General features: G+C 33.0%; 2 protein-coding genes and 2 long non-coding RNA genes across 5 annotated transcripts; 2 read left to right on the forward strand and 2 right to left on the reverse strand.

The window, feature by feature from the left end:
* Window positions 1-1,200: 1,200 nt before the first annotated feature.
* Window positions 1,201-28,399, forward strand: LOC143051843 (CTD small phosphatase-like protein 2-A). 2 transcript variants are annotated; one of them, XM_076224817.1, is made up of 12 exons: window positions 1,201-1,288; window positions 3,965-4,106; window positions 7,415-7,514; window positions 14,021-14,134; window positions 15,108-15,233; window positions 19,160-19,349; window positions 19,890-20,001; window positions 20,360-20,446; window positions 21,115-21,257; window positions 23,504-23,633; window positions 24,018-24,113; window positions 28,160-28,399. In XM_076224817.1, exons 2-12 carry the CDS (start codon window positions 3,996-3,998, stop codon window positions 28,220-28,222), a joined length of 1,272 nt encoding a protein of 423 aa, XP_076080932.1. In that variant the 5' UTR covers window positions 1,201-1,288; window positions 3,965-3,995; the 3' UTR covers window positions 28,223-28,399. The 2 variants fall into 2 exon arrangements, with proteins under 2 accessions (XP_076080932.1, XP_076080933.1); XM_076224818.1 differs by lacking the exon at window positions 1,201-1,288 and adding an exon at window positions 1,440-1,561.
* Window positions 28,400-50,072: 21,673 nt separating this feature from the next.
* LOC143051838 (uncharacterized) lies at window positions 50,073-52,145 on the reverse strand. The gene is made up of 3 exons (XR_012970916.1): window positions 51,990-52,145; window positions 50,701-50,834; window positions 50,073-50,220 (listed from the first exon to the last, which is right to left on the reverse strand). It is a non-coding gene; the product is annotated as an uncharacterized LOC143051838 (long non-coding RNA).
* A 6,441-nt stretch (window positions 52,146-58,586) lies between these two features.
* On the forward strand, window positions 58,587-68,081 carry LOC143051841 (uncharacterized). The gene is made up of 3 exons (XR_012970919.1): window positions 58,587-59,788; window positions 63,068-63,156; window positions 67,975-68,081. It is a non-coding gene; the product is annotated as an uncharacterized LOC143051841 (long non-coding RNA).
* A 107-nt stretch (window positions 68,082-68,188) lies between these two features.
* LOC143051839 (WAP four-disulfide core domain protein 18-like) lies at window positions 68,189-71,187 on the reverse strand. Its single transcript, XM_076224816.1, has 4 exons — window positions 70,872-71,187; window positions 69,998-70,048; window positions 69,237-69,395; window positions 68,189-68,323 (listed from the first exon to the last, which is right to left on the reverse strand). Exons 1-3 carry the CDS (start codon window positions 70,882-70,884, stop codon window positions 69,238-69,240), a joined length of 222 nt encoding a protein of 73 aa, XP_076080931.1. The 5' UTR covers window positions 70,885-71,187; the 3' UTR covers window positions 68,189-68,323; window position 69,237.
* Window positions 71,188-72,089: the final 902 nt, after the last annotated feature.

The following is a 72,089-nucleotide window of genomic DNA, read 5'->3' on the forward strand; positions in this document are numbered from 1 at the left end:
CAAGCTAATAATGTTTTAGCAACATATATTATATTGATGACACAGTGCTTTGTTTCTTACATGCGTATTGACGCGTATGGGCATTAATATTATTAGGAGTTATTACGAACTGTTTTATGCATTCCATCCTTCAATGTTTGTGTTTTTGGACAATAAAGTGAAGTTACAAGCTACTGCATAAATTAAATAGGTTACATCCATGCAGCAGCAGTAAGAAGAAGATATGTTTTAGAAAAGTAAACATTTGCCGTTTAAACAGCCGGTTCCAATTCCGAATAAAGGAAGAGGGAAGTCATTTTTCTTCTAATTGGCGCAATCTTATGTTTTTTTTTTGGCGCAAATGATACCATGTAATTTTAAAACATGAAGCGCAAACGTAGCATTGGAGAAAAAAAAATGAGGCGAAAAAGGACGCATTTTTGGCGCAAACGGATATCTCCCATCATGACCAGATAAAAACATGCATGTTTATATAAGGGTAGTAATGCCCTTTATACCGTCAGACGCTAAACGGCCATGTTCGGCGTCAAAGTCTCCTTCTTAATTGTGATTTTTATTGTGAGGTCTTAAATAATCATTGACGGATCCAGGGTGGGATGGGTTCCGGGGTTGGAATCCCCCCTTTTTTTTGCCGATCAATGCATTTGAATGGGGACATATAGTTGAAACCCCCCTTTTGTCCTGGGTTTGGACCCCCCTTTTTAAAATGGCTGGATAATTATCGTTAACTTTATATTTGGAAACAAATAAACGTGATTCCTCAAATCAGTTGATCTTTTTACGCCCGTCTTTAAGAAAGTGTACATTTTATCGTCATGCACAAAAAACGTGCGGATCCAGCCAGTTTAAAAGGGGGTCCCAACCCAGGACAAAAAAGAGAGGTCCAAGTATATGTCCCCATTTAAATGCATTGACATTGATCGTCAAAAAGGGGGAGGGGGTTCACACCCCACCCCACCCCCTTGGATCCGACACTGAAAAAGTAACGTCATTTGGAAAGAATGTTTACCGTGATTCGTTCTCATATAAATGTGTCTCTTTCAACTTCAGTGGTTCTATCTTTTGTTAGTACTTTTTCATTTTATTCCAAATTAGCTAATTGTGAAAATAATGTTCTCATAAGTAAGCACTTTTCAATATTACCTGTCGTAGTGTCTAAAAAATAGCGAAACCACGTGCTGTTGTTTATATTTACGATACAGAACGCATGCGCAATCAGGTTATTCATCCGGGACGTTTGGCCTACGCGCGAAATGATGTCGAAGGAAAATACAAAATAAATCAAATGGTAAGATAATTGACTGCCTTAGATCAATGATTATTTGCATTTTATAACAATAATACTATCGAATTATAAATCATAAAATTGTCAGACATCTTTCTACCTCATCATATGAATCAGTTTTGCACTTTCTGGCAAGAAGCCATGTTTGGGGACCTTGGCCGAAATATCAAAGTTGATGTTTGAGTTCTTTTAAATCATTTGTAGATTTTGATTTTCACTGAAAGTATTTGAGAATGATTTAATACACAGTACATATGTGACTGATTATATGTAAAGGTTTGTGTCGGTGAAGAAATAATGTCGGGGAACCGCAGTTTCTCAGCTTTGAAAATTTGTATTGATCGTCCACGAGATGACGTCATCTGGTTTGACCCAATTTCTCTCATGTGTTGTAATGTTGACATTTTGTGTTCTCTTGTGATGAAATGTTTACAACTTAGGATGTACAAAATAAACTGACAATGCCATGTGTGTATAATATTTATACTGTCTACGGGCTAGCCTATGTTTAACTTGGCTTGTGTTGGGTAAACAAGACAACTTTCACATTTTTCTTCCCAAATAAAGTTTGTCAGCTGTAAGAATTGGGTCATTGTTACCATTTAACATGAAATATCTTACAACAGTATTATACAATGTTTTCCAATTATGACTTACAATTATGAAAATTGACCTACATTTTTATGTCATGAGTTTTATCAATATTTCCTGTTAGATGCTAGAGTAGAGGAACTGTTGTTTTAAATCGGAATTATTGTTAATATGCAAATGTTTTAGCTCTGATTCAATGAAGACCTAAGAAAGTATTGGCTATTTTACATTTATATTAAGAGGGGGCTATAGGGGGTCCATTAACATGTTAACAACACCTGGATTTTGGCAAAAACAGTTAACAACAAATGAAAACAATGCTGATTACAGTTAACACATTGGGTTGAAAACGGTTAACAGTTTAGACTCCCCTGACCAGTGCTCGATAACAAGCTACAGAAATGATTTTTTTAATGAAGGTAAAACAATTTTCAATTAAAATATTTTTTTGTTTTAATACCTTAAAAGGGGCTTTACAGGAAATGTACATTTTGCATTATCGTAAATTAACTGGAAATAAATAACAGACATGAATCAACAGTGGTGAATCGAAGTTGAAAAGATCGCTCTTGGAATCCGGTTTAAAAAAAAACTTTAAATAAATATTTAGTAGTTTGAAATAACATGGATCGATTATAAATTCATTTACTATTCAAATGATGTGATTCCTACAGTAATATTCAATCTAAGGCGTTTGTATCATCATGTTTTGTCCCCCTAGAGCCCCTTCATATTTTCACTTGACCGCCACCATTTTTATGTAAACAATATATTTTGGGTAAACTTGCTTGTTCCTTCATGTATATTCTGGTTTGGGTGTTTCATTTGTCACTGATGAGCCATGGTACTGCAATGTTTGTGTGCAGTGTGAGGAATAATGAACTATGAAAATTTTTTACGGAAAAAAAATAGTTTTCCAAACTACACATTTAGATCAAATTTAGAATCTCTGAATTTCTGTGAATGATTTATATAACCATTCCAGTAAAATTTAAATGCCAATTATCCTGTTCATTTTATCAAATAGACTTCATAGTTCTTATTTTATTCTTATTCTGAAGTTTTTATAACATTATCGAGAACTGGTCAAGTTGTAATCAAATTTGGAATATTTTTAGCATGTGAATCAAGCATGCCCCAAGGTGACCTCATAATAGGAATTAAACAACCAATCAGTTCCTTTAAATTTTATTTCAAATAAGGTCAACTTTGATTAAACAAAAGGTCATGAATTAGTTTGCACGATTATGTCGGTAAACAGTAAAAACATGTGTTAAATTATCGAGCACTGGTCAGGAGAGTCTAAATTTATCTCGGATATCAGAACTTTAACAACACCTTTAAAAAGGCTAAAACAGGTTAACATGAGGTATTGCCCCCTCTATAAATACTCAACAGTGTACACTTACAACTCATTTAAAAATTGTTCTTTTGTTAATTCCAATGATTGTGACCTTTTTCTTCAATGAACATTGATATGCATATAATTTTTCCAAAGTGCCCATGAATTGGGTAAATCATGAAGATGAAAAAAAATGTCTGTCTTGAAAGATAAGGATCTATATTGTACTGAGAATTTAACAGTTTGTTTGTTTCGGGTCAAATGTTATCAGCCAATCAATTTTTGTCATGCCAACACACCCTCTATAGTGTATGTGACTATGTCCAAATTTAATGTTCACAGGTTAAGTGTTAAAATGTTTGGTAAGTTTTAAGATATTCTGTTGTAAAGGCATATATATGTAATTGGTAATAAGGGAAACCAGAAATAACCAAAGTTATTGCACACTCCCAGTACAACAAACAAGGACAGAATCTTCATAACAAAAACAACAGTTGGTGCAGGTAACAGTTAGTGTTCTCCCCAGGACCGTTTAAGGATCAACATTCATGGTAATGTGAAGTTCAAATAATTATGATGTCTGGCAAGGCTTTTTTGTTATGCCTTCTTACGAGTACAATGTCATAACGCTGAAGCCATTTTATACATCTTAGCAAATTAGCACAAGACTGACAGGTTTAAATGCCCAATATTAATAGTATTTTTAGACTTGAAGTGATATCTTTCTTTTTATTCTCATATTTCAGTAATGTAGGGTCTAGTGAAGCCAATTTTAATATGCAGCTAAGACAGAAGTCTGTTACAATGACAAGATTGCGTACAAAGAAAGGGGGAGTGAAGAAGAAAAATGGTCGACAGAAAAGAACAGCAGTGCAAACAGAAGACCAGGTTAGTGGCAAGAATGATAGTTATAATATTAGGCCAAAAAAATATATGTCTTATAAGGTTACACCATGAAAATAAATAGGGTAGGTAGGTCGGTATTTCCATTTTATCATTTTTTGCGCCATTATTTGGAGTTGTGCAGTCCGTCTTGCCGTGGTATGTGTTGTTCATGGACCGAATTTATCCGTATTTTTAATGATTGGATTACTCCCATTGGTTATTGGTTGGAAGAAAATGGGGCTTAAATTAAAATATTGTTTGTTTGCAGTTTACCGACCGACCCTTGAAAATCCTCCCGACTGTGAAAATTTTATTGCTTTAAATTTGAAGAAATTTTTTTTAATACTTCTATTGACGCGATCTGGAACTTTGGGTCCTTTTCGGAAATGATTTAAAGTCTGGGTCAATTACGCATTTCAAGATCGGTTTTTCTTAGCTTCCCGTCAAGCGTTCATGTGACCATTTAATGATAAAGCACATGGAAATTGTTTACAGGTATCCATGAAGTCACGGAGGAGTACTTTACGCTGTCGTCTCGTGTCAATTTTAAGACAATTAACAAATAAAAAAGTTTATTATTAAACTGTTTATACAGATTCAGGCACATGTAATGATGTGTGATGATATCATTGACGATGATGCAGCGGATATTCATAACTGACACGATAACCATTCTGTCTCAAACAAATCGGGTACAGAATCTGTGGAGCCTGACTTTATGGAACCAATTTCAGCGGTTAAATAATTCGACAGCAGCTTGAAGTATGGCATATTTTCTACAAATTGTTGTGAAGACGACAAAGATGAAACCACTCCTCCGTGACTTAAATCTTCATGGATATCTGTAAACACGCCTGTACGGAGAAATGGGCTCATTTGAAATGTTAATGGATATAGATCATGCCAAATCAATAAGAAGCAACCCTAACTACACAAAGATGTAGAGAAAATGAATGGTTAGCTTGAAAAATAAATATACTCTCTCTATATTAAATCTATCTTTGATTGCAATGAGTATGCTCCTTTAGGATAAGGGGGGCTGCCCCACTCATTGCAATTATTCTCTTTCTTACAATATTAAATATTCCCAAACTGTGTGGCCTGTGTGAATTCAATTAAAACATGTCCTTAGGAGCTATGCTGCCAATTTTTTTTATGCATTAAAAACATTTCAGTACAGACCATTTACTTTTAATGGGGTGATATGGATTTCACCCCAAACTTTAGATTTCTTTGGTTTTCATTAAAGACTGGCAAAAATATAAACTTATCACATATAATTAAATATTGTTAGAAATATGAAAACAGTCGAATGTCTTAATACTTCTTTTTCAAGTTGCCTTTTTTTCAATTGAAGATTCAATGGTTATTTTTTTTTTTATTAAAAATACACTCTTTAATACATTGTCTTATAAATCTTTAATATCTACATTTTTCTGATGAAAATACTCTACTCATGAAAACATTCTAGTCAAGAAGCATACATGTCTGAATATATTTCTTTAAAACAGTTCTAGTCATAATGACATTCCTTGTTTATACGTGTTCCAGTATTTAATAATTATACCATATTTTATGTCATAAATTGGATAATGACACTATGTTAAAGTTTCAGTTTTGGTTAAAAAGTTTTTATATCTGAAAATGCCTGTTCATTTGATGTTGGTTTTCAGCATGTCCAGTGTTTGTTGTTTTAAAATGTTTTTTTTTCTTCACAAGAAACTTGGTTTAGTGTAACTGCTTGTTTAAACTGTATTTTGGCTGATAAAATAAAATATTTTTCCTACCTACCGACTCTTCAGTCTGAAGGTACAGTCGGAAAACTGCAAACAAACATATTTTTAAGGTTGGCCTGGCGGTGAAGTTTTTATTTTATTACACAAGTTGAAAGTTTCCTTAAAACAGCTGTCATGTTCGCGATTATGAACATTGGGATGTATCAGGCAATTGATTAAATTTATTGGCAACCCTTACTTCGCTTTTGAAACAAGTTCTATTAAATTTTACTTTATGACAGAAATGAGATGTCTTAGGGTCTGCGCTCAAATTAGGGTAGGTTGGGAAACTGTAAACAGATATATTTTTTTTTTCTAGGGCTGCCGCTAGAGCAATTTACCTCATGTAATTATTGCATAGACCATTTTCAAGTTCCTAATTTGAACTTGACTCTTTTTGGTCAAGTTTAGTAAGTAAGCAAAGGATTAAAAATCTTTATTATTCATTTTCATTCCGACATAATTCAACTCAAATAGTATTATTTTGGCAAGGTATGTAAAACTTAAAGGGTTGGCTTTCAAATATGAACATGGATAGATCAGTCAGGTGATAGGACACAAACTTTTTAGTTGTTTTGCAATTAACAATAAGGCCAAAAAAAATATATGTCTGTTTAAGGTTACATCCTTCAAAAAAATATGGTAGGTAGGTATTTTCATTTTATTTTTTTGGTGAGATGTGTGATGTTTACATGTTGTAAATTTCAGTGTAACAGTTTTGTGACACCCCTGCAGACCATACATATTATTAAACGTGTGGTATTTACATTTAAATATGAGAGGTTAGTCTAAAATTATCTTTCTGTTAGTACTTGGCTAACCTGTACAAGTACTGACACTTACCTACAGAATTTATAAATTTGAAAAAAAAAACATGCCTGTTTTAACAGGTTAAATTTTTGGTTTGAAATATAATTGCAGGGATTGGTGTTATGTCATCAGGGTGATGTCAGAATTCTTTTATATTTAATCATTGACAAAAAACTGACATCTTCAACAGCTAAGTTCCCATCAACAATAAAACTGCACCTTGTTGAATTTCAGTCTTGCAAGTCACTCACTGTATAAGATTTTGCAGGTTCATGTTTACTATGGTACAGATCGAACACATTTTTTAAACTTTATTGCTGCCTCTGACAGCCTGTTTAGCCATGCAGGCTGCCATTGAGATCTAGATTGTAAAAACTATTTATTATAGAGTATGCAATTTCAAAATTAAAGCGCACAGATGATCATGCAACTTCTTTCACTTTTGTCTTAAACTGAAAGTAGATGTTTCCGACTTTGTACTTTCACTTTCGATTTCAATTTTGAATAAAATGACATGGTCAGGTAACCGTAAACAGACATAATTTTTGGGCATAAAACCCAAAAGTTAAATACAGCAGGGAATATGTTATCTGCAGACTGAGACAGTTTAACCGTATATGTTGAGGGAAAGAGGAAGAACTGAATAAGCTCTTTTGTGACGTTAGAATTTGATGTGAATAAGTTACTTGACATTTATTACATAGTTTTACATATTTCTATTGGTAGGATGTGTCAGAAGAAAAGAAATACAAAATGTCGTTTGAGAGTAGAGCAGAAGGAGGAGAGCCTGATATGATCTCCTCTACACCTTGTATCAGGGTAAAAGGTCAGGATTGTTTTAAACCTATCTGCTGACTTCGGGGAGAAGCTTAAATTTTATTGTCTCGCTTGACAGAGTCAAAAAGCGAGACATAGGTATGCTGTTTCAGGCGGCGGCAGCGTCAACAATGTATTAGTTTGTGATTAGGTCTAGTTTATGGTGAACCACTTGTGGTAAGTCAAAGATATTTGGTATGCAGTTGTATAAGTATTGGCACATCTCATTACCCCACAGTTATGGTCTATTGACTTTGAAACTTTGCTTAGTTTTTGTTGAGTCTGCAACTTTTGTTGCAGAAAGCTTGACATAGGGCAGTCAGAGCTCAGACATAAACAAGTCGATTTTTGCTTTTGACTTAAAGAAGTCAAAACATGTATTTATTATAAAAATGTGTTTTCAGTTTTAGACTTATCTAAGTCAGAAAATGACAGACTTGTTTAGGTCTATTTATGTTGATAAAAAAAACTTAATTTTACATTGTGGCCAAAGTACACCACCTATGCCAGTAAAAACCTGTCTGAGAGTTCACAAGGACTTGAGCTATCTATATTTAATTATCTAATTGAACATCCTTACTAAACACAGATGTTTTACCTCATCAAGTGTGGTTCCAAGTGGTTGCATTGTTAGGTTTATTAACATTACCTCCGATTTTATAGACTCTCATTCATATTTTTCTTTAGAAGACAAAGCATTGTCTTTCAATGTTGTCATTATTTGATTTAGATGCATGACCTTTTTATAAATATGCGTGGGTCTTGAAGTTAACCAATTTTGACAACTTGTCGACTTGTAGGAGACAATATTTGCAACTTTTTGATTCTGGTCAATTATTTCTTGCTTAACAATATTTGCAACTTTTTGATTCTGGTCAATTATTTCTTGCTTAACAATATTTGACTTATTAAAGTCTTATTTTGTCTTGCATTAAAGGGAAGCAAATCCTAAAACTTACAAATTTAGACCTCTATGAGTCAAAGGCAGATTTACACTTATTTATGTCTGAGCTCTTACTGTAGGGATAGTGACCCGGTGGCGTTAGCTAACTTCTTGAAAGGTTTATATTTTAGAAGGTGAAAGACCAGGATGCTTCATACTTAGTATATACTTACTTAAATGAGTGATTTTCTAAATCACTATCAATTTAAGTAACATTATGTTCATAAAGGTTGAAAGTAAGATTTGTCTTTCTTTAATAATCACCTATTGAAGTAGTTCAAATTTATCACTAGACTAAGTGATTTAATTTTATTGTAGTTTTAAATATAGAATACTAATGATCCAGGGACTAATTATGTTTCTAAACTTATCAGAACCAACATCTGTGTTGTCTAGGATGACCAGGTCATGTCAGGTGATGACCTTGTACTGAATCTGGGATAATGACATAAAAATCACTTGTTTAAGTATCATACCTCAATTTCCTTCCAAAAATCACTTCTTTAAGTATCATTATTCTAATAACCCCTACTAATTTCAACACGCCCAAACAGTGAAATGTGAAATTTTTATCGCGAACAGTAGAATTTTATTACATAATCTGAAAGATGAAACCTTGAACTTTACAGGAAAAATACTCCCACTGCTGGGAAAAATCTGTTAAGAAAGTATCAGTTCATTAAGTTATAAGCTATTATTATAGCATTTTTTCCAATAAAATAGAATTTACAGCTAAATGATAGCATCAAAGGCATAAACCCCTTGCTATTTAAAAGAAGCAAAAACTTCATTTTTTCAATTTTACTAATGAAAAGATATTATCTTAACCTATGTGTTTAAAATTTTAGTAAAACTACAAAATCACAATTTATGACAAAATTTCGAATTTGCTTCTTAAATAAGTGATTTACAAATCACTTATTTCAGTAAGTCCCCTGACTGATATAGATGCCTCATGTTACGAAGTTTCTATCTCCAATGTCCTTGACCTCATTTTCATGGTTCAGTGACCACTTGGAAAAAAAGTTAAAAATTTTTGTAATGTTGAATTCTCTCTTATAATTATAAGTAATAGGATAACTATATTTGATATGTGCGTACCTTCCAAGGTCCTCATGCCCGTCAGGGAGTTTTCACTTGACTCGACCTCATTTCATGGATCAGTGAACAAGGTTAAGTTTTGGTGGTCAAGTCCATATCTCAGATACTATAAGTAATAGGGCTAGTATATTTGTTGTATGAAAGGACTGGAAGGTGTAAATGTCCAACTGGCAGGTGTCATCTGACCTTGACCTCATTTTCATGGTTCAGTGGTTATAGTTAAGTTTTTGTGTTTTGGTCTGTTTTTCTCATACTTTATGCAATAGGTCTACTATATATGTTGTATGGAATGGTTGTAAGGTGTACATGTCTAGTGGGCAGATGTCATCTGACCTTGACCTCATTTTCATGGTTCAGTGGTCAAAGTTAAGTTTTTAAGTTTTGGTCTTTTTATCTAATATTATATGCCAAAGGTCAACTATATTTGGTGTATGGAAATATATTATGATCTATATGTCAGTCCAGCAGGTTTTATTTGACCATGACCCCAATTGCATAGTTCATTGCACAGTGTTAAGTTTTTGTGTTTTGGTCTATTTTTCTTAAACTATAAGTAATAGGTCAACTATATTTGTTGTATGGAAGCTTTGTTAGCTGTACATGTCTGCCTGGCATGGTTCATCTGACCTTGACCTCATTTTCATGGTTCATTGGTCTTTGTTTAGCTATCTTGATTCATGTTAAGTTTATGTGACAGTTGTAATCAAGCTTTATACTTAGGACAATCAACATAATATCAATGATAAGAAAAGAAGGCAAGACATTTCAGTGTGTGCACTCTTGTTATGTATTAGTTTGTGATTAGGTCAGTTAAGTTCATGGAGAACCACTAGTGGTAAAGTAATGATAATTGGTATCAGGCCATTCATTAGGAGGCGGTACCCGGTACGTTTACCCTCCTATCCTATTGACAAGTACCGCCTAAATGTAGGAAATTTTATATAAGATATTTATGGAATAAATTGAAAAGTACCACCTAGAAACCTGGAAAGTACCAGTCAACATGAAAGATAATGAAACCCCTGTTGGTATGCAGTTGTATAAGCATCAGCATATCTCATTTCCATGGAGATTATTTGGCCCCTCCCCCTCATTCATGGTCTACTGACTTTGAAATTTTTGCTAGTTTTCATCTGTTAGTTTGTGATTAGGTCAGTTTATTGGGAACCAGTAGTGGTAGGTCAATGATACTAAGTATGGTAACATTAGCACATCTCATTACCATGGAATTTGTTTTACCCTCCCCCTCATTTATGGTTTTATTGACTTTGAAATTTTGCTTAGTTTACATGTATTACAGGGATGATTCCAGGTGTTTTCAAATGGGTCCCTTGAACATCAAATAATTGGGAATTTTTATCCCAATTGGGAATTTCTATGCATAAAATCTAAGACGAAATAATATCATTTTCCCGTAAAAGCGGAAAACGTATATTAAGTTTAACATCTACACTGACATGACTGATTTAAGAAGTTGAATAATTATGAATGGGCTACTGAATGATTATGATATATATGATTCTCAGAGATATGATCAGTTATTGGATTGAGACCAGGGAAGTTGTATTACATGAATATCATTGCACATGATACACTATTATCTTAGCTATGGTAACCTAGGTCTTTAACATGTACATAAACATCTATACCAGCTAACACAAATCTATGGCAAGCCGTTTTGCTATTTATTCAAATGTCAAGATAGCTCATGTAATATATAAGATATCTGATATAATCATATATAATATATAAAATATCTCATTTTATATATAAGATATCTTCTATAATTTCATTTATATAAGATGTCTTATATATTATATGAGATATATACTATATTATATTATATAAGATATCTCATAAAGTTTATAAGATATATCTTATATACGTTATAAGATATTTCATAAAGTATATGAGATATCTTATAAATATTTTCTAGACAAGATATCTTTTATAATTTACAAGATATTTTATAGTTTATAAGATATCTTATATAGTTTATAAGATATCGTATATAGTTTATAAGATATCTTATATAGTTCATAAGATATCTCATATACTTTATAAGATATCACCTAAAGTTACTAAGATATCTTATATATATCATATAAGATTTTTTATATAGTTTATAAGATATCTATAAGATATCTTATAAACAATATAAGTTATTTTATAAACTATATAGTTTATAAGATATCTTATATTGTTTATAAAATATCTTATAGTTTATAAGATATCTTAGCTCTGCTGGGAGATCTGCTTTTACGAGATCGGCGCCAATTAAAATGTATTCATCAATGTTAAATCAAAATTTGAATTTGCTCTTAGCCGAAGTCAGCTTTGACATCCATTTTGACAAAAAGACCTGCTGGGCGATCTTCTTTTGCGAGATCAAATACTCCCATAACATTTTAATCAATTAAATCTGCCTGCTAAAATTGCTTACCACATGTTGACATAATCAAATCGTTGTTAAGGTTCCACTAAAGTCAAAACATAGGACACTTCATAAACATCTAAACTTTGCCTATATTTTTCAACCTGTAAAGAATAAAGTCCTAAACTTTTCTGGAAATACCGATTTTTATTTTATTTTCAAGAATTGGGAATTTATATTCACAAATATTTTGTGGGGCCGCTGGCCGATTTTAGGGCCGCCGAGCGGCCCTAAACTATATAGTGGAATCATCCCTGGTATTAGTTTATTTAGGTTTGTTTAAAGAGAACTACTCATGATAATTCAATGATATTTGGTGTGCAGTTGTATTAGCATTGGCACATCTCATTTCCTTGGAGATTGTTTAGCCATGTACCTTCAGTCATAGTTCATTGACTTTTAATATTTGCTAAACTTACATCATTTGTACATGTTAAAGTGTTGCTATTTATTATTTCAACATTTTCATTATCGAAATTACAAAAACGCGAGACATATCCAGTGATCTGGAAGGTTTTTTTCCCTATGGGCCCAGGGCCCCTCAAAAATAAATTCAAGGGGCCATTTTAAAAAATAATGGGCCATGTTGTCAAAAGAGTGGGCCATTTGAATTGACTTCTGTAAAAAAAAAAATGTATCAGTATATTTTGGCAAAGAGATGTTGGTACTTACCTTTATGATTTAAAATAAAATCATGGGTATTGTTCCTTTTGTAATTTCAATTTCAATGAATATACAATAACTTCTTCCAACCCGAACAATATTTAAGTTAACCGTTAAGTTTATTTACAATGTTTAAACTGGTACTGTTGCCTTGTTCATGTTCATGTTGGTTTTTTTTTGTACAATAAATTTGGGTCTTCGTCGATACCATACTTATTCCAGACGATCCGTATCAGAGGACATTTCCTCTGCACTTCTTGTATTATTATAACTTCATCACGGTTGCAAGAATAACAGTATAGAGTACCATTAATTCATAGAACAAAACAACAAATCGCTGAAGTCATGTTTACAAAATGTCAAAACGAGCCAAAGACCAAAAAATGACAAGGATAGTTAAGCGTCTTTTTTGGAGACAAAACCTATATTCCTAAAAAGTCTTTGGGGTTCTTCAATCAAAATAATAGCAAGCTAAACTAAATGAGATTATTATTACAGTTAAATCTCGTCTGTACTAGCCAAATTTCACAAATTTAAAGTTGTTTATGAAAAAAATATATCATGAATGATGGTTATTTATGTTTTTGGGTTATCAGTTAGATCACATGGTTCTATTATTACAATAGGAAAACACCCGAGAATTTAAACCACATGGTTCTATTATCATAGGAAAACACCCAAGACGTCTCAAAAATATATAGGTGCTCCTATAATTGGAGGAACATTACACAGTTGTGTACACACACATTGCGGCATGGAACACCATCAGAAATCCATTTGACGATATCTAAGCGTTTTGAAACGAAGTGAAAAATATAGTGCGCCACGTGGGCGCTTAGGGATGACATCAAAAGTTCAATGAAGGATAAAAAACTTAATTCACATGGTTTTTTTCACTTACCCCCCCCTCTTAACTTAATTTGGGAAAGATTGATTGACCAATAGGGATATATGTAAAATCGATTTTAGATTAACAAAACTTGCAGCAATGTTGACCCCCACCCCCAAACTATTTGATTTAAGTTTTTTATCCTTCATCGATCTTTTGATGTCGTCCCTTACGTTTGTCACTGTATGCACCATTTCTTGTCAATATGCGCTATAGACGCAGGATGCACGACCTTCCCGATCACTGCATATCTCTGTGATAACAGTTTATTATATTTCTAATTTATCCATTGTTGTATAACTAGTTGAACAGTTCATATGATTAGAAAAAATGTCCCCATTTTGCTGATTATTTTAGACAGATAGCATGAACATTTAAAAGGAAGTTAGTAAAATAAAAAGGACTTCTGTCCTTCCCCACATTTTATTCTGTTATTGCCCTTGAAAATAAAAATGTGTTATCGTCATTGATGCATGTGTGTTACAGGAAAGAAGAAACCAGAAGTGCTAAACCCTGTACAAGAAAACCAGAACCCCCCTTGTCCAGGGAGTCCCCCAAGGACCAGTGGAACATTATTTTCACCAGTTTATTCATATGTTGGTAGGTATTTGGACTGTGAAAACTTATTAAGATCACACCAAATTAATTTCTAGTTTTTTTTTTAAACTTTTGAAAAAGGATCAGTGAGCGGGCAAATATTTAATCTACAGAAGTTTGATTTTTCGAAGTCAAAGATTTTTTTGTAGCTCTAATTTTCATAATTATTTTTTGAAAAATTAAGAATAAAATCTATGAAAATCATATTCTCCTGGTAATGTAGACATATAACCAATACTTGTACCAAATATCCAAGTATACATATACACTCTGAATATACACGCCATAAAAGGCTATAATAAATACCAAAGACTTTGTAAAGTGGATAGTCGCACGACAACGTCGATGCTCAATATTTAATAAGAAATAAACACAGTTCATACATATATACCTACACATATAATATATAATTCAAACATCAGTATCAAACAAAAACTCTCCAAATAAAAAGCTTAATAAACTTTAACCAGAATTAAAATTTACCAAGAAAATTTGACTGCTCAGATTGACGATGTTGTTCTGAATGATTACATAGGCAATACAGTACCGCAAAAATAATTTTGAAGCAGGAAAACATTACGCCCTCTATGCTACATATGATGAAACACCCAGGAGAAATTAATTTCATTCTAATGCACTGCCCGTTTAAATGAAGGAAATTATAATTATTCAAGCAAGTGTTCAGAAATTCACACAATATTGGTGTTTCATGTTTTCAAATAATATCATTTGTAGTTCATCATATATAACCCTACTCTATTCTGTGACACCCTGTTAAATTTTCATGTACAAGTATGGTTAACTAGTAGCAAAAACTAACTACCTCATGTAGTCTACTCAAAAAAACATCCTGCAATACATATAAAGGTGGAATAGCTTTGAACAATTATAATTTTATGTTTACATTACAGATGGAGAAGAAACGAAGTAACTATTATATTTTTTGTTGGCATTTATGTGTAACTTTACATTGCAGATGGAGAAGAAGATGAAGATCATCACAAACATCTGCATGTACATAAATCATTAGACTTCAGCCAGTGTACAGATATACCATCATCATTTACCAACGAGGAAGAGGATTCAGACTCGGCTTCATCTAGTTTGTATAATACTACACTCCCCCCGACTAATACATCATCATACACATAAATCAGTTCACTACAGCCAGTGTACTGATAAGTTATAACTTTATGTTTCAATGAGAAAGAAGATTCGTACTTGCTTTGTCTTGTTTGTCATGGATTCCTGGCATTTCACAGAGTCAAGTATGAAACTTTGATCACAATAATAAGCTCCCTTTCATTTTTTAAAAATTTCTGATTTAACATTGAAGAGTTATTGAACTTTAATCTTTGAAAAATCATCCATTTTTTTTTTCACACTTGAGTTGAGACTGTTATAGAATTTTACGCTTTATAAAAATTAGATGTCCAAAGATTTTTAAGGCATACAAAGTTTTGACTTAACTGGGGCAAACAAATTATTTTAATAACCATGTCAGTGAATGAAATTTAAATTTGATCGAGATTGCTTCTTATCCTGTTTAAAATCCTCCTCACATTAGAGGACTTGATAAATGCTAATTCTTAACAGTTATGGAGAAATAAAAGTTAAGTGCTAATACCTTCTGCATCATCTCCTGTTTCACCTTATAGATTTATGTAATACTCCTTACTTAGGAGCACTTTGGTATGCACTTAAAAAGATAATATTACGGATTTACAAACAGGGTTCTCGCTAAGGATTTTTGAAGGCGAGTCCAGGGACTCATCATTTGAGTCCAACAGCAAGAAGAAAATATTTTATTGCAATATAAAGTAATATTTTAGTCTCCATTTCCTAACAGAGAAATGAAATCAAATCAAATTCAGATCACTTTTAAACGTTTGCTATAAAATGATGATATTTGTGTTTAACTGTGTTCAGTTTATACAAAATATTTCAGTCTTGATGCATCTGTGGACTCACCAGTTTTGAAAATGGTAAGTCCAGACAGATTTTGATGAGTCCAGGACTCATGGACTCGCCTTAGTGAGAACCCTGTTATAAATGTGTCAAGGTTTGTGATTGGATAACAACACAGAGATGTCAGTATATATTCAGGATTCTGCCGGGGTATATACGACGTTTTTATCCCCAATTGGAACCTCAAAAACATCGTCATAACTATGTGACATAGTCAAATGCTATACAGAACACTAAGGAATGTCAGAGGCTCACAGAGGGAAAATAATGACATGCTTCAGTCAATAATACATTTTTAATACAAAATCACGCAATTTACACTTTTAATACTTAAAATTTATTGTTAAAAGTGTTATTATAAGTTATAACATACACGATAAAATTATGTTCACAGCAAATTAGAAAATCCTTCATGTATGCCGAACAATATACATATGTGTTGTAAAAAACAAAGCCACACACATACAAGCACAAAATATCTAAAAACTTAATTGAAACTATTTTTAAGGGAAAAAAAATTGTCAAGATAAAAAAAGGTGCATTTAAATGGATTACACAAAATATTAAAGAAACAATAACATGTAATGACAGGGATGATTCCAGGTGTTTTCAAATGGGTCCCTTGAACATCAAATTGGGAATTTTTTATTCTAATTGGGAATTTTTTAAGCATAAAATCTAAGACGAAATAACATTCTTTTCCTGTAAAAACAGTAAATGTATATTATTATTAAGTTTAACCTGTACACTGATGTTCATGTAAGTTGTAACATTTTGAATAATTCTGGATGGGCTACTGTTATTACATGAATATCATTGCTATAGTTACCTAGGCCTATTACAAAAACATATATTTCAGCTAACAAAAACCACTGAAAAAAATCATTCATCGGGTATTTTTTCAACAGCAGGTCATCTCTATAAATTTACCTTGATTCAAATGGATTTCAAATTGAACTGGTCAATTGTCTAATTCAGAAAAGCAATTACAAAAGTTCATATACTTAATTGATAAGATATTTAAAGCATTGAACCAGTGTTCTTTAAAATTATTTGAATCATCTTTAAAACTTTTGAAATAGTTCCATAATGATGACATCGTATTTCATGAATGGTCTATCATCAACATTATTTAAAAAAAAAAGGCTCAAACTTTTGTCTTTTGAGGAAATAATTTCTTTTACAAAACAAGTTTTCATCATATTATATAACCAGCTCTGCTGGGCGATCTGCTTTTACGAGATCGGCGCCCATTAAACTTTATCCATCAATGTTATATCAAAATTTGAATTTTCTCTCTGTCGAGGTCTGCTTTGACACCCATTTTTATCAACCTGCTGGGCGATCTGCTTTTACAAGATCGAATACTATAACATATTAATCAATTGAATTCGGCTGATAAAATTGTTTGCCACATTTTGACATAATTAAATCGTTGTTAATAAAATGCGATCGTAAACAGCATTCTTATCTGGATTTTAAAACGTTTGGCAACAAACTATGAAAAATTATAGTTGCCTTAAAAAAAAGGGGATGAAATATACCAAAGGAACAGTCAAACTCATCAATCTAAACCAAACTGACAACGCCATGGCTAAAAATGAAAAGACAAACAAACAACAGCACACATGACACAACATAGAGACCTAAAGAATAAACAACACGAACCCCACCAAAAAACTAGGGGTGATCTCAGATGCTCCGGAAGGGTAAGCAGACCCTGCTCCACATGTGGCACCCGTCGAGTTGCTTATGTGATAACAAATCCGGTAAATAGTCTTATTTAATCGGTGACAAACTTTTCCGGAAATATCGATTTTTATTTTATTTTCTTGAATTGGGAATTCATTTTCATGTATATTTTTTTGGGGCTGCTGGCTGATTTAAGGGCCGCTAAGCGGCCCTAAACTATATAGTGGAATCATCCCTGAATGAATATACATACTGCATTGTGAATGTTCAACAAATACCTGCACTGGAAAATAACATTAAACCTTTCGCTGATGAGTCCCGGTTTACCGGGATCAGAATACCTCTTTTATATTTTTCACTCAAAACAGTGCAAACATGAGTTATCTTTCTTTGTTGAATACCTGGATGAAAGTGTAAACATGGCGCTTCCATTTGTTGAAAACCGTGTAAGGGCTTATATCTACCCATTTTGAGACTTGAGTAACATATATATTATTTGTAACAATTTAAATGAGAATAAGTAACTGTCTGACAATACAAATACTTTAGATTTGAACAAGTAATTGAAATGTAAAAAAAATATATTTTGTTAAAAATTGAATTTTGTATATGTACCTCCATTTTTCAAAACTACTTGTTTAATTTAATAGAATGGTATCAGAAACATTGAAAAGTTTTGATTATTTTTTTCACCAAATAGAAGTGGCCTTTCAGAAAATTTGCTTATTATATTAAATAAAGCAAGATTCTAGCGCCCCTTTTCCATTACAAAACTACATTTTGTTATTAAGTAAGTGAAAATCATATGTGATTGATGAAAATTCTTAGCCGTTCTGCAACACTTTTAAAACAGGTGTTGAAATAAGATGCAACAAAAAATGAATAATTTGAAAAGTTTTGCAAAGTTATAAGTAATCAGACTACACGAAATATGTCAGACAAATTCAGTGAATAATAGATCGGTCTGGTAAAATTTTGTTGAATTCCATTCCAAATGTCCCTTGTTGTTTTTTTCAAGGATTTTTCTAATATTCTAGGAAAATTCCCAAATGATCTCAAAATTCATTTTCATCTTTATTATTCATGACAGCAATGTTAATTTCATTCAACCGCTAGCTTTTTGCCAAAAATCGCCAACAAGTAATGTGTTAATCAGGGTAAAAACATATCTGACTGACAAAAACAACAATGGCTGGCATCATTGGCACAACCGGAAATGTAGATAATTCCGGATCAGATTCCCGTAAGATAAGGCTAATACCGGGTTTGCTGATCAAATACAATAAATGAATAACACAAAATTCAGCTATGAAAAATAAACACTAGAATTGAATGATATTATAAAAGCAATATTTGATATTTTTGCAGCTAAAGAAAACCAGGAGCCTCCATTTGAAAGAGTAGAAGAGGAGGAAGAAGAAGAATGTTTAGGGGACAATAACAACCACATGTACAACAAATGTGATGTGCCGTATGAGTATCATCACATGGAAGAAGAGGAGGAGGTCTCAGATGAATCTTATGAGGAGGGCGAGTGGGATAATCAACCATTTGATCCGTATGTAGTTGTCCTCTAATTGTATATCAATAATAAACATGAACAGAATTTGAATTCCTATATTCAAGATAAAAGCCTGTCTCCTTTTTAAGCTTAAACATATGTGAAGAGGTACGGGATAACTATCAGAAATATAAGTGGTCAAGGATATTCTCAAAGCTTCCTTGTCTGTCATCTTTCTTGATGTTCCCCGCTGTTTTTATCAACCATAATTTCTCTTATGGCACTTATGTATCCCACTTATACATTATACACCACATAAAACCCGAACAATATGGGAAAACTTCAAAAGATTACATTTTTACCTACATACACATAATTAAACTCTAAATTATATGGAAATGGTTGGGTAACAAAGTATTGAAGTAGCCCCCCCCCCCCCCCTCAAAAAAAAAAAAAAAAAAAAAAAGGAATGAATGCATTAATTTAGTAAGGTAACAGTACTAGTTGGTGTTTGTACTCAATAATTTGTTCAGTAGAAAAATGTTCACATAAAAAAGCTTTATATTGCAGTTGTAGCTATGTTTATTTGTTTTTCAGCTATGTATTCATAAAGAACCTGCCACCATTAACAGAAGAATTGAGGGCCAGGGTGCCTGCTTTACCATTGAAAACCAGAAGTTCACCTGAATTTTCATTAGTGCTAGATTTGGTATGAGTTCATTTTCTTGAGAAAAAAAATTATTAAATTAAATTTTGTCATCCTGCTTCATTTATGTGAGGGCAAAGCACCTAAAAAAAAAGGGGTGTACAGAACATTAACTATAAAAAGAAATTTTAAAAAATGTGTTCACTTCCATTTGAAGTAGTTCAAATATTTATTGTGTGATAGTTTTGGAGGATGTAGTAATACCAAGCAGACTTCTGTAGGTTTGATCTTTTAAGCACTCTCACATGATTCATAATGTGACATGAACAAGTCAGATTTTTATAGACTTGCATCAGCAATTCAATATCTGCATGTTTAAGATTTTGCTGCATTTTAATATTACCTATGTATTTGTTTTTAGGATGAAACATTAGTCCATTGTAGTTTAACAGAATTAGATGATGCTGCATTTAGTTTTCCTGTACTATTTCAAGAAATTACTTACCAGGTAAGACAATGGTCAAGGAAGACAGAAAGTAGCAGAGTTATATTAATGATGAACTTAGGTGAATTTTAAAAAAAATCAAGAAATTAACATAGATAAGTTGGAAGAGGATTTTTTAAACTAAAAATATTAAATATTAATATTAATGTGGCTCCTTTTCAAGATGTGTAGTTTTAAAAAATTGGCGGGAAAATGCTCAGTCAACACAGTGCATTTGTCTTGTTATGCATGAACAATATTCCAATTTCTAAAGTCTGAGGAGACTGGAAAATTGTTTGAAAAGAGTAGACACTATTTGTGCTTTTAGTATGTAAATGTATGGCAGCACCTATTTGATGTACTTTGAAATCTCTGCCATGTGTTTATTATTTTGAAAAGGTTTGTCTGAATATTATATTTATAGGCAGCATTTCAGGAAATCAATATTTTCAACAGACAATGGACATAACTCCATGAATAAATTTTTGAGTTCACAATATAAAATATCAGTATCAAAATATTCTTGAATTTACATTTTAGGTTAAAATGTTGTTATCAAAATAATCTTGTATTTACTTAATAGTATAAAATGTTTGTAACAAAAGATATTTGAATTTACATTATAGTATAAAATGTTAGTACCAAATAATATTCAATTTACATTATCAAAATTGTATGTATGTTGACTGTAGGTATATGTACGGACAAGACCTCACTTCAGGCAATTCCTAGAGAGAGTATCACAATTGTTTGAAGTCATCTTATTCACTGCATCAAAGAAAGTCTATGCTGATAAACTACTTAATTTGTTAGATCCGGAGAAAAAGTTGATCAAGTAAGTTACTAAACAACATTTCCCAGCAATATGTAGATGGTAATTATTTCTTTTAGAGAAATCTGAAACTTTTATTACATGCATGTTTTTTCCATGAGTGTTTACTGATAGATTATCATTGGTCATCTCAACCAGATTGATTTTCTTGCTTGAGCCAGTACAGCGATGATCAATGATAATCTGTTTTTTTACCAATGACAAGGTTGCTTATTTCAGTGACAATGGCATGTGCCCCCTTAGTGTCAAGCGATCATTTTTGTCGAGCCTGCAACTTTGGTTGCAGAAAGCTCGACATAGGGATAGTGATCTGGCGGCGGCGTTAGCTTACTTCTTAAAAGCTTTATATTTTAGAAGGTGGAAGATTTGGATGCTTCATACTTTGTATATAGATGCCTCATTTGACGAAGTTTCCGTCAGTCACATGTCCAATGTCCTTGACCTCATTTTCATTGTTCAGTGACCACTTGAAAAAAAAAGTTCAGATTTTTTGTAATGTTGAATTCTCTCTTATTATAAGTAATTGGATAACTATATTTGATGTTTGATATGTGTGTACCTTACAAGGTCCTCATGTCTGTCAGACAGTTTCACTTGACCTCGACCTCATTTCATGGATCAGTGAACAAGGTTAAGTTTTGGTGGTCAAGTCCATATCTCAGATACTATAAGCAATAGGGCTAGTATATTCGGTGTATGGAAGGACTGTAAGGTGTACATGTCCAACTGGCAGGTTTCATCTGACCTTGACCTCATTTTCATGGTTCAGTGGTTATAGTTAAGTTTTTGTGTTTTGGTCTGTTTTTCTCATACTATATGCAATAGGTCTACTATATTTGTTGTATGGAATGATTGTAAGGTGTACCTGTCTAGTGGGCAGATGTCATGTGACCTTGACCTCATTTTCATGGTTCAGTGGTCAAAGTTAAGTTTTTGAGTTTTGGTCTTTTTATCTAATACTATATGCCATAGGTCATCTATATTTGGTGTATGGAAATATTTTATGATCTTTATGTCAGTCGTGCAGGTTTTATTTGACCGTGACCTCATTTTCACGGTTCATTGCACAGTGTTGAGTTTTTGTGTTTTGGTCTATTTTTCTTAAACTATAAGTAATAGGTCAATTATATATGTTGTATAGAAGCATTGTTAGCTGTACATGTCTGCCTGGCATGGTTCATCTGACCTTGACCTCATTTTTAAGGTTCATTGGTCTTTGTTTAGTTATCTTGGTTAATGTTAAGTTTATGTGATAGTTGTATTAAAGCTTAGCTTTATACTTAAGACTATCAACATAATATCAATGATTAGTATAGAAGGCGAGAAATTTCAGTGTGTGCACTCTTGTTCATATCACTACTGTGCTGAGAAAGGAAACTATCAGTCGATAAGATCAAACGAAAATTTTGTAAAATAGCATTTTCTAAAATTATCTTTGAATCACCGTTATAGATAATTAGACGTACATTGTTAAAGTATATGAATTTATTTTTAAAATAAAAAAAAATAAAAATTAAATGTTTTTATAGTATTATACACTAAATGAGCTTGGCTTGTGTTTAAAGAAGAGATGAAGATCAATTCAGAACTACAAAATCAGCGTCTTTAATAATTAATAATAAAAGACCATAGCATACGAAAACATAAAATGTTATAATAATAAAAGATCATAACATACTAAAATATAAAATGTTATAATAATAAAAGACCATAGCATACGAAAACATAAAATGTTATAATAAAAGACCATAGCATACGAAAACATAAAATGTTATTAAAATAATAAAAGACTATTACATACGAAAACACAAAATGTTATTATAATAATAAAAGATCATAACATACACAGCTATTTATATTCAAAATGTTTTAATTTTATTGATGTATTTATATAGAGGAAGATAGAAGTTTAACATATTCACAACAATTTATTTGCACTTTATATTTCTAGTCGCGATAATTAGTTGGTTTATAATACATTGATCTGAGACCAGAATATCTATATACAAAGATCATACAATGAGAAAGTGACAGATTTTAATATCTCATCATTATGTCAGATTGACATTAAACATATATTTCACAAGTGATTTTGCATCACTTTAAATTGCATTTTGTAAGTTTGTATTATTTGTATGATGTGGACGTTTATTGTGGTTTTGAAGACATCAGTTGTCTTGTGAACATTGTGTCAATTTGAATTATTGTAATAAATTTGTACTATATAGAGTTGCACAATATAATTTCAGACATCGGTTGTTTAGAGAACATTGTGTCTGTATAAATGGTAACAACTACATCAAAGACCTGACGATTCTAGGGCGAGACTTGAGGAAGACCATTATCATTGATAATTCACCACAGGCCTTTGGTTATCAGGTCAGTACTAACTACTTGACTTTTTGGGCTTATGAATTTGTGTGCTGTATTTCAAATTGAATTACCAGAAAAAATAAACTACAAAAAAATTACCAATATGAGAAAACTCCACCAAAGACAAAATCACTTAGCAACATTACAATGCAATTAAGAAAACTGGACGCATAATTTCTGTTAAAAAAAGTCTTAATTTGCTTCACAATGCAGAAGAGGTCAAATATGAAGACAGTAGTTGGTTGAATAGAGGTAATGTCTGATTAGGTTGTAATAACATTATAAACTTGTGAGATTTGCTGTGCCTAAATCATTATTTTGTCAGTATATTAATATAGTATGACATGAATTACTTCTTTTGTCTAAGAGATCTGTTTGCACTATTTTCAGCTAGACAATGGTATACCAATAGAAAGTTGGTTTGTAGAACCAACTGACAGAGAACTATTGAATTTGTTACCATTTTTAGAAGAATTAGTGTTTAAGGTTTGTATGAAGTATTATTTCCGACAGGGACCCTAATTTAATTTGAATGGGGATGATTGTGTAATTAAGAAGGCATAGGGCTATTGAATGAAAAAATACACAAGATGGGGGAGGGGGTGTTAAATATATCAGAAGTCCAGTTTTGTTATGGGTCATTGTGTAATGAAAAAACTGTGGAAAGATTTGACTTTCTTGAAGGTCTGTTAAGCCATTTGACTTAATTCAAGGTCTGTGCCAATTGAGTTGATTGAGGGCTTAAAAAAAAATACTCAATTAAAAAGTCTTAGAACAAAATACAGGTTACCTTTTGTAAGAGGTACAGACAGCATTAATGGAGCTGTATTTATTAAAGGGAGAAGATAGATACAAATAGTAAAACTCTAACCAACAGAAGAGGAACTTTAATGTAGCAAAATAATAAACTCAGGAAAACTTGAAATTAAAAGATGATTGACTTTGAAAATCAACCTATTTTGTTAACAAAAGGAAATGAGGATATATATACCAATAGACCACTGTCTTTAACATAGTAAATATATATACCAATAGACCACTGTCTTTAACATAGTAAATATATAGACAATAGACCACTGTCTTTAACATAGTAAATATATATACCAATAGACCACTGTCTTTAACATAGTAAATATATAGACCAATAGACCACTGTCTTTAACATAGTAAATATATAGACCAATAGACCACTGTCTTTAACATAGTAAATATATATACCAATAGACCACTGTCTTTAACATAGTAGATATATAGACCAATAGACCACTGTCTTTAACATAGTAAATATATATACCAATAGACCACTGTCTTTAACATAGTAAATATATAGACCAATAGACCACTGTCTTTAACATAGTAAATATATATACCAATAGACCACTGTCTTTAACATAGTAAATATATAGACCAATAGACCACTGTCTTTAACATAGTAAATATATAGACCAATAGACCACTGTCTTTAACATAGTAAATATATAGACAATAGACCACTGTCTTTAACATAGTAAATATATAGACCAATAGACCACTGTCTTTAACATAGTAAATATATAGACCAATAGACCACTGTCTTTAACATAGTAAATATATAGACCAATAGACCACTGTCTTTAACATAGTAAATATATATACCAATAGATCACTGTCTTTAACATAGTAAATATATAGACCAATAGACCACTGTCTTTAACATAGTAAATATATAGACCAATAGACCACTGTCTTTAACATAGTAAATATATAGACCAATAGACCACTGTCTTTAACATAGTAAATATATAGACCAATAGACCACTGTCTTTAACATAGTAAATATATAGACCAATAGACCACTGTCTTTAACATAGTAAATATATAGACCAATAGACCACTGTCTTTAACATAGTAAATATATAGACCAATAGACCACTGTCTTTAACATAGTAAATATATAGACAATAGACCACTGTCTTTAACATAGTAAATATATAGACCAATAGACCACTGTCTTTAACATAGTAAATATATAGACCAATAGACCACTGTCTTTAACATAGTAAATATATAGACAATAGACCACTGTCTTTAACATAGTAAATATATAGACCAATAGACCACTGTCTTTAACATAGTAAATATATAGACCAATAGACCACTGTCTTTAACATAGTAAATATATAGACCAATAGACCACTGTCTTTAACATAGTAAATATATAGACCAATAGACCACTGTCTTTAACATAGTAAATATATAGACCAATAGACCACTGTCTTTAACATAGTAAATATATAGACCAAGTAAATATATAGACCAATAGACCACTGTCTTTAACATAGTAAATATATAGACCAATAGACCACTGTCTTTAACATAGTAAATATATAGACCAATAGACCACTGTCTTTAACATAGTAAATATATAGACCAATAGACCACTGTCTTTAACATAGTAAATATATAGACCAATAGACCACTGTCTTTAACATAGTAAATATATAGACCAATAGACCACTGTCTTTAACATAGTAAATATATAGACAATAGACCACTGTCTTTAACATAGTAAATATATAGACCAATAGACCACTGTCTTTAACATAGTAAATATATAGACCAATAGACCACTGTCTTTAACATAGTAAATATATAGACCAACAGACCACTGTCTTTAACATAGTAAATATATAGACCAATAGACCACTGTCTTTAACATAGTAAATATATAGACAATAGACCACTGTCTTTAACATAGTAAATATATAGACCAATAGACCACTGTCTTTAACATAGTAAATATATAGACCAATAGACCACTGTCTTTAACATAGTAAATATATAGACCAATAGACCACTGTCTTTAACATAGTAAATATATAGACAATAGACCACTGTCTTTAACATAGTAAATATATAGACAATAGACCACTGTCTTTAACATAGTAAATATATAGACCAATAGACCACTGTCTTTAACATAGTAAATATATAGACCAATAGACCACTGTCTTTAACATAGTAAATATATAGACCAATAGACCACTGTCTTTAACATAGTAAATATATAGACCAATAGACCACTGTCTTTAACATAGTAAATATATAGACCAATAGACCACTGTCTTTAACATAGTCATAGATGCCAACCATTACGATTTTTCCGTAGTTTTTCCGATTTTGCGATAAAAACTACGCTATTACGGTCAAAGTCGAATAGTTACGGATTCCCAATCATCGACGTTCAATTTTGTAAAACGCGGATTTTTATCATTACTTTTCCGTCCTGGTCCAGTATTTAGGAAACGCCAATGTAATGCTTCCGGTTTCTCGGGAGTTATCAACCTATTGTTGGGTAACTAACTGACTTCCGAAGAGGCAAACTTGCATTTTATTAAGTAGCTTTCCCCCTTTCTCTACTTCTCCTTGACAAAACAAAAATGTTTGAGTCGAGAACATCTGAACAATCAATGAACGGAATACATACTACAGACAACATGTTAAATGACAAATTTTAGTGTACATCACTTTGCAACCACTCGTCAGTAATTTTTATTGGTAAATGCACGTTTATGAATGATTACTGAAAACTTTTCAAAAATACGGAAAATTTGATAGTTTGTTACTGATTGTGTCAAAAGGGGGTTGGCATCTATGCATAGTAAATATATAGACAATAGACCACTGTCTTTAACATAGTAAATATATAGACCAATAGACCACTGTCTTTAACATAGTAAATATATAGACCAATAGACCACTGTCTTTAACATAGTAAATATATAGACAATAGACCACTGTCTTTAACATAGTAAATATATAGACCAATAGACCACTGTCTTTAACATAGTAAATATATAGACCAATAGACCACTGTCTTTAACATAGTAAATATATAGACCAATAGACCACTGTCTTTAACATAGTAAATATATAGACCAATAGACCACTGTCTTTAACATAGTAAATATATAGACCAAGTAAATATATAGACCAATAGACCACTGTCTTTAACATAGTAAATATATAGACCAATAGACCACTGTCTTTAACATAGTAAATATATAGACCAATAGACCACTGTCTTTAACATAGTAAATATATAGACCAATAGACCACTGTCTTTAACATAGTAAATATATAGACCAATAGACCACTGTCTTTAACATAGTAAATATATAGACCAATAGACCACTGTCTTTAACATAGTAAATATATAGACAATAGACCACTGTCTTTAACATAGTAAATATATAGACCAATAGACCACTGTCTTTAACATAGTAAATATATAGACCAATAGACCACTGTCTTTAACATAGTAAATATATAGACCAACAGACCACTGTCTTTAACATAGTAAATATATAGACCAATAGACCACTGTCTTTAACATAGTAAATATATAGACAATAGACCACTGTCTTTAACATAGTAAATATATAGACCAATAGACCACTGTCTTTAACATAGTAAATATATAGACCAATAGACCACTGTCTTTAACATATTTCATTGATCCTTTGTTTTAATGAAGTCTTTATTATTTTCAGCATGAAGATGTCAGACCTGTTATTCACGACCATTTCCGTCTCCACACACTTCTTCCCCCATAGTCATGGCAATGGTTACCACGCTGATGCATGAAGAATTGTTACAAATCATGTAAAAGTTTGTTATATTTTTATACACATGCAAAATGAATGTTGTTTTGTTAAGATAATTGATATATGGTCTAATGCACATAGATTTTTATGTTTTAAGGGATATTTCATTTTTATCAAGACAGTGCACAAGACTACAAAACGTTTAAATTTTCCTAAATAATACATTTTATGATGCAAGGACCACCATTTCCATCTACAAACACTTCTTCCAATTTTTTGGTTAAATTTATGGTTACTGATAAACCCCTGTATTAGAAATATAAAGAATAAATTTGATTTAATTTCAAGCTGGACCAGGCTTAAAAGATATTATGTTTTTTAAGCTTAAAAACTTGCAGAAAAAAATATAAAATTTATTTAAAATTTTTGTTTGTCTGGTTGAAAGAGGGGAAAGATTTACAGTGCAAATTAAAAATGACAAATCTTAAGGGGTAGGGACAATATTTAAGAAGGTAGGGTCAGCAGAAACCATTTTATTGTAAGACCGTACTTTTGAACCAATACTGCAGCTTGGATAAATTAAAGTATATTCACAGTTGATTTTTTTTAACTTTTAGTTAATTATAGGAGATGCTTTTACCTTTAATACCTTAAAACATAATTCATATAATTTCTTTACATGATGCTTCACTGTTCATATGAATGAAGACCAATATCCTTCCATGAAGAAATGGTGAACCTGTTCTATATCAGCATTATTCGTCAGAGTTTTTTACTTTGATAGAATAGAGGAAAACTCTTTTAAAGAATCTATTGCAAACCTTTTTTTGTCTTCCAAATTTAAAAGTGATAAGGCCATGTTGACAAATTCTTGATATATTTTTAACTGAATAAGTCAGTACCTTTTTTTTAAAAGAATTATTTGTTGACATCAAGATTTTAAAAAAACCTATATTTTATTGTTAAACAGATGCAACAGGCTTACCATGCCAAAAACTTGTTTGTGTAATGTTGAATTTTGTTTGGCTTTCTGCTCTGATAAAATGTATATATAATTGAGCAGAGTTATTTTAGGTAGAAAGTTATTTTTAAGGAAGTCATTGTGAATATTTTTATTATATTCTTAATTGAAATTCTGCATGTTGATAATTGGCCAAAATGCTTGAAAATATTTTATTTTTTTTTTTTTTTTTAAATTTTTAAAGAATAATGAAATGACTGTTACAGAAATAAATCCATGGCCTTCCCTTCACTTTCTTTAGACACCCATAATAAAACATTTTTTTTTACCTTTGATTCTTAAATAAAAATCTACGAAGGAAAATGCCACCACCAACTGGTTATTGTCGAGCCTTCGACTTTAGTCGAAAAAGCGAGACTAAGCGATCCTACATTCCGTCGTCGTCGTCGTCGTCGGCGGCGTCCACAAATATTCACTCTGTGGTTAAAGTTTTTGAAATTTTAATAACTTTCTTAAACTATACTGAATTTCTACCAAACTTGGACAGAAGCTTGTTTATGATCATAAGAAAGTATCCAGAAGTAAATTTTGTAAAAATAAAATTCCATTTTTTCCGTATTTTACTTATAAATGGACTTTGTTTTTCTGCGAGGAAACATTACATTCACTCTGTGGTTAAAGTTTTAAAAATTTTAATAACTTTCATAAACTATCCTTGATTTGTACCAAACTTGGACAGAAGCTTGTTTATGATCATAAGATAGTATCAAGAAGAATATTTTGTAAAAATAAATTTCACTTTTCCGTATTTTACTTATAAATGGACTTAGTTTTTCTGCGAGGAAACATTACATTCACTCTGTGGTTAAAGTTTTTAAAATTTTTATAATGTTCTTAAACTATCCTGGATTTCTACCAAACTTAGGCAGAAGCTTGTTTCTGATCATAAGATATTATTCAGAAGTGAATTTTGTAAAAAAAAAATTCACTTTTTCCGTATTTTACTTATCAATGGACTTAGTTTTTCTTCCAGTTAACATTACATACAGTCTGCAGTTAAAGTTTATACAACATGTATTAGATTCATAAACTATCCTGGATTTTTTACCAAACTTGGAAGCTTCTTTCAATCAAAAGACAGTATCGAGAGGGAAATTTTTATTGATGTTTTTCCTCATTTTGTTGAGTCTGCGATTAACAGCAAAAGTAGGCGAGACACTGGGTTCTGCGGAACCCTTACGAATTTTTTATATTGCTCCCTTTCCCAAATGTAGGATCAGCTATAAATGAGAGTGTTTGTTTCTCCCCTAAAATTGATAAGCTATAAATTACCTTCTCTAATTTCTGAACATGTTTTTCATAATTTTGATTCTAATGCAGGAAATTATTGTGAAGACTTGTTTCTTATATTTCTACTTCTGATTTTCTTTACATGACTACCATCACCAAGTATATTTATTAGAAATACTGTCCATCTTCCTACAAATCGTCAATTTAAGTTGTCAACTGGGTCTGGTTGAATAATTTATATCCCCCTCACCCGTTCAGCATCTATGATTATATTTATAGGTTAATTTGGCCATAATTAGCACAGAATTTATTCTCAAGTGAAAATGTACAAAAACAATGTTAACCAGTTGAGCAATTATATTTACTATATTTACTATACATGTTGAAGGAATTTTATTTTTGTTGCCTTTTTTGTTCTTATATTGTTCTTATATTATGCAGTTTGATTTTATTATTTTATTCTCATTTTAAAATATTGAGATCTTTGTTTTACCAATATCTTATATACATGATGTTTTTTGTTAAATTTTAAAATGAATTTTACCTAAGCATGGAACAATTTTTGTTCGTGTGTTTTTGAATTGTACAAAATGTATGGTTTCAATGTTTGTGGTAATTAGTCACAAGATATTATTTGAAATGGCCAAATGTCTACAGTGTTGGGCAGTTTTTCTATTGGTTTCAAAAGAATAATACTTGGTTCAACTACATGCTGAAAAATAAGTGATGGGAGGTAGGCAAATTATTCCATATCTTTTGACTGGTTTAATTTCAGTAGTGCAGGTACAAAAATTACAAAAAATATTTCAGATATGTGGTCCAAGACCTCAATTATTTCATAGTGCATTTCTTTTAGAAGATAAATGAAAATTAAAAAAATCCCACCTGCGCTTTCTCAATGAAATTTTTACAGTGTGTTTTACTACTTTTGGGACAAATTATAGAAAACTTCATCGGCTCTAACTCAAAATATGGACAGTTTTAGCAATTTGAGGCATTAAACATGGAGAAGTAAATTTGGAAGGGGTATAAAAATTAATGGCAAGTAGCCCACTGTCAACACTAGGAACTATATTTCTGAACAACGAAAATCAAGGGACGACAATTGTGGTCTTGGACCATCTTAAAGAAATGATAAAAGCACAAAATAAACCTGCAGCAATTTGTAGATCTATAACTTAAACTTCCATACAAATGTTCACGATAAAGTCAATTGAAGGGAAATAATTCTTGTATGACTAAGTATTACACAAACTGTGAAATGGTACCTTGTCTTTTGTTTTTTGTTTTTATTACTGCTGTAATTAATCATGATGTATAAATAAATAAAATGGCAAATTGTGTGATCATCTCAAAACTGAGCTGTTTATACGGCAAATTAATGTGATTACATTTTCCTTTATTGTTGTTCAGAGAAAAAACACTGAAATGTTGTTGTTATGTAACAGCATATGAATTCAAAATTATTTGAAAAGCATTTAAAGACAAAAGTTGATTTTTTTATTTATGAAAAAACTGCTAGGTTTTGAGATGGTCCGATGACTATGTATGCAATGTTATGTATAATATGACATGAGTCTTTTGTTGGAAGCCCTGCTATAAATCTGTTACTTCCGGGAGTCTTTTGTCGTGACTCTTTGATAAGTAACATGTTGAACAAATTAATAAATGAGTCTACAATGTCACGCTTACTAAGTTCTAAATAGTTTGAACTTTTCAGCTCTTTTTCCACAAAAATATTGTAAAGATGAAAATGAGAGTCCCAATTCCACCGTTCTATCATGTTTATTCTTGGCTATAGTGTCTTTGTATGTCATATGGTGTAGGTACATGTAGAAAGTCTTTGTTTTCTGGGAAATAAAACTAGAATTATTTCACTTTCAAGAAAATATTAGAATTGTTGATGGAAGGTTGTTTGATATTACAATGGTGGCAAAACTTTGCAAAAAAATATAGGGTTAATGTGGGTTTTTTTTCTGAAAAGAGGAATTTAAATCGGACATTAGGGTTTGAGTATCAAAATTTGAATATTTTTTCCTAATCATTTCATTCACTGACTTTTTTTTGCAATAATATTGCTTAATGAATTTGATCTGACTGGCTTAAACAGCTTTATAAATGGATGATGTTCTTGTCAAGAAAAAGACACACTTTGTAGATTTTGACACTTTTAACCTATTGGTAGTGGAACCTTGATCAAAGCCATTTATTAAGTACTTGTTTAAGCTGATTTAGGTTCAATTTTTTAAGGAATTTAGAATTTGTACATGAATAACAACACATCATACTTTTTTTGTATTTTTGGCTCTCCATATATTAAGCTTTATTTTGTTGTAGGCAGCAAAAGGTCACATCACTAGGTCAAAGGTCATTGTAATAATTAATGGCAATCAACATGTTTTGATGTAATTGTATATATTATATGACTGAATTATGTTACTACTGGTTTGTTTATATAGGTCAGACAGCTGAAGAACTTTTATGTTAATGACATTCTCCTGAAATAGTTACTGTATAGGTAAAGGGTGTTAAATTTATTCTATTGGTAGATGACAAATACTTTTTGGTACAATGAATTTCTAAGATTGTCTCTATTTGTGCTTAATCTGTTTTTGTTGTGCCTTCCTAAGGTACCATGTATATTGGAACAAACCTCAATGCTGCTTATTTTCATTTTGTAAGCTTTGTGATTAATTTTACATATAACCACCGTGTTTATTCATTTGTACCCATCAGGTGTTGGTTCAAGAGACAGGATAAAGGATGAAGGTTGTAAAGATTATAATGTTTATAACTGACGAATTTTGTTTCTGTCCTAAAGTTTATCTTGGTGAAGTCAGTCTGGCATTTTTATCCGGACCTTGATTTACACCAGAAACAATTATGCTTTGAGAACTATTCTCATGATAATTATGTTGGACTCTGTTTTTTCCTGTATCAAGGTGAACACAATAAAATATAACACAATTAAATATAGTTACAAAATGGAGGGGGGGGGGGAACAAATATCTTGGATGTCATTAACTAATTTATTGGTTAGAAAATCATAGAATAGGATGTTTAATGTACTGAGGGGGAATTACTCTTGTATGAAATGATACAGGCACAAATAAATAGTAATTGAAAGTGATTCTATATAAATATACTGTGATAAAATTGCTAAAAATAGAGTTATGTTGATAGATTTATCATGTAAAACCATTGATGTGACCTTAAATCTTTATAATGGATGTACAATTTGAAATAAATGATAAAAAGTTCACTTTGGTTTTATTTAGTCTTCAGTGCTGTAGTGTGCTGTTAAGCTTGTCTTGCAATATGTTTATAAGGCTAAATAAAAATAAATGTGTGGTTCCAGTTACCCAACCGTCCCTAGCTTAGACCCATCTAAAACGTATGGTCAACAACAGTCATATTCCTGACTTGGTACAGGCATTTTCAAATGTAGTAGACACACCAGCATTAGCCTTTCAAAAAGGGCTAGTCGACTCTTAGCTGATGAAAATGGAAAGTGCTCTCGCTTTGTAGATTAATTCATTTACAAGAATAGCCACATGCATCAATCAACAAATTTTACCACACACGTGAGGTCACACGTTATGAAGTAGTATATATTGTTTAACATTGTTGTTTACGAAACTCCAGAAGATTCAACTATTTATAGATAAAAGAGACCTGTGTACCAATATCATGAATATGCATGATTAATGACCAGGCAAAATCTAATTGCTAAAATAGAGAGGACAAATCCGATACTCTGCGGGATTGAAGGACATTTACTAGGTTTGGATTGTCCTAACCAATCAATAAACTTTGATTATTCACGTCTCGTAATATCTTCCAATCAGGTAGCAAGAAAAAAATCACGCACTGACTGTCCATCGTTCAATTCTTAATATTGACTCCTAGGAGTCGATAATGATTATTTTCCAGATTTTGACAATCCAAAATTAAAATTAAAAAAAAAAGTGCTGACCTACCGACCCTTTTTTTGAAAAGAATGTAACTGAAACCACACAAATATTTTTATTTTGCCTGGCTTGTAATAAAATTAAGAATGGAAACAGTCAGTGAGACAACAGCAGAAAACAGCCAAAGGTCATCTTCACAAGCAGAAAATCCTGTATTTGTTTTAAAGATTTCAGAAGGTAGACTATACTTCATGTGATGAAGGTCCGGTATGTTACATGTCCATTGTCCTTGTTCTCATTTTCAAGGTTGAGCAACTAACTACTTGAAAAAATATGTAAAGTTAATTTCCAACATATTACAAATACATTTATGTAATAGGATAACTATAATTTGTATATGAATTCCTTGCAACGTTTACCTGCCAGATGGGGTGAACCTGTCCTCAACCTCATTTTATGGATCATTGATCAAGGTGAAGGTCCGTTTCTCTGATACAGAAATCGTTAGTTCAACTTTGTTTTGTATGGAATGATTGTTAGGGGTACATGTCAGTTTTGCAGTTTTTATGCGTCTCTCAACCTCATTTTCATGGTTTATTGATTTTTGGTATGGTTTTCAGTACTACTAGAACACACCCGCGAAATTTAGAGCTTGGTTGAAATTATGTAAACTGTTCTAGGGAGAATGTTTTTAAAAGATTTTAAGTCTGGAGATTTTCCAGAAGGGCCAAGTCAGCTTTTCTAATCACTTTGCATCTGGTGTCTGTCGTTCGTTGCCTAACTTGTACAAAAATCTTCTCTGAAAATACTGGGCCAAATTTACCAAACTTTGCCACAATCATCATTGGGGTATTCGTTTTAAAGTTGTGTCCGTTGACTCGGCCAACCAACCAAGATGGCTACAATGGCTAAAAATAGAACAGAGGGTTAAAATGTAGATTTTGGCTTATATCTCTGATACAAAAGCATTTAGAGCAAATCTGACACAGGTAAAATTGTTTATCAGGTTAAGATCTGTATGCCTAAATTTCAGTTGAATCAGACCACCCATTGTTGGGTTGCTGTCCCTAAATTGTTATTTTAAGGAAATTTTGCCGTTTTTGGATCTTACCTTGAATATTATTATAGATAGAGATACACTGTAAACAGCAATAATGTACAGCAAAGTAAGACATTCAAATAAGTCAACATGACAAAAATGGTCAATTGACCCCTTGTAGAGTAATTGCACTTTTATAGTTAATTTTAACAATTTTCATAAATTTTGTTAATTTTGTTAATTTTTACAAAATATTTTCCTCTGTAACTACTGGGCCAAGTTCATTTTGGATAGAGATATTGTAATTTCAAACAGCGGTATACTACTGTTGCCTTTATTTACAATCTAGACACTTTGCTATTTTTTTGTTTTTATTTGCATTCCTACTGTCCAGCCACTTCTCTAAGTTTTAGCTTTGAAATAGATGTCAGTAGCTGCGAATACTCTCAGATCTATACTTAATGTATTTTTGTTGTTGGGATGTACAAGTACTGTACCCGGCCACGTTCACTCTGCAGTTGTATTTCTATTTGTATCCATATGATGATTTAAGCCTTTTCAAATGATATTTATAGTTAGTTCTAATGTTGCACTGTTACAAATGCACACCACTGTCCCAAGTAAAGCTCCCGTTTAATTCAATGGTTGTCATTTGTTGCTGTGTTAACTTACACATTTGTTGGTCGTTCATTTTTTTGTACATGAATTAGACCGTTAGTTTTCTTGTTTGCGCTGTTTTACATTTAAAGTATTGGGGCCTTCATAATTGACTATACCCTAACAGCTTTGCTAGTATTCGAAGGCCGTACTGTGACCTATAGTTGTTAATGTCTGAGTCCGTTTCGTCTCTTGTGAAAAGTTGTCTCATTGGCAATCATATCACATCTTCTTTTTTAAACAAATACGAATGACACCAACATGGAAGCCAAATATGTTGTGGTAAGTATAACTTTGTCTTGTGATTTGAATCCATATAATGTATATACATGTATTTAATAAAATTAATAACTTTATTTTTAAATAAGTGTTTTAATCTATCTGTTAATATTTAAAATTGAAATGGGATCAGTTTCAGTTCTACATTTTCATATTTTTATTATTCTGTTGATGACAATAATAATCATAATATGTTTATATAAATAGTTTTACACTGTATTTAGAAAATTGATCGTCTTTATATCCTTTTTGTCGAGCCTTCGACTTTAGTCGAAAAAGCGAGACTAAGTGATCCTACATTCCGTCGTCGTCGGCGGCGGCGTCCACAAATATTCACTCTGTGGTTAAAGTTTTTGAAATTTTAATAACTTTCTTAAACTATACCAAACTTGGACAGAAGCTTGTTTATGATCATAAGAAAGTATTCAGAAGTAAATTTTGTAAAAATAAATTTCCATTTTTTCCGTATTTTACTTATAAATGGACTTAGTTTTTTTGCCAGAAACAAAACGAAACAAAACATTCACTCTGTGGTTTAAGTTTTTAAATTTTTTATAAATAAATGTTCTTAAACTATCCTGGATTTCTACCAAACTTAGACAAAAGCTTGTTTCTGATCATAAGATATTATTCAGAAGTAAATTTTGCAAAAAAAAAAATCACCTTTTCCGTATTTTTCTTAGTTTTTCTTCCAGTTAACATTACATACAGTCTGCAGTTAAAGTTTATAAAACATTTATTAGATTCATAAATTATCCTGGATTTTTTTTCCCAAACTTGGAAGCTTCTTTCAATCAAAAGACAGTATCGAGAGGGAAACTTTTATTGATGTTTTTCCTCATTTTTGTTGAGTCTTCGATTAACAGCAAAAGTAGGCGAGACACTGGGTTCCTTGGAACCCTTACGAATTTTTCAATAAGAAAGTCCCACTGAACAGCATCCAGGGTAAATACCTGATGCTGAAATACGGCTTTTGTAACGCACTATTTTAACTGAATGCTTGCTTAAAATTGAACTGTAAAATTATCATTCACGGATTCTACACATGCTATATATATAAAAGAAGATGTGGTATGAGTGCCAATGAGACAACCCTCCACAAGAGACAAGGGACACAGAAATTAACAATTATAGGTCACTGTACGGCCTTAAACAATGAGCAAAGCCCATACCACATAGTCAGCTATAAAAGGCTCCGACATGACAAATGTAAAACAATTCAAACGAGAAAACTAACGGCCTAAATTATGTACAAAAAATTAACGAAAAACAAGTAACACATCAACAAACGACAACCATTAAATTACAAGCTCCTGGCTTGGGATAGGCACATACATACGTGGTTAAACAAGTTAGCGGGATACTAACCCTTCCCCTAACACTGGACAGTGGTGCCACAGTACAACATAACAATGAACTATATGTGTTAGCAGCAATAAGTGAAATTAGGGATTAAGCTTAAATCCTAGGCAAAAAGCTAATGCATAGGCATTAAGTTATTTCCTGAAATTTTCAGGCATTAAGCTTATTTCCTGAAATTTGATGATGACTATTCATCACAGTGGCGTAGCTGGGTCATTTTTACGCCTGAACCTTGGCGAGGGATATGAGAGGTGCCAACCGCTCAATGTTAAAGCACCTGCTGGTAGTAGGTTCGAATGGGACGAAGCCCCCGAAAGCCATCGAGAATAAGATACCGTAATGATTCCTGTCAGTAAAAAATCATTGATAGCAACATACATGTACTTTTGAATATAAATGGTTTATTTGTTTTGGTTAAATTTTGTAATATGTTAACTTATTCATTGTGTTAAACTGGAAGCTAGCCTAATGGTCATTTGTTTTAGAGAAAACGTCCAAACTAATATAACTTTTAAATAAGTTTAAAGGGTGCCGTGAGTGAGCATACAATCGACAAAAGCACCTTTTAATGAACACAAACAAAAAAAAATTCTGAGAGGTTCAATATAAAAAATTCTGGAACATCTAGGATTTCTCCCCACAAAAAGTGAATCAATTTATCATTTCTTTAAAGGGATTTAAAAAAAATCTTAAATTTTCTTTTGAGATATTTTTCTTGATCTGGAATATTTCACGACAATCTATGAAGGTTTATAAATTGAGCATGTAAAACAATTAATTGCGTAAAGAAGAGTCCGGCTATCTGTCTATCAGAAAAGAACAGAAAAATGAACGAAAACAAATGTTTTCAAAATTTTAGCTTTAGACATTAGTCATAGAAAAAGCTTCTTCGGTATTTTCATAAAATTCGATGAAGGTTCGAGAAGTAGTTATGGTAATTGAGAAATAACAAAATGTAAGCCCAAACTGCGACCATGTATTAATTGCAGAAAGAAATTCATTTTGTCCTTAAAATTGTTATATTATATATTTTTCGGGATATGCGTTATAGGTGTGATGAATTTTAATTCGTTTCAAAGAAATGCCATCAGCGATTAATAATTTGTTTATGAATCAGGACGTCATCAGTTATGAAGAATGAAATGTAAAGTATAAAAAAGTGTAGTAACACCATCTTAAATCAACAGTTATGAGTGAATTACGTAACCGAAATAAAAACGATGATTAATTTGTGGTAAGTTTATTAATTTGCTAAACAGTGTATAAAGAAAAAAAGGCAATATATAATGTACGAGGGTTGTCCGTAAAGTCCATGGACAAGCTGTAGTCTGCGTAGAAATAGCATGTCAGGTAAATTCTTTTTGCATATCTTTAATTCTGAACTATATCCTAGTCACGTTAGATCAATATTTGTCTAATTTTATATGCGAAATAATAACGCTTACTTCATATGAATATAGGCAATAGGGACCCAGAACATAGCGAAAATATCACATAACATGCAGGCTGGTGTTTTCATATTTTTGTTATTTTAAGTTTAAAAACCAACGAAAATATGCATGAAACTTATATTGTGATGTCGACAATAGTCTTGACGTTAAACCTAATAAATTTGAATGGTCAAAATTTTGAAATGGCGGAGAAATCTCAATTTGAATCATTGAATCCAGAATCGGCATCACTGAAAAAAAAAGAAATTTACGGAAAAGGTGGAGCAGCTGGCGGTTATAAAGTTTTGTTTAGACTTAGGAAACACGCCAAAAGAAACACACAAATTCTTAAAACAGTCTGAGAAACATAGCAAAGTTAGACATTCATTGGTATTCAAGTGACACAAAAGGTTTAGGGACGAAAAAGACGATCTGGAGACAATGGGCGGGAAGGAAGGCCATCTTTCCGGGTATCAGATGCGATTAAAGATGAAGTTCTGGACGTTATCAACAGTGACCAGCGACAAACAGTTCACGAAGTTGCAGACAAAATTGTGACATTTCTAAGTACATGTATACAGCGAACTACATTTTAGTAAATGATTTAAATGTGATAGAAGGGTACCGCGACTTTGTACAGCAGAACATTTAACAAAAAGAATGGAACAATTTATTAAAAAAGTTTCTCGTGGTGGCATACGATTTCTAGACAGAATAATTACATTCGACATAAGCATAATAACTACGATCCGGAAACTAAACAACAGTCACCAAGACAATGCACCGGCCCTCACTTCTCTAAAAACTCATTTAGAAATTGATTTACTTGGATTCAAATGAATTGCTTTGGTAGGGGACTACTTTGAGAAAAGTTAAAATGTTAACGTCGTCGAACGTCGGAACGTCAGAACGTCAGAAATATTTGTTTGAGTGCTCCGGGTGAAAGTTTCTTAAGATTCCAAAATTGATGAAAATGCGATTATTCAAGCAGGTACTGAAATAAAATTTTGTACACTTAATCATAAAATTAGTTATAATTTTTTTTACGTGTTTTATTTATTTCGGACGGGTAAATAATATTTTATTGAGATAGTCCTCAAACTGTACGGATAACCCTCGTAAAACGTGCAGAACTCTTGTATATATATATTTCTTTCTATAACATTGTAGAAAGTGACAACGTAACTCTGTTAAATTTTCCCTTTGGTATACGAAAACTAAATTCTAGTATATAGCTGAACTTCGGTTGACATTTAATTCAATAAAAAAAAACCCAACAACACAAGTACTAGTAGTGTGCCGATATTGATGTATGACTATCTATTAAGAACGTACACAATCAAGTTGAAAAAGAACAAAAACACTTGATAAGTGTCCAGAGCATAAAGAATAATGGCCAAATTGGACAATGTTACCTACTTAGCATAACACCAGGACAAATATGTTGAAGTTGTGACATCAACTATAACGGTTTCTTAAATTTATCAATATCAAGCAAACTTTCAAACTGATAATATACCATGACCTTTTTATAAACTAAGGACTCCTAATTTAAAAGACCTGTAGTCGATTTCACTAAGAAACTTACGATTGAGATTGATCGTAAGAATACTGATTGAATAAATTCATGACTTAAGACCAATATTAGTCTTAAGTTTTTTTTGGTGAAACCGATGTTTAGGCACACGAGGACACGATGCAAGCTACATTATGTTTTTTCAGTGAATACCTTCACATTCATTCGGTGTCTCAAAAGGGATAAAGACAACCATGAAAGTATATTCCTAACGAAGACAATGGTATCATTTCGTTTAGAGTGAATAAAAAAAGGGAAAACATCACTTGAAGGGTAAGGACATTGCGTGCGAGTTGATTTTATTTCAAATACAATTCTATTAAACGTAATGAATGACCACAAATGAAGAGATAAAAAGTATACAAGCAACATGAATTATTTTGTAGTTCTGAAATCTTCCTCTCGTATATTATATCATTTAATTCTAAAACAATTATGCTCCAAATATCATATCTTTTATCTGTAAAAAGTGAATTAAAATAGTTATGATATCTAGGGCCATCGCCATCCGGAAATCATGAAACAGACCAGACGTATTCATCTACTATTCTAGAAGAAGAGCAAATTTTCACAAGATTTTGCGGCTTAACCTTAGGGTTGGGATTAGGTTGTTATATTGTCACTAAAACCTCCAGTAAAATATTTACGAAGGATTCAAAATTATAGTATATCTAAATAAAGGATTCGGATTTGAAGATACTGAAGAAGTATTGTCAGATTTATTGTCTGCTGGTTTCTTGAAGAACAAAATATGAAAAAGGGTGTGAAGCCACAGAACGGTTCAGATTGGCTTCGTTTTGTATGGGATATACAAAGGGATAAACCCGAAATGTGGAATATTTTTGATTTTATTGCTTTAGCACTTGTAAATCCTTGTAATACGATTGCAAGGAAAGTTAAAGCGGCAATTGGTAAAATCATTGCATTATCTATCAGCATCATGTAATATATAGAATCTTGACAAGACATTCACATCACTTTGTAAAAAGTAAAATCACAAAAATACTGAACTCCGAGGAAAATTCAATCGGAAAGTTCCTAATCACATGGCAACAATTCAAATGACAAAACACATCAAACGAATGGACAACAACTGGGTAATGTAGAAAATGGGTGATTTGACCTGGTTTTATAGCATTAAACCTCTCACTTTATAGGTACACGAGCGATTCACTTGGGACTCTAGAGTTAAGCTGGATCATATGTCATTTAAAAAGCTTTTGGCATTCGTCACTGACAGGTTAGCTTATACTGATGCAAGTTCGTTCATATAAGGGCTATGGATCCATTATGCATTTTTGTTCTGACCAAATTGCTCATCAGATGTGGACAAATGAAGAAAAGATAAAACGTTTTACCTAGAGATAACTTAAGGCAGTGATTAATTTTGACTTTGAAATGATTCCAGGTAATTTTAAAATGAATTTGTTAAACAATTCACTGACAACCAAAACGTAGCTCACATATAAGTTATACGATGTACCCATATTCTGACTATTTTATTTATTGTGTCTGTTTAGTTAACGCATCAATGTAAATATAACGGAATTTGATGAGACTGTCATCAAAGTGAGAGGGTTAGCGCTATAAAACCAGGTTTAATCCACCATTTTCTACATTTGAAAATGCCTGTACCAAGTCAGGAATATGACAGTTCTTGTCCATTCGTTTTTGATGCGTTTTGTTATTTGATTTTGCCATGTGATTATAGACTTTCCGAATTGATTTTCCTCTAAGTTCAGTATTTTTGTGATTTTACTTTTTACTAGTAGTATAAAATATGATTTGCACAATCTAACTACAGAGATCATTTGTTTTTGTACAGAAACTCGGTGTGTTGAATGAAAACCAAAAACATGTAATACTACAGCGGGACAGTATATTTAAATCTGCATTTTGACAATTCAGCGGTTCAGGATGAAATTTTTCTTAAACATGTTATTGTATTTACTAAAATATTGTGAGCTCTTTAAAAGCAAATACAGATTTGCTAACATTAGCAAAGCTAAACTTCCAAGGTATATATATTTTTTTATCCTTAAAGGTATCGAAGCTTTCATGTTTTGTCAGGTGATAATAATTGGCTCGTACTAACTGTTTCCTTAATAGCTAACATTTATATATAATTTTGTTAAGTACATTGGTAATCCTGAAGTGGATATAGGTAATGTTTTTGACACCGGCGAGTTTGTTAGTTTAGTGCAAGATTTTCTTGTGTATGAAACTCATTCTTATTTGTCCACAGGGGTTCAGCTGAGAATTTGGTTTTCAATGAAAGCAGATGTATTGGAAATGTGCTTATTGAATGTTGATGGTAAAAGTTCATGAATGAATTTTGAGCATTAGTTTTTCTTTATGCAGACCTTGCCGCAGTTTGATTTTATATTATTGCTGTAGATTCGTACAGGGAACTGTAAATTCAGGAATTATTGCGTGCATATTGCGAAGCACTATTATTGCGGATTTTAAATTTTGAGATATTGAGGAAAATCCAGTTTAATTCATATAATTTTTTTTTGAATGCGAGTTTAAATTATAGTGATTATAACCATGTCGTATTTTTCGCAATTATAAAAACATCGCAATATTTTTGGAATATACAGTACTAGTATATGAAGACGGAACTGGACGCTTGTGTCCTAAATCTTGCAGTGTTTTTCTGTCCATGAAAATATATGCATATCTTTCCATTTATTTATCAGAATCTTTGAGAAAAAGATCTCAAACTTCTCCTGTAGAACTGGTTTACATAACACAGCGTTTGCAGCTATGAATATAGCTTTAAAAAAGAGCAGATAAGATTTAACAAACAAGAAAAACGATTTGTATTTCAATAAATGTGAAATTTGGTGCAAAGTACTAGTTTATACCTGTGCATAAATCCACTTTACAACAAATGGAAGTGTTTAACGATCCTGACTGGCTATACAGCCCTGACACGGTACGGTTTTTATACTATCAGCCTGTTCAATCTCCGTTCTTAACTCTAACGTTTACGCAATTAATTTGTATCACGAATTATTTTTGTTATCCAAACCCTTGTTTGTCCAATCACTGCAATGCAGAATGGGTACAACAATAGAATGACGTCACTGCAATGTTTTAATTATTAATTTTATTATTAAAAGGAAAATATATAACGTATTTTATAATTCATTCCAGTACCAAAGCACTTACTACTCGGGGACGAAAATTCCACCGAATGTATGCACAGCTCAAAAATTAAATTTAGAATGGAATCATATGAATGATTAATAATGAAGACTTCTCCAAAATATAGAACCAAATAAAGTCTTTTATAAATAATATGTAAAACGGTTAAATAATACTAACAAGATAAAAAAAAAACCACAACAACAGTAAGGTAAAGAAACACCAAACACTTAATCATCAAAATAAAATAGAAACAATATAAGGAAATCACCGAAAATGACAGTTTGTAAAACATATGAAACAAGAAGCACCCTATTGCTCATGGCATTTAATGCATGGTATGTCGCATTTGAAAATTGATTCAGTTGCATGACACGGTTCGGCGACGCCAAGAAGAACACGTTTTTCAAATATTTAAGAAAAGTACAGTTTATTAAATAGTTTATATATGTCTGTCAAAATTGTGTCATCTTTGCCAATATGTGTCTCAGTTAACAGTACTATATCATAAGCTGTTATATTATTTAAAAAAAAAATAGAATCTGTTAATTTATTCAGATTTGCGGAGATGAGGCCACCGATGTTCCATGTGCAAATTGTTATGTTAGATATAAATGTTCTATTTGTAATACCTTTACTAAGGTTAGTACTTTTATTATGTACTTTAGTCATTGGAACATATATAAATGTTACTATTATTTTTTATACTAATATTTAGAAAAAACAAAACAAAAAAACCCCAAATCAAATATACTAACAACAAAATAAAGTAAAGTGAATAACTACAAGAATTTACAAAATAACAAAATGTCAATAAATGTTATTCAGTAAATATGTGTATTTTCTTGGTCGTCTGTAGGGTGGACGGTCACTATGGTTGGAATTGCCTTGTTCTCTTCCATTATCAGGTTATAAAAACTACTACGCGGCGGGGTTAAACATTTTTGTGAGATCTCAACCCTCCTCCTATACCTCTAGCCAATGTAGAAAAGTAAACGCATAACAATACGCACATTAAAATTCAGTCCAAGAGAAGTCCGAGTCTGATGTCAGAAGATGTAACCAAAGAAAATAAACAAAATGACAATAATACATAAATAACAACAGACTACTAGCAGTTAACTGACATGCCAGCTCCAGATTTCAATTAAACTGACTGAAAGATTATGATTTCATCATATGAACATCAGGCACAATCCTTCCCGTTAGGGGTTTAGTATCATACCGTGCCTATAAGTAGGACTTGAGGTTTGTTCAGAGAAGCCTTTGTTTCAGTGGAGTCTGGCTTTTTAGGTTGAACTTGTGTCCAATTTTTATTTTTGTTGTTGCGAATTTCATGATTGTTGTGTTGTTTGAATGAGTATATGAGTTCATCTTTCTTGTCAATATCAGTTTTGAGTTTACGTAAATCAGCCTCGAGTTGTTGATTTTGTTGATCTCTTGCTTTTATTCTACTGACCATACTCGCATTGGAGTTACGTAAGCTTTCCACTACAACAGAGCTTGAATTTTCTATATCAATCATGCTACCTTTTAAAACGTTGATAACAGATTTTAAACTTTCAATTTCAGTCAAACTTTCATATTTCAGTTGCTATAGCGTGAATTTCAATTCTGCATTTTCTTTTTCTGTTATAATTAATTTACCACTTAAATCCAGGCTTTTAGAAATTCTTTGTTGACCTGATGAGGCATCAGATTTCAAAAGAAGGTCTTTAATCTGTACACATGTATCATTTTGAGTTCTCATTGTGTCATTAAATGATGTTAAATGTTCATTCAAAGAATGAGTGAGCTGTACATATAATTTTTCTATTGCAATAGTTATTTGATTTTCAAGATCATTAGTTGCGGTCTTCAACATGGATTCAAAGCTTTCACGAGAGTATACATTTGATTCTTTTACATTTTTTCCCTGTGGGTAGGATGGTTTAGAATTTGAGTCAAGTTTTGCCACATTCATATCATTTGTATTAATTGCTGACTGAACCACCATATTTGTATTTTCTATAGCTTCTAGTTCAGCTTCAGGTATTATCTGTTTTAGATCAATTATATTAGAGTTGACATCTATAGTATTGTGCCCAAGTAGTGTTTTGGGATCTGTTTCATCATCAATGTCATGATTTATGGTAATTGTATCAATATCATTATTGTCAGAAGCACAGATATCTGTCGAGAGTTTTTGCATAGTATCATGATTATCTTGTAACTGTTGTGATACTATGTGGTGAACTACAGCTCTTAAAACTCAGAAATGCTGAGAGACAAATGTTTTATAATAGTGCCCTTAACTTGTTATGTTCCAGTTTTAAGAAACAGTGTCAATTTGTACATAAGTGGATTATGTTTGTCTACTTTGGTGGGAACATCAATGGCAATTGATTTAAGATTTGAAGGTGTCCCTTTTACAGGATCATGGGTCCAGTCAATTTGATATTTGTCTTTATTTTCAGGGTGGTCACCAAGATACTCAAAAACATATACATTTAATGCCTTAATCTAATGACGGACTCTATCTTGATTTGTCCGGAAGCCAACCATTCTGGCATCTGGCTCATAATAATCTACATCTATCTCTTCAAACTTTAGTAATTTTGCCTTTTCAGCCGCTGGCGTTTTCAGTTTATCAGGAACGCATGCTGCTGGGTAATTTGTGTATATTTCACCGATATTAAGGTAGTTTGAAAACGTAGATAGGTCTGTTGTTGACATTGTGCATGAGAATATCTTGATTAAATATTTTTTATGGCGTATATTTAGCTTACAGGAAGAAAACAAGTCATTTTTTGCTTTACCAACGAAAAGCGCTGGGTGTCACCATTACCGGAAGTTAATTATACTATAATACTAGAATATTATAACACGTTATTAAGATAATAAACAACGTCAATACGCAGAATTTATACTTCAAGACCATCGTATATCATTTGTGAAGTTGAAACTGAATATTTACCAACAAGGTCTAAGTACCTTCCGATGAATTTAATAAAAAACGAGACGTTCTTTGACATACCCCTGGTTCATCAACATTTTGCTCAGACACTAGTGACGTGTTAGAGAGTCTGAGTAGGAGCTGCAGGCTCTTGAATACCGAATAAATTGGGAAATGTATATCCTATATGCAGGTGAAGTTGGTATATTGCTACTAAGATGAGGGAATTTGATAATTTCAAAATGAAAATCGTCTCGTTTGTTAATAGATTCTGGTACTTAGATGACTGTGTATGTCAAATTCGAGGTATAAGTATAACAATGAGTCAGAGAAAGTCGTGTATGTTTTTTTCTTTAATTTCTAATTCTGGGGGATATATTAGCGAAGCCAATGAGAAAAGTTTTGAATGTTAATGGAAAGAAAATCATCAATTTATATGAAAGTGAATAAAATAACCTGGCTTCTTTGATCTTCTTGCTTTTGACAAATGTCCGAAGGAACTCCGATTCAAATGAAAATATGAAGAGGTCGATAAGGAGAGGCACACAGTTTGTTCGCATATGAATGCTGACAATTTGTTGAAAAAGTGTACCTCCAAATTCAACAAAAATATTTTATCTGTGTATCACGTTTTTACCCTTGTGTTAACTATTAACAAAATACTCCTTATGGTATCCCAAAGTAATACATTTATAGCGTATGCTACCATTTTTATGTTGAAAAGCATTGTGGCTTATTTCTTTTAGACGATTTTTCAATTCCACATGGAGAGTGGTGGCATACAAGGTTGAAAACAAGTTTAGATAGAACTAATTTGAGAAAAAAGACTGAAATTTAAAATTATGCAGAAGTTCTTAAGAGTTTTTAAGAATCTACATATGGTTAATACCACTACGCGAGTAAACAGATTCAGAGTATTTCTGATGACCCTCTTTCAATACGGATAGAATTTCAGTCAATCTAATGGACAATTCTTTAGTGGAACATGCAGATGAGCCAGCAATGTGCAATTGTTTGTATGGAATATTGTGACATTAAGGTATTCAATACAAACAAGGTAAGTAGTTTGATTTGATGTTAAATGCAATGTTCATTGAAGCCATGCAAGACTTATGATTCTCCAAAAAAGAAACCATCCACACACAGTTCAGTTCGGATTATAGAAGGGAAATCAGTCATAGATCTGAAATACTGCAAGCTACTGATCACGTAGAAATGATACATGAGAAAACAGAAACATAATACAACCTAAGCAACTCGCATGAACACCAAAAATAAAATAAAATAGGAGAACATAAGTAATGTAGATGTAGTTAGCGTCTCCTGTCATACATGCATCACCCATCTTTTGTATTATAAATAAAGAATGTCACTGTAAGGATTGGATAAACTTACAGCATATACCACTGTACTGGTAACATTCAATCTAATACTACAAAACACCCTCTCTCATGAACAAACAGATAACTGAGTCGACGAGAGAAAATGTTTGAGAGTATAATTTTGAATGTGTGCTCATATGACCATTCAATACTGTCTTCCCACTATCACGGTAGAACATGACAAAATTAGTCAGACTTTATTCATGTAATGCATGCTAAAATCCATTTTTCTAACAAACATAGACGACCATTTGGTATTTTTATGAATGCCAACATTCGAAATTAATTAATCCATGGTATGGATACTTCAAAAGAAATTTCAATCATTAAATGCATGTGTAGGGTATACATTGCTTGGTCTGTATTCTGCAGTTATGGCACTGTCTACTTATGCATTACATGCGAATGTCATTAAATAAAAATACTGCTACATAATATCACATATGCAAATTATTCATTATGATTTATACGTTTCGTGGACAAAACATTTATATTCTTGCAGAACATCGTCTATGAAACCACAGCTTTTACGTGCTATCATATATTATACATGATTATATTGTATAATATATCATCATTATGTCAAACAACCAAAGTGACATGCCCATGTTCTAACCATTGTTGTGACTGTGTTGTGACTGTGTTGTTTAATTTCAAGACGATAATAAAGAATTTAAAAGGCTTAATAACAGTTGTTTAACTTTACGGCGGAAATAAAAAAAAAAAAAAATACAGTATGTCAAAAAATCGCATGAACCACTTAAACTGTATCATGATAAGTATTGCTTGTCCAACAGTATGTTACTTTGATTGTTATTTTTAGCTCATACTGGATTTCTTAGATACAAAGAAATCTAGCATATAAGAATGAGTGATATCAGTTTTCAAAATACTCACGTTGAAATTAAAGTTATAAAAAGGAAGACCGATATTTACAGACAGGATTACAGAGTTATGATAAGAAGAACGATCTTTACAGACAGGATTACAGAGTTATAGATAGGAAGATCGATATTTACAGACAGGATTACAGAGTTATGATAGATGTCTGATTATGCCAACTGTCCTGTTAATTTGTAAACATTATTGGGAATTTGCCAGCACTGAGATAATTTTTTATCGAAGTACATTTTTCCATTTTTTACAGTTTAAAAGAGATGTTTTGGTATTGAGTAAAAAAATAAGCCTTTATCTTATATTAGAGCCAGCACAATTTGTCACTTAGATTTAAGTGCAATAGGTTTAGACAACATGCAATTCGGTCTGCATAATTCACAACGCTACTCAAGCCGCAAATAACTGTGTTGCAGATACTCTTTTCGAAGTTCATGCTCGTTGGTGATCCAAATATGCCAAAGACAGATACGCGAAAGAAGAAATTGAAGAACAGATACAACAATAGAATGACGTCACTATAATGTTTTCAATTTTGTCAATATATTAACAGGGAAATGTATAACGTATTTTATAAACTAAGTCAGAACCAAACCACTGACTACTCTTGGTCAAATAGTCCATCATTGTATGCACGATTCAATAACTTAATTAGAATTGAAACATATGAAAGATTAATTATGAAGAATACTTCAAAAATTGGAAAGATTTCTTAAATGAAGTATTTTATAGATACTATGTTAAAACGGTATAATAATACAAACAGGACAAAATTAAAACAGTAAGGTGAAGATCCACAAAACACACAATCGTTAAAATTAAACAGAAAAAAAAAACCCAAAGAAATAAACAGAAAATGACATTTTGTGAAACACATGAAACACAAAACACCCCTTTATTGCAGTTAATGCATGGTATGTCGCATATGTCGCATATGTGAATTACATTAATTGCATGACAGGATTGGGCTACGACAAAAAAGAACAAGTCTTTCATTTTTTATCTCAAAGTCAAGTTTATTAAATAGTTTATGTATTTATGTGTGTCAAAAAAATGGTCAGCAAGTAGGATCCATACATCTATGATGACATCATTACTTTGTACAAACAACACGATGCATACCAGGTTAGCCAGGTAGCTGGAAAATCAATGTTATGCGTTTCAGTAAGATATTCAAAATAATGTTAAATATCAGCAAGTGATATTTATAAAAATGCTAATTAACCAATTTGTAAACAATTGATTCTAACACGAGGAAAGGCGTAGACTTATGTTGATAACAAAATAATGCGGTGTACTATCATTGTAAATACAACAATATAAAAAAAAAGAATACTGACATCACAGCTACATTACAGTAAGGTATTAAAGGCCCTGAAATAACAAAATCGGACAAAATAAACATAATAAACAGCATGGTTTAACATTCAACAAAAGCAAAACAGTATGACAGACATCATTTCAAAAAGTTGCCACTGAACGATAAAAAACACATCCTGAATAGAATCATAACTTTACAGTTTTTGTGCGTCCGAAGCGCTTTATCGGGAATCAGGAATAACTAACACGAAGGTTTATCAATTTCTTATTTTATCAGCGTTAAGTGTATAATACTGACCTTCATGCAACACACAGCAAACGCATCCAACGGGTGAACGTTACAGTAAAACAAAGGCGGGCAGTTTTGACTACCTTGTCCCCTACCACAATGGATGTTAGGTAGTGGTATTCCGAATGGGCAGGTAGGTACTGCTATAAATATATACGTACAAAAATGTATAAAATTCCGTTTGAAAATAATTGTAGTTAAAGATTCAAGTAATGGCAACAGTAGTTTACCGCTGTTCAAAATTCATAAATCAATTGAGAGAAAACAAACCCGGGTTACAAACTATAACCGATGGAAACACATCAATTATACAAGGAGAACAGCGGAACAACAGATACACTGAAGTACAAGATAAAAAAGGCAACATACATGGAAACTATTAGATAACAGCTGCCATATTCGTAATGATACAGGACATTTAAAAAAAATATGGTGGGTTGAACCAAATTTTGTTGCTAGACAAACTTCGCGTTTTATCTCAATGTTAAAAATACCGCTGAAACAACAGCATTACACGACAGGAATACAGTACAAATAAATGCAGGAACACTCAGGACAGAGAAATACACAAATAAACAATGTAATAGTACGTGTCGACATGTTAACCACGGAATAACAACGAATACCCAAAATTAATTTACGACTGTACACAAATACAGCATAATTACATTAACAACTGAGAGACACTTATGTATCAACATTGTAAATGAAATTGAGTATGAAAATGGGGAATATGTCAACAGAGGCTTATGACTTTGGACAGGCGCAAAAATAGTTCGGGTTAAACATGTTTTGTGCGATATTAACCCTTCCCCTATACCTCTAGCCAATGTAGAATAAACAAACACACAGCAATACACATAGTAAAACTCAGTTATAAAGAAGTCCGAGTTCGATGTCAGAATAGGTAACAGATGAAACGAATGAAAATGTCAATTATAAATAAATAAATAAAGAAGTACTAGCAGTTACTGACATGCCAGCTACAGACCTTAATTTAACTGGTTGAAAGATTTGTCTTCATCATATGAAAATTCAGCGATTCCCTCCCTTTATGTTTTTAGTATCATACCATAAAAGCTTTATTACAATTAACATAAATGAAACATTGTAAACGATATAAACATTTAAATAAACAAAACATCAAAGATTAAAGATTAAAGTAACGATTTTGCTTTTCTCATCAAGGTTACAAATTATATATTTTGACAGAGAAAGTGGTAAGATATTAATTAAAGAAAAATGAAGTGTCTTTACCAATATACATAATCCCCCCTCTATGAGAATATTGTACATACTTTGACTCTGCACACAACCAATAAAACAACTGAGCATTATCAACATTGACCACATGATGATCTGTAGGTTAACAGTAAAGTGTCTGGTATTCGGTGGAGAACGTCTTTATATACACAGGTAAACAAATAGTATGTAACCACCTTTATAACTAATTGCTTAATTACCAGGAAAGGTGCTTTCGATTTTATACTGTGTAGGTTTTAATAAATGTTGTAATAAAAAAACATCAGACATATTATATAAAAAAACATTGTAAATAGAGTTAGATGAGCAATGAAAGAAGCGAAAGTGTCGTTGGAAAATAACCAGCATTATTTATCTTTTTTTTTTTTATCATTCTGGGTCAGTATATATGACCTTGACATTTTATCAGTGCGCAATACATCGCATTATACACTTCAGATTTACAACAGATATCAACGATATGTTGAAGAAGGTACCGAGAGGATATTAACACTTTGTCGAATCAAAACTACAGAATTGAACTGAAAAAAAAAACAAAAACAAAAACAACAACAAACATATACCAAGATGCATGCATCAGAAACTATAAGTAACACAATAGCCAAAACACGATAAAAACAAAAACGAAAAAGATCGAACAGAATGCTGTAGCTGTAGTCAACGTCTCCTGTCATACATGTATCACCCATCCTTTGTATTATAAATACAGAATGTCACTGTAAGGATTGGATAAACTTATAGAATATACCACTGTTCTGGTAACATTCAATCTAATACTACAAAACACCTTTCCCATGAACAAACAGATAACTGAGTCAACGAGAGAAAATGTTTGAGATTAAAAATTTGAAGATCAAATTTTAACGATTGTGTGTTTAGTGGATCTTCACCTTACTGTTTTAATTTTGTCCTGTTTGTATTATTATACCGTTTTAACATAGTATCTATAAAATACTTCATTTAAGAAATCTTTCCAATTTTTGAAGTATTCTTCATAATTAATCTTTGATATGTTTCCATTCTTATTTATATTATATATTTGGATCGCCAACTTAGCCGTATTTGACACAACCTTTTTCAACTTTTGATCTTCAGTGCTGTACAACTTTGTACTTTTTTTCGCTTTCGATCTTTTATGTCTGGGCGTCACTGGTGAGTCTTGTGTGGACGAGGCGTGTTTTTGGCGTATTAAATTTTAAACCTGATGCTTTTTGTTATTCATTAATCATGTGTTTCTTTGTCTAATACGTTTTCCTATTTATTTGTATTGTAGTCCTGTAATATAATGTTGTCATTTCTATGTTATATTTAACATTGCCATTAAAGTGCGAGGTTTGGCATGCCACAAAACCAGGTTCAACCCACCATTTTTTCCTTTAAAAATGTCCTGTACCAAGTCAGGAATATGGCCATTGTTATATTATAGTTCGTTTCTGTGTGTGTTACAATTTAACGTTGCGTCGTTTGTTTTCTCTTATTTTTGAATGTAAATTGACATTGCGATAAGACGTGTCACGGTACTTGTCTATCCCAAATTCATGTATTTGGTTTTGATGTTATATTTGTTATTCTCGTGGGATTTTGTCTGATGCTTGGTCCGTTTCTGTGTGTGTTAGTTACATTGTAGTGTTGTGTCGTTGTTCTCCTCTTATATTTATGCGTTTCCGTCAGTTTTAGTTTGTTACCCCGATTTTGTTTTTTGTCCATGGATTTATGAGTTTGAACAGCGGTATACAACTGTTGCCTTTATTTATACGATATTTATCCACTCGAGACAGTTAAATTTTGAAATTTAAAACGCGAGGCTCGCCGAGCGTTTTAGATATTTAAAATTTAACTGTCGAGAGTGAATAAATATCGTATTACACGAGATTTGGTGGTAGAATCTGTTTCTATAATGATTTTCAAACAATATGCAGGCAAGCGTATTCCTTCTTTTCGAATGATCTGCAAAAAATGTGTTTTTTCAATGTGACGTCATCAGGCATGGTCGCCTTTTTTCATGCCGTCACAATAGAAAATTCAGAGGAAAGCAAGAAAATGCGACATCATAATCGGATTTTAACCAATGAAGAACTGAGATCAAACGAACCATTGATTAAATTTTGTTATACAATGGGCGCGGAAAGGGATAAATTGACGAAGAGTTAGAGAAATATATATATATCATATGATATAATTAAAAAAAAGTGACAACGAAAAGGTGAGATTGTAACAGTGCATATATTGATCGAGCCGCCAGTACCATTATTTGGTACTAACATCCAGCATTCTTACAAACCTAGAACACCATAATAGTTTTGGAATCCCAACTTTCGAAATTGATTTCTCCATGGTAAGGATATATCAAAATCGATTTGTTTCATTTTCTGCCCCAGGAATTATTATCCTTAGCTGTATATGTCAAAGTCTTGTAAGCTTCTACAAACTAATAACTATCTGAAAAGACTGTATGGAATAGATTCAGCGTTTGTGTTTCTTCTGATTCTAGGTTTTCGACTGCCAGATCCGGAACGAGGCTCTTCCGTCTTTCGGATCTGTCTCCTCCGCCAGTGGAGCACCACCGACGACCCCCGAGGTACTACACTTTCCCCAACTTTATGAAAAAGGTGAAACCAGGGACAAAATGTATATATATATATATGAATTATTTCATCTTGGCCAACGGGCCATTAATTTATTAACCAGAAGCCAACTGGCTTTAACATAAATAATTGGGAGCCAACGGGCTCTAAATTCATTTATAAATGGCCAACGGGCTCTTATGACAACTATTTACAAGGGGAGAGATGCCCGCCTACGGGTTAACTCCGTACAGACGGCCACCATTGAGGTGGGCCACCCGTAGAATCTCACACGGAGAGTCTGCCCTCACGTTTCCCACCGCCTTAGCCACCTCATACAGGTAATGAGGGTGGCCATGTCGTGCATTAGGCGAAGGAAAGTAAGGGGCATCACTTTCCAAGAGAATCCTAAACGGAGGCACCAACCTCAACGCGTCCTTCTGTTCAGAGCTAAAAGAATGAACTCCCATTCCAAACCCAAAGTAGGCGTTACAGTATGAGCGCTGCCACTCTCTTACCTGAGCCATCCCCCCTGGAAACAGTGAAGATGGATCAGCTGGTCCGGGTTAACTGCAATGCCCCTCATAACTTCCAACACGTCTTGATGGGAACGGCCGTGAACCCTGTCCAGTCGGTCGCCCCTGATGTGCAAGACCACAAGCTGGTCGAAGCGATACGACTGGAGGGCCCATCTCAAAGTGGAGATCTGACGAGCATGCAGCTTCTCGTCTATCGTAAAATCCACCCCCATCTCTCCAAGGACAGACACACTCGGATGAGTCACCAGTTGATGAAACCGGTGCTGAGTAGCATCCTCAAACTGCCCGGTACTCTTGGGATGGATTCCCACCGTCCCGACCCATCCCGGTTCCAGCTTCAACGGCACTCGGGGCCAAGTCTTTGGATCACAAAAGACTGCAACCCCTTCAACCAGCTTGACTGGGTCCACATGAGCAGGGATCAACCGCACCCGAAGAAAATCCCCCAAGGATTTCTGGGAAGGCATCCCCATCTTGCTTAGGGAACGATAGGTGCATATGGCTGTCAAAAGCCTCTGGAAGGTCCCTGCACAATTGGGGCTCCACTCCACTACTCCCTGAGGGACATGAGGGAGGGTACAGGCCGGGACATGAGGGAAGGTATGGGCCTTGGATGGTGCCACTTGGGACTGAACACCCCAACCTGCTCCATGGGCCTGGAAGCTCCCTGTGTGCAGACTGGAGCCCCCAGCCTGCAGAAAACTCCTGCTTTGGCTGATGGACTCCCCTGCTCACTGGGGGAGCTTCCCTTGGGCGGCTCTCTGGAGCTGAGGTTGACTTCCCCCAGAAAGACCCGGCGCTGATGCCCCTGTAAGAGAGCCATCAACTCCACCTGCGCCCTCCAGTGCATGAGCACTGCAGGGGAGTTGATTGGAGACAGCGTGAAGGTCGGCGGTACCTCCCACTGTGCAAATTTGCACACTGCGGCCATGGCTCCCCACTCAGCACTTAGGTCCTTTAGAGTCAGCCTCACTGACTCCAGTTGGCTAATAACCCAGTGGATGGGGTTCCCCACCGCAGCACTCCTTGGGCCCGAAAGAGTGTGCTCAGGGAAGTGAGGCGCACTCGGGCTAACCCTGGATCGGAAACACTCAGGTCACGGAACACCTCGGCCACATGTTCTGTATAATGTGTCTTTCCAGGCCTAGCCCCCGAGCTTCACAGCCGGAAACTGGACAAGATAATCCAGTCCCAACTGATCCAGCCTGCCCTTCAAAGTGAGATGTTGACACCTCACTCCGAGCGGGGAAGCCAGACTGTTCCCGACACCCCCCTCATGACCATGGGCATCCACCCGGACCCCCTGAGGTGAGGCTGTCTGTAGGGGAGATGAGGACCCTGCCATGGCCTTCCTTCTGGCAGCTCTCCTCCAGCGGTCTTGCCGACTTCTGGTCCTCTTGTTGACCTCCCTCTTCTCCACCTCCCCCTGTACCTCTCCCTTAGTGGCGCCCTCAGACCCCCGTCTGACCCCCATCCTACCTCTAACAAGGACCCAGAGCTTCCATGTACCTCAGGGTCCAGCTCCCGCAGCTCCTTCTCCGATACCATAACCACGAGCTCCTCCACCACTTCTGGGTTGCACTGGTGAGGATGGCGGGCTGCCATTCCCTGGGATCTGTTTTGGTCTTCCTGCTTATTGTCCATCTGATTTTTTTTAACCTTAGAGTGCAGGGAGATCCTGGACACGTGCACTCCTGTGGAGAGCGAACCTCCAGGACACTGATAGGCGTCCATTCCGTCAGTCTCCCCGGGAGTAATGTTCACACATCGCCCATGAAACCATTCCCTGCACTCGTCATAACTGATCATTAGACCCCATCATCTTGTCCCCGGCATGAGCAATACATGTTCCTACCTTTTTTTTCCTTGGATCCCAACTCCTCCATTTCCATCCTATTTTTACTTATTACTTGGGCTGTTAGTTTTTTTACACCAATTGGGGACTTCCCTATCCTTACACAACGTAATCCGGTCATGATGTGCCACTACCATTGCCGTTTTCATTTTGACCCGGTAAAGGTATGGCGTGAGACTTTCCACCACCACCCCGGGGCCCTTCCATGATGGAGTCAATTTTCGACATTTTCCCTTGATGGTGGCTGTATCCCCGGCATTGTTATATCGGGATCGAGGTGTTTCCTCTTCATATCTGTAATTTCTCGTACCCCCATACGGCATCATGGGCCTGTCCCATTTGTCCTGGTGGGCCCCGATGTCTTCCCTGAACCCACGGTTAAGTTCCCCACAATCTTGAAAATTGAGATGCTGGAATGGAGATGGTGACCGTGCCTCCCTGGCTCTGGGTGTTTCTACTGCTTGAATGGGATACTCATACTCAAAGGGCAAGTGTATGTGTGTTTTTTTTTTTAATTTGACACTTACAATAGTTCTTCTTTCTTTTTGTAAACGGAAGCTGAACTGCGTAGGTCAACTTTGTGCAATACGTGGCGGAAGTGGATTGGGGGTTTACACAATTACCTACAAAGGTTTTGCAGAAAAATTAAGGGGTTTACACAGCGTTTGTGTTGCTTCTGATTCTAGGTTTTCGACTGCCAGATCCCGAACGCAGCTCTTCCGTCTTCCGGATCTGTCTCCTTCGCCAGTAGAGCACCACCGACGACCCCGAGGTACTACAGTCTTTTGCAGTGTTATGTCATCCTTGCTCATCACTTTGTATGATACGATGTGGTATGAGTTCCAATGAGACAACACTCAATCCAAGTAACAATCAGTAAACAGTTAACCATTATAGGTCAAAGTCTACTTTATTTTGAATTTTAATATTTTTATTCGAGCGAAACTGATGATTATTTTGTAGATGACACGCGGGTTTGTGGTTTGTAGGGTATACATTGCTGGGTTTGTATTCTGCATGTATTGCACTGTCTGTTTAGTTTTTCATGCGAATTTTATATATAAAAACTTATCATAGATACCAAGATTGAAATTTTGTATTTATTTTGAAAAGAATCATCAGTGACACTCGAATAACAAAAAGGCCAAATAAAGTACGAAGATGAAGAGCATTGAAAAGAACTGCTACAATGATAACAAATTTTAAATTATTTATTAAGTGTTTATACCTTCATGGACAACACATTTATATTCTTGCAGGATATCCTCTATGAAACCACAACTTTTATGGGCTATCATATTTCATACAGGATTACATTACATTATACATCAACAACGAAAGTGACATGCCCACGTTTAAGTTATTGTCGTTTCTTATTAGTGTGCCACGTTTTGCCCATATCCTTCATTACAAGGAATTTATAAAAAAAATTAGAAAATTATATAATTCATCGGCGTTTTGTACATTTTCCCATTGGATCTTACCATTTTATATGTCTAAGATAATTGACAGGATTTGAAACTCGAAATATGCGTCATGTTTCAGTACAGAAGACTCACATTTTGTTTTGTCCGCGTTAAGGAGGCTCGAGGGTATACAAATTTCAAAAAAAAATCAAACATTTGTTTTTCATTACAAATTTTATTTATTTCATTTTGTAGTTGTTACTTTATCATGTGGTACAAAAATCATTCAAAACAAACAATTCGCGTTGGCCCCAGATGACTTTCAAAATGTATACATCATTGAAAAAGTTCCAAATTATCTCCCTTTGGTGGAAAAATGCCATTTTTTGGCTCTAAAATTGAAATATCTTTTTCAACTCATCGGTGACCTATCTTTTTTAATATAATTTCCATATAAGCTGTACTTAAACTAAATTATTGTAAAATTTTAGCGATTTCTGTAATAAATTTCTTTTTTTTTATTTCGATATTACCTTTATTTCTCCTATTACTTCAACAGAAAAAAAACACCTTTACAAAAATGTATGCTTCTTTCGAAGGCAGATTGTGAGCGCAAATGAACGGTGACCCCACTTTTTAATTTTATTTTTCTATTAACTATAAGATAAAGTTCATTTATAGAAAAATATAGAGAAATCCTATATAAATGATTTAGACCCGCGAACCCCCTTAAATAGTTTTTAAAAATATATTTCATTTTACTTCATATTTTCAACCAAAAAAGTTTAGACTGTTAAGATAAATTGCCGACAAAAAGAATAATACGGTTTATCTCTTTCATAAGATAAACCAATTTAATTAAAGAGAAATGATTACTGCATCATTCGGATCCGGTTCTCGTTTCCCGCCAATCAACGTCACGTGACTCGTCAGCATTACATTGCACTAGCCACTCTTGTAGCCAGATATGTAAAAGTTTCAAAAATGTAATCGTAAAAAATCATTGACATCCGCATATCATATTCCAATATTTTTATATGAAACTATCATAGAGACGGTAATTCTACAAGAAAGGATTTTCATTTGTAAGTGCCAGCAAATGACGAAATTAAAAGGTAAACCGAACTGTCACCACACGATCCGATGCCATCAACACGAGGAACACATCCAGCTTCTTTCGACATGTGTGGATGTGTAAAGATGATTGAACAATTTAATTAATGAATCTTCGCCATAAAACTTATACAATGCACGAATGACAGGGACAGCTTCCAATTTGTCAGTGGCTTATTGACCGGTGATCCATTTAATAGCAGAACAAAATCTTCACACCAGGAGCCCCATTTAGAATTCCACACGGCACAAGATGCACAAGGAAAACACGATTCAAAAGGAGAACCACTGGCACTGATCCAAAGAATTCCTTACCTGGTTCCAGCGGTTTGCAGATTTCGTCAAACATCAATCTTGGTATGTTTAATTTATAAAAAAGTTGATGTTTTGTGGCGTATAATTATGCTAATTTATATTTATCTCATAATGAATAAGATTGATATGATAGTGATAAAGATAAGATTTACTGAAAGGACTATTTTTTATTATAATTTGATGTGATATATTTAATTTGAATTTCACATGAGCAATATGATCGCACTGTGGCCTTTTTACCTGTCCCTACTTTAATGTACAATATCTTATATAACCATGCAGTCATTTGCAAGACGCACCTAGCGCTATTACACACAAGATACACACGAGGGCATTAAGTGCAAGTTCGTCAACCTTTATCTCAATTAATAACATGATACCACTAAATATATACACAACTATACACTATGTGTTAGTTGACTCATCTGACGTAAATGAAATACACTATATGAGAATTCGAAGACAAAGGACAAATTTTGTGGCGGATGATGCTATATATATAGCTTTAGAATAAATCCAAGCTGTCGATGGCTTCGATTATTTACACGTGCAAATTCTTTGAACAGTCTTTAATATTTCCTAATACTGTTCGATACACTTCAATCGGCATTACTATAAAGAAAAATATACATGTATAATTTATGCCTACAGTTTTCTCGTTTGATTGTTTAAAAATGTTTTATAACATTTTTCTTTTTGGGTTTTTAATTACTCACTAATGCGGTATGGGCTTTGCTCATTGTTGAAGGCAGTACAATGCCTTATTGTTATTAATGCAGTATTGGCCCTGCTCATCATTGAAGGCAGTAAAGTGACTTATTGTTATTAATGCGGCATGGGCTCTGCTAGTTGTTGAAGGCAATAAAAAGAATTATTGTTGTTAATGCGGTATGGGCCCTGCTCATGGTTGAAGGCAGTAAAATGACTTATTGTTATTAATGCAGTATTGGTCCTGCTCATTATTGAAGGCAGTAAAGTGACTTATTGTTCCTAATGCGGCATGGGCTCTGCTCATTGTTGAAGCCAGTAAAAAGACTTATTGTTGTTAATGCGGTATGGGCCCTGCTCATTGTTTAATGCAGTACAATGACTTATTGTTAATGATTTCTTTGCCTTTTCGTCTACTGTGAAGAGTTGTCTCATTGATTCATACCAATTCATTTTTACATGAGTGAGTTACTCAGTTACATGTATATATATATATATATATATATATAAGTACGTCTGAGTCAGTGACAACCCTACAACAGATGTATCCATCGGATCGCCATCAGAGATGGTGATACATGGCTGTGCACATAATGTATATACAACTCGTCTAAACATCAACCCAACAATGTTAGATCTGTAAATTTGCTTTCGCAAATTTTTGGTTCTTCCCTCGCCGGGATTCGAACCCATGCTAAGGCATGAAGATGTTATTGTTACAGATCAGCTAAATTTAGCTGATCTGTAACAATAATATCTTCATGCCTTTTATATCATGTACTGTAGTACGCCGCTAGATTAAAACTGACGTGGAAAGGTAACACATGGCCAGCGAAAGCTCTTTTTTTGAGAGCCCAGGTGGTCGTGTGGTCTAGCGGGACGGCTGCAGTGCAGGCGATTTGGTGTCACGATATCACAGTAGCATGGGTTCGAATCCCGGCGAGGGAAGAACCAAAAATGTGCGAAAGCAAATTTACAGATCTAACATTGTTGGGTTGATGTTTAGACGAGTTGTATATATATATATATATACATTCAATTTGCGTTTCTATTCTTGTTAGCTTGCTTGCTTTAATTTATGCATGTTTCACTTTGCCCAGCTTTTACATTATGCATGTGTAATATGCTTATAATTTGATATCTGATTTTTGTCAGCTCGCCCTACCGAGCTCGTTGATATTATTGCTGATAAAGTCAGTATCAAAAACAAACAAAAAGGGATATTATTCTATGTATTTGATATGACTGCAATTATTTCCCTCAACACAATTTGTAAAATGAATCATATACACATTTTAACCTGCATGTTACATATTAATTTTAACATGCGTTAATATCTGACAAAAAACCTCACGAGATGTATTGAAAAAACGTCAGACACGCGAAATTGTTTCTTTTAAAATTGTAACACGATGATGACTGCTGTACCCATGTTTTGACCATTTATTTATTATGTCTGTTTAGTTCACGCATCATTGTAAATATAACGGAATTTGATCAGTCTGAGAGGTTTAACGCTATAAAACCAGGTTTAATCCACCAATTTCTACATTTGAAAATGCCTGTACCAAGTCAGGAATATGACAGTTGGTGTCCATTCGTATTTGATGAGTTTTTTCATTTGATTTTGCCATGTGATTAGCCTAGGGACTTTCTGTTTTGACTTTCCTCTGAGGTTTTTTTTTTACAGATATTTGAGGTAAGTTGAGGTAAGTAAGAGAGGAATTTTCTGCCATGTAGACAATATATAAATAAGTAATTATGTTCAAGGACGAAATGTTCATATAAGAAGAGTTTTGAAATAGAATGGTGCTATTAGCAATAAGTTTTGTTCTGTTTTGTCAAAATAAGTTCAACTATCCCTGATGTAGTTATTGATATACAAATCAATGATTCAACCTCATTTAATTCTTTTTTTTTATTCGTAGTTTTTACGTCACGCAGGCTAATATTTACAAACTCGTTATTTAGGAAGTGTTGATACACATACATGTATATTTGAAATATACATATTATATATGTTATGTGGACCTAAGACACCGCGCCCTCTAAAAAATATCCCATTTTTATTTTCAATACACAACTTTATCTGAATCAAACTTTTAATTGGTACATGTATTTAATTTTCAAAGTTTTATATTTTGAACGGGACGGCCGCACATAAAAGAAAATGCATTGGCATGACACGGGTTATGTTCTTCTCATACATTTAATGATGGTATAATACTTAACCCCTAACGGGAGGGATTATGTCTGATATTCATATGATGAAGACATAACCTTTCAATCAGTTTAATTGAGGTCTGTCAGTAACTGCTAGTAGTCTGTTTAATGTCATTTTGTTTATATTCTTTTGTTACCTCTTCTGACATCGGACTCGGACTTCTCTTCAACTGAATTTTACTGTGCGTATTGTTATGCGTGTACTTTCTACATTGGCTAAATGTATCTCAAAAAAACATGTTTAACCCCGCCGCATTTTTGCGCCTGTCCGAAGTCAAGAGCCTCTGGCCTTTGTTAGTCTTGTAGGATTTTGTATTTTAGTTTCTTGTGTATAATTTGGAGTTTAGTATGACGTCCATTATCACTGAACTAGTATATATATTTGTTTAGGGGCCAGATGCAGGACGACTCCGGGTGCAGGAGTCTCTCGCTGCATTGAAGACCTATTGGTGACCTGCTGTTGTCAGTTCTATGGTCGGGTAGGTGATTCATTGACACATTCCCCAATTCCATTCTCAATTGTTTTACCTCTTTTCTATCACAAATTGATCATCAATCAAACTTTACAATAAATATCTAACATTTCATAAAACAATTTGTGAGTAATGACGTTAGTAGTTATCAAAAGAATCAAGCTTATATTTTAATACGCGATACATGCGTTTCGTCTACATAATACATGTGTCACACATCAGGGTATAGCGCCAAAGTACGCCGGGCGTGATAAAAAAACATGTAAGCTGCCAATACGGTAGTACTTTTGGACGCATTCAACTTGCCAATCATATCAGTATCGTGTGTACAACGAGCTTTAAACGTGTTTATGGTGTACGAGAAGCGTACATAAGAATATCGTGCGTTCAAATGTAGTATGTCTAGCGTTTTTCTAATGTAGATAAAAAAAAATCACGCTACGAAGGAAAACGTCCCGTAAACATATTTGAGACGTGTCACGGTCGTATCTGGGATGTTTATCCGTGCTAATGGCGTTTCTTGGAAGTGTAGTTATAGGGTGTTTGTTAAACAGTCAAACGATCTTGAAGCGTATACAACGTGTCCTAAAAGTGTCTCAAACTTATCTGTAGCCTTTTCAGCGCGCTTGTAGCGTATGTATTACATGCGTGTAGCGAACAGGTATACGCTTCACAAACTCTTGAGCTAGATGAAAATTTGTATGCTGTAAAAAGGTTCAGGGAGTTTCAAAGTTCACCAAGCGAATACTTATGCATTTCGACGTACCTCAAACTTATGCAACGCGCGTTTAACGATTTCTTAGCGTTCCTCTTGCGTGCACCTAACGTATACAGATTTTGTCAATTTTCCCTGTAGGTCTAGTGCACGTCGGTCTATAAGCCAATGTGTGACGCCGGCATAAGACTCATCAATGACGCTCAGATCAAAATAGTTAGAAAGCCAAAAAGTACAAAGTTGAAGAGCATTGGGAACCAAAAATTCCAAAACGTTATGCCAAATACGGCTAAGTTAATTTATGCCTGGGACAAGAAAATCCTCAGTATTTTGAATAATGCACACTTTTGCAAACAGTAAATTTATAAAAATAACCATATAATTGATATTCATGTCCACCGAAGTGCTAACTACTGGGCTGATGATATGCGTTAGATAACACATACATGTTGACAAGTCTATCCATCGAACCCATGCATCATAATATTTAAACACTAGCATTTTTCTTAAAGAGTAAAAGTGATCTTCTTGAAGATGAATCCCCATAAATTTCATTAAATAAATGTATACGGAAATATGACCAAGTGCTATCAGATAGATACATAATTGAAAATATAGTTTATTGATGAAATGGTTGACATAATATATTTTGTCGATAAAACAGTCAGTTAACAAGCTATTCACATCTATAATAACTACCATGCATTCTTGTTCTTTTCTCCTGACATCATGATGCACTTTTGAAATACCAATGTAGCCGATTATTGAGTTGGATTAGCCAGCTGTGAAATAAAATTACGTCAACTCTTATAGGTTTATATTTATTTATTCAAAATAATGTTAAAAGTACAATTTGATGTTTAGCATATTATTAAACATATCTAAAACATGTACACTCGAATATGTCGAAATATAAACGTAAAACTATATATCCAACATTTTCTAAATTTGAGAATGCCTATACCAAGTCAGTTGTTGTTCGTTTATTTGATGTGTTTTATCATTTAATTAGAGACTTTCCGTTTTGAATTTCCCCCGGAGTTCAGTATTTTTGTGATTTACCTTTTTACATCCTAATAATTGATGTTTCGAACACAATAATATCCTTGAGTGGGACGTTCACATGCATTTCTTTTTCGCAAAGGTAAAAAAAAATAGGAATGAGACGGATATTTTCTACATGTGTATGCCCTGATCTTTAATGTTGACTAAAATAATGAACTACCTCTTTTCCCATTTGGACAACAGGCAAAGTATTCATCAGCAGGCCCTCCAATACAATTATATCCATACGGACAATTATTTGATCCGACAACCATTCCACAGGTACGAGACGGGTGCGGATCGCCATATTTACAAGCTATCAAATACAAAATTAGTCAATCATTAAAAGCAACAACAACAGATAAAGCGGAAACATTTTATACCTTGTAAATGGATAGATACATTTTTTAATACGTTTTACATTTCGTCTTTTTCATGTGTGTATATGCTGCAAGAGAAATGCGCATTTATTTATAGTAGTTTACAAATATATGTATATGTATATGACATTTTTGTTTCACAATTCTTATTTGACAACATTTGATTTCATAGTGGTTTGTATATGATGGTACATGCAAACAGTATTTAAAAATATTCCCATATAATAGACATGTTGATTATAAACCTCACCCTGCGATTGAAACAAAATGATACCATACATGGTTTACTATGAACATATTGTATTGTCATTGCAAAATTACCTATACCTAATGTTTCTTCATTGCTATTATTTGATAATTGTCCAAGATATATTGCTTTATTTCTTTTAAAGTACCCGGTGAAATGTTAGTAAAAACATAAATAACAATATACTTAGATCATATGCGTCGTTGGAATAGTGCATACTTGGATTTGAAATCCACACACTCCATAGTATAGAGGGCCTAGACCTGAGTGCAAACAACCTCTGGTGAAATTTCGGTTTTTAGTCTGCAATTCGCATTAGTATACAAATTCTAACTGTTTATATTTGTGCTTCATCGGTGATGTATTTGTAAATACCTTTCTGACGTAATTAAACCTTAGCCTTGTATTTTTGACGTTTGCTATAAAGCACCCCTTCTTCTCTTCATAATCTCTGTGAGGGTTAGCTGTCCAATTCTCATTAATGCTGGTTCAATTATATGTATGTACTTATTAAATGCAAACAATATGTAACAGAGATTCTTAATCAATATCAAAATAGAGAAGGTCAGACATACGCATGTGACCTAAAACATAGGAGTTATCCATCATACCGAATGTCTATCCCCTAAACAATGTTTTGGTATCGAGTAACTTCCTTTTGACTACTTACGAATCGGGCAGCATACTGAGTCCCTACAATAATATCCCCATTGGCATGATGCACCACCCGGTCCTAGTCCACAATGACCTTTTGGTGTTCCTTTATGGCAGACTGTTGGAAGAATAAACAAGTTATTTATATTTACCTGACTCCATTAAGATATTTGATTTCAATAATAGATTTCATTTAATGAGAATGACACCATCTCAGATGAAAGTTTTATCAATTCAGATTCCAATTTGCTTGTATTTCTTTAACAAACAAAAGTAAATAGGATAACAATGCAGAAAATGAAGAACGTAATCAAAATAAGATAAAGTGTCTTTATTAATAATTATAAGATGTAGTGTGAATCCAATGAGACAACCCTCCATCTAAGTCACAATTTATAAAAGTAAATCATTATAGGTCAAAGTACGGTCTTAAAAAAACAGAGCCTTAGCTCGCACCGAACAGCAAGCTAAAAAGGGCGCCAACATTATGTATATCATTAACTTTATCTTAGGATCCTTCACTATCAATAATTGGCTAATCTGCAATCAATTACATTGCATGCGTAATATATCATGTTGTGTGTTACAACTCTAGATTCTAAAGATGAGGAAAGGTTACACAAGTCCACTGAAATCTGAATTATTAAGTTCAATCTAGGTTGCCTAGAGTTTTAGAGAGATGGACACTGTACATGTGGTGTTGCCTACCAAAAGCACAAGTTTGAATCCCGGCAAAGATTTAACATTGTTGAGCTGATATTTAGAGTAGTTTTAAATTGAATTATTCTAAAACATGACCCATAAGACTTACCATTACAATTGACGCTACCAACAACACAAACGATTAATATCCAAATTGGCCACATTATTATGCGTATGGTAAGACAAAAAAAATCGGGAGATCGTCTTATCTTTATATTGACAGGTAAAATAATGTTAACGCCTTTGTGTTAAATATTCATGAAAGATTTTTTCTACATTTATTTTAAGATCCGTGTTTGTTTACGCCATGATTGATGACATTTCATATAAAACATGAATTAGACAAATAACATCACCACCATAAATTAAATAGGATAACCACATGTATTTTTGAATTACGTGAGGGCTAATATACTATTTTAAGTTCAACAACATGTGTAAACAAATGTTGATCTGAATAGCTCTTGTAAAGTAAAATAACAAAAATACCGAACTCCAAGGAAACGTCATATCGTAAAGTCCCTTATTTTCAGTCTTTCAGTCAATTTGTAGATCAATAAATTCAGTTTAGATACTTCGCTTGTCTATGTAGTACTATTGAGGAGTTGCTATTTTACCTGATCACATCAACCCTGAATGTATGAAAAGTAATGAGCTGAAGTTATTTAACTGCAAGAAAAATGTCAAAATCAAATAGAACTAACCGCTGTGGTATTGTCTGAAATTTGATAAAACTGACTAATTTATTTTTTCTGATATGTTTAACATAAATGACTGTAAACGACTTTAATTAATTCAACAGCGAATCCATATTTTGACTATTTTATTTCTTATGTCTGTTAAGTTCGCGCATCATTGTAAATATAACGGAATTTGATGAGACTGTCATCTAAGTGAGAGGTTTAGCGCTTTAAAACCAGGTTTAATCCATTATGTTCTGCATTGAAAATGCCTGTACCAAGTCAGGAATATGACAGTTCTTTTCAATTCGTTTTTGATGTGTTTTGTCATTTGATTTTGCCATGTGATTATGGACCTTCCGATTAGATCTTCTAATCTAACTTCTTTCCTTTCTTTCTTAGATTTATTTTGTATGAAGTCAGCCTCATAAGAGTAATGGATCAAGCCGACAAGAAGAAGGGCACAGATGTTTTCCATGGGAAAGCTGATAGTTTAATATAGAACCTGTTTATTATAAACTTGTCACTTGTGCTTTGTGCATTTTCTATGTCAAGTTTGCTGTTGATAGACTCCTTCAATCTTTCCTGTTACTGATTAAGAAACAACATTTGTTTTATCAAAATCAATTTATTTTAGAAATAATACTTCATCGACAGCAAACAGCAATCCATCAGTAATAATCCTTAGGACATTATTTAGGACCACGCTCCAAAAAAATGCAAAACGGGTGTTTTCCGATGTGACAGGTTGCTACAAAATTAAACATGCTTTATTAAAAAAATTGAATAAAGAAATAGTTCATTCATGTCATACGCTATGCTCATTTTAGCATGGTTAGGCATTTTATTTGTGGATGTTTCATAATGAGCATTAGCGAGCATGAAAGGAAGGAATATATCGAATCAAATAGAACAAATTCAGTATTGTCATAAGTGGTACAAAAATATCATAGAAAAGTGTGACTATTCTCGTGTCTTCCCCCATGAAGTATATACATAAGATTATATGCCATATGTGCAGCAGGATGTGCTTACCCTTCCGAATTAGACTGTTAACCGGGTTTGTGATAACATGAGCATCACAATGGGTGCCACATGTGAAACAAGATCTGCTTACCATTTTAGAGCAGCTGAGATCACACCCAGTTTTTGGTGGGGTTCGTGTTGCTTAGTCTTTAGTTTACCATGTTGTGTCTTTTTGTACAATTATTTGTCTTTTTTTTTATCCATGACGTTGTCATTTTATTTCGATCTATGAGTTTTACTGTCCTTCTGGTATCTGTCGCCGTTCTTTTACATTTACATATTTAATAAGTTTAAAAACTAATAGTAGGGTGAATATATGTTTATTGCATAACATTATATAATAAAATTGTATTTAAGCAGCTAAAATGTATATATTGTAGTAGAGTATAAATGAAAATAACGAAAATCTAAACAGTAAGTTTGCACGCAGCTGTCAAACATTTTTTTGTGCTAATTAGAAAACGGGTTTGTTTACCATACGTTATAAGGATTTGATCATTTCTTTGTATATTTTGAACCGATCCTTACCAATTATGCATTTTTGTTAATACCATGTTTTATTTCTTTTCCATGTTCATATTGATTTCAATTGATTACCCATTGCATATATTGATTAAAATAATAGAATACATACATACATTATTTACTAGGACTTATTGGAACGGTACAGACACGTCCACAACCGTTTGAGCAACATTTTTTATCACTTGGACAACCCTCGTCACTACTGCATTCTATAACACAGGTACCGACAGTACCCGGTGGTACAAGTGGACAAAAACCAGGATTCCCGATTTCTGAAACAGATAAAAAGTACATGTATCCTAGTTGTTTGGAATTCGTAAAAGTATACTTTAATCAAACAATGAAAATTGAAAAATGCATTTTGGTAGTAAAAGGAAACAAATCATCTTAACAGACTAAATAGGCTTTCCAAAGTTACCAGCTAGTTTTATAAACCCTCAAATTGTGGTTATTTGTTTCCTTTTTTCCTTTTAGGCATTTCATGTTTTTGAATTTTGTATGTTGCCTTACCTGACAAAATTTTTACTACCACTATTGCGTATACAATGTATATAAATATAATGATCGTGCGGAAATACATAAAAATATTATATAAAAATATTTTAACAAAAAGAAGCCTGTTACCATCAATGCGTTTAAACTCTATGTTCTTCCACTTCTAACTTTATTTGACCTTTTTACCTTTTTTATTCGAGCGTAACTGATGAGTATTTTATAGACGAAACGCGCGTTTGTCAAAAATTTAAAATTTCAATCCTGGTTTCTTTGATGAGTTTATTTAAACAGTTATACGAGGTACTCATAAACGAAACTAACAATTCACTTATCGCACACATTATATACAAAATATGAAGCTGAGTACATCTCTACTTACGATCACATGTATGACAACATGGTGGAGGTCCACAACAATGAAGACAGAACTCTATAAAGTAAAAATCCCTTTAATGTATGTGTTAATTAATTGATGTATAATCAACAACAGATGTGGTTTAAGTGCCAATTAGACAACTCTTCATCCAAGTAACAATTTGTAAAATGTAAACCATTATAGATCAAAGTACAGGCTTCAACGCGGATCTTTCCAAGCTGACTACGTACAGCCAGCTATAAGGGGCTACAAAAAGGAAAACCAACGATCTAATCTATATGAAAAACGAGAGACGTGAAACACTTCTGTATTGTAAAGAATTTTCAATAAGATGGTCGTAATTATAAATTAACTGTTCACTTAATTTTTAATTTATGAAATAGTGAGGCTTTTCTACCTCAGGAACAGATTACAGAAGCTGTATTTGGCAAAACGTTTAGGAATTTTGGTCTTTACTGCTCTTCAACTTAGTTCTATATTTGGCATTTTCAACTTATTTCTGTTTGAGCGTCTTTTGTAAACGAAACACGTGTCTGGCACAAATCCAAATTTCAATCCAGGTTTCTATGATGAGTTTATTTGCGCATTCCCAATTTCCATTCTCATATTGTGTTAATCAACAATGGTAAAATTTAACAGCAAATAATTGATCTAGATAAGATTATTTATTAACTAAAGAAGTTTGTCTACTGTTTTACGAGTTTTCATAGTCGTTGGTTTGATGTTCAATTGACGTTCGTTTATTTGTACTAGTTTCGTATTCCATTTTTCCAACATTTAATTAAGGGATCTATCACGATGTGTCATAAATGGAGGGAGCATACCTATATTTCACGTGCTGTAATTTTAAAGGTGATAGACAAACGATAATACTTACTTGGTTTAGCCATACATTTCTCTTGACATTCTTTCAAAGTCCTGAAATTGTTCCCGTTGCCGCCACAACCACCATACCTAAATGTTTTGCATTTTTTCGAATGAACATCGAAATAATATCTAAGAAAACTTGCTTTACATCCTCCACGCTGTTTTGGTAAACGACAATCTTGAATGGACGACTACAAAACATGAAATCATACATGCAGATTTCAATACATATATTATATAATATTCAATATGTCGCTATATTTATACATATCAGTTAAAACGATTGAAAGAATAAATAAGGCTGTTGATTGTTTCTTCGCCCTTTTCCATCAAAGTTGTCTGTTTATCTGGAGATCAGTGGAAACATTAATGAGTCAGCAATCCATTTTCTTGATTTTTGAGAAGAACAAAAATGATTCTTATCTTTTTGTTCCAACATATTATTTGCATGTTATTCGGTAATAGGTAAAAAAAAATATACAAACTTGTCTGTTATTTATTTGCTAATTAAGGACTACAAAGAGAAAAAATCGTCAAATTTGATTTAAACGTTAAAGTCGGGAGTAACAATATTTACTAAATCCCTGGAGCACAATGGCAATCCCCCTATTATCTAATGTTTAAGAAGCCTTTTTTTAGATCCTGTATTGTTTATTATATTGACAGTTTACAGTTTTGGTTATTAGATTATCGTTAATTAACAACAATGATAAGATTGATATCATTTTATTCAACTTATTTTTTTTATTATTATTTTTGAATATATATAGATTTAACTGTCGAGAGTGAATAAATATCACACAATTTAATTTGGTAGTTGAGTCTGTTTGTCCCTATGATTTTTTATTTTTAATTTTTTTATGCAGATATGCCCAAACAATCTTTTTGAATGATCTAAAAAAAATGTGTTCTTTCTTTTCCTTTTCATGACGTCACAATATGAAATTCAGAGAAAAATATAAATTTAACGTTATATTCGAATTTTGACTAATTTAAAACTACATTGCTATAAAATAATGTTACTTACTTGTACACTACCAATAACACAAAAGACCACTACCAAAACTGACCACATTGTTATAAAATAAGGTTACTTACTTGTACACTACCAATAACACAGTAGGGCACTACCAAAACTGACCGCATTGTTATAAAATAATGTTATTTACTTGTACACTGCCAATAACACAAAATACCACTACCAAAACTGGCCACATAGTTATAAAAT

The sequence above is a fragment of the Mytilus galloprovincialis genome, chromosome 11, assembly GCF_965363235.1.
Source record: "Mytilus galloprovincialis chromosome 11, xbMytGall1.hap1.1, whole genome shotgun sequence".
Classification (NCBI taxonomy): Eukaryota; Metazoa; Mollusca; class Bivalvia; order Mytilida; family Mytilidae; genus Mytilus; species Mytilus galloprovincialis.

Bases quoted from the DNA above. Each gene is read 5' to 3' on its own strand.
- LOC143051843 (XM_076224817.1), top strand. From the start codon at position 3,996: ATGCAGCTAAGACAGAAGTCTGTTACAATGACAAGATTGCGTACAAAG. The intron at 4,107-7,414 runs GTTAGTGGCAAG...TTCTATTGGTAG, and splicing joins CAGTGCAAACAGAAGACCAG to GATGTGTCAGAAGAAAAGAA. The intron at 15,234-19,159 runs GTTTGTATAATA...ATATTTTTGCAG, and splicing joins TTCAGACTCGGCTTCATCTA to CTAAAGAAAACCAGGAGCCT.
- LOC143051839 (XM_076224816.1), bottom strand. The intron at 69,396-69,997 runs GTAAGTAGAGAT...TATCTGTTTCAG, and splicing joins ATGTTGTCATACATGTGATC to AAATCGGGAATCCTGGTTTT.